This window comes from Phodopus roborovskii, unplaced genomic scaffold (genome assembly GCF_943737965.1).
Source record: "Phodopus roborovskii unplaced genomic scaffold, PHOROB, whole genome shotgun sequence".
NCBI lineage: Eukaryota > Metazoa > Chordata > Mammalia > Rodentia > Cricetidae > Phodopus > Phodopus roborovskii.
This window is the reverse complement of record NW_026126480.1, coordinates 35,734,825-35,796,487: the sequence shown is the minus strand read 5'-3', so window position 1 is coordinate 35,796,487 and position 61,663 is coordinate 35,734,825. Positions and strand designations below refer to the sequence as shown.

At 47.7% G+C, this 61,663-nt stretch overlaps 5 protein-coding genes across 8 annotated transcripts; 3 read left to right on the top strand and 2 right to left on the bottom strand.

The window, feature by feature from the left end:
- Positions 1-4,916: 4,916 nt before the first annotated feature.
- Znf48 (zinc finger protein 48) lies at positions 4,917-9,861 on the bottom strand. 2 transcript variants are annotated; one of them, XM_051193002.1, is made up of 2 exons: positions 9,648-9,861; positions 4,917-7,485 (listed from the first exon to the last, which is right to left on the bottom strand). In XM_051193002.1, exon 2 carries the CDS (start codon positions 7,466-7,468, stop codon positions 5,696-5,698), a length of 1,773 nt encoding a protein of 590 aa, XP_051048959.1. In that variant the 5' UTR covers positions 7,469-7,485; positions 9,648-9,861; the 3' UTR covers positions 4,917-5,695. The 2 variants fall into 2 exon arrangements, with proteins under 2 accessions (XP_051048959.1, XP_051048958.1); XM_051193001.1 differs by having other exon boundaries at positions 9,617-9,772.
- Positions 9,862-25,768: 15,907 nt separating this feature from the next.
- Septin1 (septin 1) lies at positions 25,769-29,388 on the top strand. Its single transcript, XM_051193017.1, has 10 exons — positions 25,769-25,910; positions 25,991-26,077; positions 26,330-26,453; positions 26,914-27,048; positions 27,142-27,259; positions 27,939-28,040; positions 28,160-28,259; positions 28,439-28,604; positions 28,835-28,925; positions 29,018-29,388. Exons 1-10 carry the CDS (start codon positions 25,784-25,786, stop codon positions 29,102-29,104), a joined length of 1,137 nt encoding a protein of 378 aa, XP_051048974.1. The 5' UTR covers positions 25,769-25,783; the 3' UTR covers positions 29,105-29,388.
- Positions 29,389-29,523: 135 nt separating this feature from the next.
- Myl11 (myosin light chain 11) lies at positions 29,524-32,330 on the bottom strand. Its single transcript, XM_051193040.1, has 7 exons — positions 32,186-32,330; positions 30,867-30,959; positions 30,585-30,660; positions 30,309-30,413; positions 30,141-30,219; positions 29,802-29,850; positions 29,524-29,720 (listed from the first exon to the last, which is right to left on the bottom strand). The coding sequence occupies exons 1-7, from the start codon at positions 32,186-32,188 to the stop codon at positions 29,616-29,618; spliced, it is 510 nt and encodes a 169-aa protein (XP_051048997.1). The 5' UTR covers positions 32,189-32,330; the 3' UTR covers positions 29,524-29,615.
- A 3,013-nt stretch (positions 32,331-35,343) lies between these two features.
- On the top strand, positions 35,344-46,846 carry Tbc1d10b (TBC1 domain family member 10B). Its single transcript, XM_051192998.1, has 9 exons — positions 35,344-36,395; positions 39,307-39,406; positions 39,688-39,795; positions 39,894-40,000; positions 44,099-44,213; positions 44,339-44,404; positions 44,594-44,783; positions 45,093-45,247; positions 45,334-46,846. Exons 1-9 carry the CDS (start codon positions 35,506-35,508, stop codon positions 46,000-46,002), a joined length of 2,400 nt encoding a protein of 799 aa, XP_051048955.1. The 5' UTR covers positions 35,344-35,505; the 3' UTR covers positions 46,003-46,846.
- A 1,606-nt stretch (positions 46,847-48,452) lies between these two features.
- On the top strand, positions 48,453-50,830 carry Cd2bp2 (CD2 cytoplasmic tail binding protein 2). Of its 3 annotated transcripts, none has more exons than XM_051193021.1 (7): positions 48,453-48,600; positions 49,066-49,166; positions 49,376-49,511; positions 49,628-49,785; positions 49,888-50,323; positions 50,401-50,507; positions 50,585-50,830. In XM_051193021.1, the coding sequence occupies exons 2-7, from the start codon at positions 49,089-49,091 to the stop codon at positions 50,693-50,695; spliced, it is 1,026 nt and encodes a 341-aa protein (XP_051048978.1). In that variant the 5' UTR covers positions 48,453-48,600; positions 49,066-49,088; the 3' UTR covers positions 50,696-50,830. The 3 variants fall into 3 exon arrangements, with proteins under 3 accessions (XP_051048978.1, XP_051048980.1, XP_051048979.1); XM_051193023.1 differs by having other exon boundaries at positions 48,461-48,586; XM_051193022.1 differs by having other exon boundaries at positions 48,470-48,600; positions 49,060-49,166.
- Positions 50,831-61,663: the final 10,833 nt, after the last annotated feature.

Sequence of the window (61,663 nt, the reverse complement as noted above, 5' to 3'; positions counted from 1 at the left end):
CCACTACCCCAAAGCCCAGAGTACAGGCAGAAGTTGCAGTGCCTGGCTTGTGTACCGTTCGTGCAGTTTACTGTTTTACACACTTGGTCACATTTGCTTTGCACAAAGGATCACGGCCCCATTTTACACACGCATTTCATGATGGTTCAGAGAAGACTGATTTGCCTAAATTAACACAATAAAGAAGTATTTTTGACGAGTAGTATGGGTCAAATCCAGTCTACAATATTACAGTACTATCGTGCTTATCCCGCTAGGTATTTTTTAGCTGGGCAGGGTGCCACTCGACTCTAGGGAGGCAGAAGCAGGTGGATCTCTGTAAGTCGAAGGCATAGTGAGACTATCTAAAAAACAAAAAACAGAAAGACAGAACAGAAAATTCAATGTTGGTGTGGTGTCTCACCTCTGTAATCCAAGCTCTCTGGAGGATCTTGAGTTCAAAGCCAGCTAGGCAATGATAAAGAAGAGTTCATTTCAAAAGGAAGAGTAAGAGACCTTAACAGGGAATCTTGTCATGAGGTAACTGAAGAGACAGCTCTAGCTGTACCTTGATGGCTGTCTTTTGATGGTTGTTGTTGAGTATTTTAATATATGTTACATTTGTTTATGCTGCAACATTTGTTTTAATGATGCAAAGATGTTACATTCTTTTTTGTTGCTTTTGTTTCATTTTGCAAAGCTGTGTTACTAAAACACCCCACTTAGTCTAATAAAAAGCTGTACAGCCAATAGCTGGGCAGAGAAAGGATACCAAGGACTGGCAGGCAGAGAATAAATAGGCAAATTCTGGGGAGAGGGAGAGATCAAGGAGTGAGAAAAGAAGGGGCCAGTGATCCAGCCACATAGCCAGATATGGAATAAGAAGGAAAGAAAATAGATACAGAAATAGAGAAAGGTAAAAGCCCAGAGACAAAAGGTAGGTGGTATAACTTAAGAAAAGCTAGTAAGGTGGGGAGATAGCTCAGTGGTTAAGAGCACAGACTGGTCTTCCTAGAAGTCCTGAGTTCAATTCCCAGCAACCAAATTGTGGCTCATAACCATCAATAATGAGATGTGGTGCCCTCTTCTGGCTTGCAGGCAGACACAACTCTGTATACATATTAATTAAATACATATTTAAAATAAAAAAGCTGTCCTGGAATCCAGTTGCAGAGAGGGAGGAGTGATGAGCAAAGAGGTCAAGACCAGGCTGCAGAAACCCACAGAAACAGCTGACCTGAACAAGGGAGAGCTCATGGATCCCAAACTGATGGATAGCTGGGAAACCAGCATAGGACCGACCCAGACCCTCTGAACATGGGTGTCAGTTAAGAGTCCTGGGCAATCTATGGGGCCTCTGGTAGTGGATTTATTCCTAGTATACGAATGGACTTTGGGAGCCCATTCCACACAGAGGGATACTATCTCGGTCGGTCTAGACACATGGGGGTGGGCCTAGGTCCTGCTCCAAATGATATGACAAACTGAACACACCCACCCCATGGAAGGCCTCATCCTTCCTGAGGAGCAGAAAGGGGATGGGATAGGGAATTAGTGCAGCCCAGGGGAGGAGGGGGAGGGGAAGGGAACTGGGATTGACACATAAAACAAGTTTGTTTCTAATTTAAGTTTTTTAAAAGGGGGAGGGGAGAACAATGAGAACCTTCTCTGAACATTAAAAAAAAAAAGCTGTCAATAAACAAGCTAAGGCTGGCATTTATAATAAGTCTCCCTTTGTGTTTGTTTGGGAGCTGGGTAGCAGCCCCCCCCCCCACAAAAGAGTTTTTAAAAACCACACACACAACTAGAGATGGTCAGGATGCTTCTTTGCAGTTAAAAAAAAAATTTAAGGTTATTGTTTAAAGATATCTGCCTGTGTGTACACATGCTTGCATGTGCCTGAAAAGGCCAAAAGAAAGCACTGATCTGGAGGTGGAGTTAAGGGCAGTCTGTGAGGGATGCACATGGGTGCTGGGAACCAAACCCTGCTCTTCTGAAACAGCAAACACTTCTAACTGGTGAGCCACCTCTTCAGCTCCTTTAGTTAAGTTTTTGTTGTTTTGGTGTTTTACTTTTTTGAGACAGGGTTTCTCTGTGTAAACCCTGGCTGTCCCGGAACTCATTCTAGATCATTTTGGACTCAAACTCAGATCTGCCTGCTTCTGCCTCCCAAGTGCTGGGATTAAAGGAGTGCATCACCATTGCCTGGCAGCTTTTTAAAATATGTATTTGGGTGTGCCTGACTACATGTATGTGCACATTCATATAGGAGCTCCCAGGGGTCAAGAGAGGGCATCAGATCTCCTGGAGCTGGAGTAACATGATGAGGCACCATATGGGTGCTCAGAACCAAACCCAAGTCTACTAAAGCAGTAAATGCTCTTAGCCACTGAGCCCTCTTCCCAACCCTAGTAAATATTTGTTTTGTTTTTTTAATTTATTATTTTACATGTCGATTCCAGTTCCCCCTCCCTCCCCCCTAGTAGATATTCTTAAAGTGTCAGTTAGGTTCTGTTGTATAAGAAACTATGGCCAGGGGACTGGAGAGATGGCTCAACAGTTAAGGAAAGCAACTGGCTGCTCTTCCAGAGGTCCTGACTTCAATTCCCAGCAACTTCATGCTGGCTCACAATCACTATGAGATCTGATTTGTTTTTCAAGACAGGGTTCCTCTGTATAGCTTTGGAGCCTGTCTTGGCTCTCGATCTGTAAACCAGGCTGGCCTCAAACTCATATCCCAAGTGCTGGGACTAAAGGCATGTGCTACTACCACCTGGCCCATAAATATAGGAGGGAAAGAGGGAGAGGGAGAGAGAAACTATGACGATGACATACGCCTTTTAATACCAGCACTTGGGAGGCAAAGACAGGTGAACCTTTGTGAGTTCAAGGCCAGTCTAGTATACAGAACTAATTCCAGGACAGCAGGGCTACACAGAGAAACCATGTCTCAAAAATATAAAACAAAAAAACTATGGCCCTACAGCAACCAAGACTTCCTTTATCACATTATTCCCACTGTTTTTGATCCCTCCCCCTCCCTTGTGGGCTTTTCAAGAGGAATGTGGAAAAAGATAATCTAAAACCATCTGATCCACCATGAAGAGAAGGGGAGAGGGAGATGTCCCTGAATATGCAAACCTTCCACCTCAGGGTAAACTTAAAATCCACAAGGCAGGACCCTTAGGCTGTTTATCCCAGACATTTGGATCAGTCATTTTCAAATCTCTTTTTTAAGTTCAGTTTTAACTGTCTCAGCTGAATTCTCAATAGAGAATGAAGGAATAGAGAACCCTTCATTCTATAAAAAGCAACAGTTGATGAAGCAGCTGGCCTCCATGTTAGACAAAAATTAAAGTCTCATTCCTGATTACATGTTTCACAAGGATCTGTTTCTACATCCCACCTGTGACCTTAACTACAATGGTTCTGAACTGCCTGTTCCAGGAAATTACAACCATGTCTTTGTTTCAAAAAGTTGTTCATCACCATCTTGAAAGCCTACCTTCGTTTCAAAAGGTTATGACTGTCTTGTTTCAATGACCTTGCAATCATATCTTTGTTGTAGGTTAACTTCTTATGCTTATGTTCCCCTCCTGTAATCCCACCTGCCCACAAAATCCCCCATTTGGGAAGGCTCTACCCATTAAAACCTTGTCTTCCTCAAATCCAATGTTGACCTCGAGAACCCTGCATTAGGGGGAGGAAACCCTTGTACAAGTATAAAAAGCTTGCTTTAATTATTATGGCCATGGTGATTTGGGTTGGTGGTCTTTCTCCTTGCATCTTTGGTATTAACAGAACTCCCCTTTTAAAATTTCAAAATTTTATGCACATTGAATGCTTACTTGTATCCATGTATGTACACCATGTGCACCTGGTGTAGAACTCAGAAGGCATCAGATCCCAAGACTGGAGCTAGTGCAGGTAACAGCCCAGTTCTGTTTACCACTGAGCCATCTGCCCAGCCTGGAGTTACACTATTGCAATGGAGCAGTGACAAGGCCTGACAGAATTTTACTGGGGTCTGCTTGGATAGAAAAAAAGACAAGGAAAGCCAGGAAGGGTCCTACAAAAGCCTCTTTAAGGGATCCATTTAGTACCAACAGAATTCCTATGCACTGAGACACAAGCCTCTAAACCCTTGGGAAGAATGCAAAGTTCCAGGGCTTTAAGTATGCACCTAACTTCACAAGTCTGGAGTAATTAATTTCCGGGGAAGCCAGTCATATGGCTAAGATCGTGGGAGACTGTCTATGACTATTCCTGAACAATGAGCAGAGTTACCAGGTCTGGCAGGAACTTGCCAAATAAGATGAATGGAGCTAATGAATTAGGCCAGCTCCTTTTGACAATTTACGTAGGACAAGGCAGGAACTTACTTCCTGCTCCAGAGGAAACCCTGGTGCTGGGGAAATAATGGGTTGTCTAGAGGCCTGAGACTGATGTTCCAATACCTTGTTGGTAAATTAGCATCCAGACTTTCTGAACACGTCCCAGGAAGATGGCAACATTCTGCCAGGCTCACTGACCACCAGTCACTTCCCTCCCTCAGCCATTTCACATTTTTTCAAGGACCATGCTCCAGTTTGTAACAACATTCTTGTGAATAACCAGACCTTAGCTTAGGGACTCAGCTGACAGACCTGAAGACTATTTTTCATTGAGTCTGATCTCACTATATAGCCCAGGCTGTCCTGGATCCCAGTGATCCTCCTAAATTCTGGGGTTACAGGCTATGAGCCACGACACCTGCCCCAGTGAAAGCAGCTAAATCATCTAAGACAATCTTCTATTTAATGGACTTACAGCAAGGGACTAGTAAGTTTACTATGGCTGAGGGCTTTGCCTACAATAGTGCCTCTATAGCAACTTCAATCCTTGCTGGGGTTTGTATTTATCCATGTACATACATACACACAACCACACACCAAACCTCAGACAAGGGACTTTTTATTAGTAAGGAGACAAAGACATTTGGCTGTGGAGACTGGAAGCTTCTCTGGCCTACACTGGCCCTGCCCTTGCACAGAAAGCTGGTCTTTGTAGATGTCCATGATGACCTGGGCTCCACCTGTGTCCCTGTGTCAGGGTGGCTAGGGCCCTCAAAGCACAGATCTAAGCTCTTTCCCAAAGAGCTGTTCCTGGACAAAGCCATGTACACAGGAACAGGTGGAAACTGCCTATACCACAGCAACACTGGCCCCTCAGGGTGGCCAAATGCCCCTGCCTTGTTTTGACACCTTAAATTCAAACAATCCCTGTTCTCCCAGCCAAAGGTCAGGAGGATTAAGGTTTTCTTGTGTTTTGCTTTACCATATAGTCCTGGCTGACCTAGAACTCTCTATGAAGAGCCACAAATTTGAGACCTGCCTGCCCCTGCCTCCTGAGTGCTGGAATTAAAGGTTGTACACTACTTTGCCCAGCTGAAGGAAGAGAGGCAGGATTTTAGAGCCAAGTCCAGCTTACTTAATTCTACAAGTAGGAAGTGCCTACTCTGTGCTAGGCAGTATTCTAAAAGCTGTGGCATAGCTCATACTGGAAAGGTTCCCAACACCTAGCCAAGAGTTTCCTGAGCATGAACATTACAGTCTTTAGTCTGTTTCTATCTATTCTCATCCTCCTCATCCCTCCCACCATTTCCCAGGCCTTTCTCTGCCTTCAGCAGCAAATACCACCCCCCTACCCTGGTTCTCTACCCTCCCTGGACCACCCATCACTCCATTATAACTGGTGACCCCTCCTGGAGGAGAGGCCTCGATCGATCATGCCCTATCCCAAAGGGCCTTAAGACCAGGTGCCCACGCTGATGCTTGATTCGAGCAGAGCTGTCACTGAAGCCCTTGCCACACTCTGCACACTTGTATGGCTTCTCCCCTGTATGTGTACGCCTGTGTTTGACTAGATCTGAGCTCCGGGGGAACTCCTTCCCACAGAAACCACACACATGAAGCTGGCTGGGTCCAGAGGGCCGGCCCCGCACTCGAGATTGAGGAGCTGTGGGTACTGGACCAGGTGGGTTATGTGGTCGCAGGAGAGTAGATGGCGGTGGTGGTCTGGTACGTTCGCCCTGATGGGTACGGAGGTGCTTGACTCGGGCGGAACTGTCAGCAAAGCCCTTGCCACATTCAGGACAGAGGTAGGGTTTCTCCCCTGTATGCACACGAAAGTGTTTGACCAGATCGGAGCTTCGGCGGAAGCCTTTGCCACACTCAGGACACTTGTGAGGCTTGTCACCTGCAAGTGGTGGGGGTGGCTCCCCAGCCTGTGGGCCCACAGGCTCTGGTTCTAAGCCAGGCAGGCCAAAGGACCCGTCACTGGAATGTGAAAGGCTTCGAGGGGTCAGTGAAGGGCTAGTGCCAAGAGGAGGTGGTGGGCTAAGGATGAGGGGGGCTACAGGGTAGGCTGACAAACTGAAGTCCTGTGGCTCCACATGGGTAAGGCGGTGACGAAGAAGGGTAGAGCCTAGGCTAAAGGTACGGCTACACTCTGGACAGGCATGAGGTCTCTGGCCACTGTGGGTGCGGAGATGCTTCACCCGGGCAGAGCTATCAGCAAAGCCCTTGCCACACTCAGGGCACAGGTAGGGCTTCTCACCTGTATGTACCCGCAGGTGCTTCACCAGGTCAGAGCCCCGGGCAAACTCCTTTCCACACACATCACAAGCAAAGGGTTTGGGTCCTAGGTGACTACGTTGGTGGCTCAGCAGGCTGCAGCTTAACACAAACCTTTTACCACAGTCAGTGCAGATATATGGCTTGTCCTGGGCCTTGGATCTTTGTGGAGCTGCTGGAGCTGCTGGAGATGGCTGCTGTCGGGGAACCACCGGCCGGGGGAGCTGCTCGCCTCTGTGTGTCCGCTGGTGCTTTATTCTGGCAGAACTGTCACCAAAGCCCTTGCCACAGATGCCACACTTGTAAGGCTTCTCTCCTGTGTGTGTCCGCTGGTGTTTTACCAGGTCAGAGCTCTGGCGGAAGCTTTTGCCACATTCACCACAAATAGTGGGGCGCTCACCAGCAGGAATCCGAGACCGAGGCATTTTGGGAGGACCTGAGGCGGGTGGCTGGACTCTATAGGGCTTCTCACCAGTGTGAGTTCGTTGGTGTTTGATTCGGGCTGAGCTATCCCCAAAGCCCTTGCCACAGACCCCACACTTGTAGGGCTTCTCCCCAGTATGGGTCCTCTGGTGTTTCACCAAATCTGACATCTGCCGGAAGCTCTTGCCACACTCACCACACACTGCAGCTCGGCCATTACTAGCCTGTCCACAGCGGGGTTCTCCCAGGACCCGGGGAGCTGCATATCGAGGCTGACGCTTCCCAAGTCTCTCTCGGGGAACCCATAAGTCATCCCAGCTTTGAATGCTTTCAGGTTTGAGAGGAGCATATCCTACTTCATGGCCTGGGGCTAACTGTTCCTCTTCCTTGAACTCTAAGCCATCCACATCCTGTGGACTATGTTCAAACTCTTCCACCAAAGAGGTCTCCATGTTCTCACTCCCTAGACCTGGGCAAAGAAAACAGAATTAGAAATCTCACCCCTTGTTTTTTATCTTTTAGTGCTTCTGGAGTGATACCCAAGGCCTCTCTACCTCTAGTGTTAACTTCCCCTGTAAGACTTCACAATGCATGATCTCCTGAATTTTTTCCCTCTCTACGGAGCTTAGGGAACACATTATCTGTCTCTCAATAATTATAAGTTCCACTATGCTACATCCCTAGCTCTTTTTGTTTTGGATAACTTGCCCAGGCTGGTATTAAACTTTCAATACTGCCGGGCATGGTGGCACATGCTTTTAACCACAGCACTGGGGCACTGGGGAGGCACAGGCAAGTGGATCGGACTTCAAGGCCAGCCAAGAAGGCTACATAGTAATAACTTGTTTCAAACCAAACACCACTCTCAGCCTACCAAGGGCTGGGATTGCACATGTACTACCATTCTGATTTACTGTTTTTAATCAATAATCACTGAATAATATGGGGCCCCCAAAACACTATTAATATTATCTTCCTTTTACACTCATGGAAACAAGGAGAACTACAGTAATTTTCTTTTTGTTTCCCTTTTTAAACTTTTCTAGCAGGCTTTCCCTTTAGTTTCCAACCAGCTCCCAAACCATGACATGGAAGCCTGTTCCACTAGCTCTTATAACTTAAGTTAACCTGTTTGTCTTCATCTACATTTTGCCTCAGGGCCTTTTACCTTTCTTTCTGCATGTCCTACACCATGCCTTGGCTGGGAGCAGCCTGGCTCGCAGCCTCAGATGTCTGTCTCTCAAGTTTTTTGAGACAGGGTTTCTCTGTATTGTTTTCGAGCCTGTCCTTGAACTAGCTCTGTAGACCAGGCTGGCCTCGAACTCACACAGATCCTCCTGCCTCTGCCTCCCAAGTGCTGGGATTAAAGGAATGAACCATCAGCCCCACCTATCCCTCTACTGCCTAAGGGTTGGCATTTCATTTTTATTAGACCAATCAGGTGACTTAGGCAAGCAAAGCAACATATCTTTACATAACTAAACAAATGCATAAGCAAATGTAACACATCGTTAAACAAATATTCCATGATATTTTTTTCTTTTCCTTTTTTTGTTTTGTTTTACAAGACTTTACAAGGCTGTCCTGGAACTATGCAGACCAGGCTGGCCTTGAAATCAAGACATCCATCTGCCTCTGCCTCCTGAGTGCTTGTATTAAGAACATTGGCCACCACCACCCAGCTTTTTTCTGCCCCAGACAGGGTTTCTCTTTGTATCCCTGGACGTACTGGAACTCACTTTGAGGATTAGGCTGGCCTCAAACTCAGAGATCTGTCTGCTTCTGCCTCTGACCCCCACGTACTGGAACTAAGGGGTATGTGCCTCCACTCCCAGCTAAAGTAATTTTCTTAAGATCGGAAGTTACAGAATAGGCGGCACTGTTTCTAATTCCCTTCTACCCAAGTCTGTGTTGAATTACAGTATCTCTATTTAGAAAGTTTTTGAATCTCTACTTTTTTCCTTCAGTTTTTGAAACATTCTTACTATACTGCCCAGGATGGCTTTAAATTCTCCATCCTCCTAGGATTACAGGTATGTGTCACTACCACTGGCTCTATTCGGTCCCTTCCAACTTCAATGATCCTGGCTGTACTTCCCTACAAATACTCTGGGGTGGCAGAAAAAGTAGCAATAACTGTAACTGCGGGTTCCTAACAACTCTGCTGTCACGAGACAGGCGATAGAGAAGTAAAAGAAAACGATGGAAAGGAATGGGGTTATTTGGAAAAGAATACAGAGACTAGTAGGAGTAAGCAAGGTCTGTAGTTAACACTAGGTTCACTAGGGCTTTTAGTAAAAATAAGGAGGGTGAGGAAGGTTTTGAGAAGGGAGCCAAGATTAGAGCTAGATTTACACCAGAATGGCTGCAGAAGGCCCGCTGAGGTGGAAAGGGCAGGGGAGGTTAGCACAATTGAGCCCGGAGGCCTGCACTAGAGCCGAGGCTGTAAGGATGAGTGAAGGCCCGCAGGGGAGGGGAGAACGTTGTGGAGGATGCCCGCACCTCGGCCTGGCACACAGTAGGCGCCCAGAGACGCCGGCTCCTTCCCCTCAGATTTTGCTCCCACGCACGGCTTTCCCGGGTCCCCAAAAGGCCATTACCTGTCCGTTCGGCGCCGCCCGCCGCCCTCACCTGTGCAGACGATTCTCAGCCGCTCCCAGTCCGCGGAGCTCGGCGCCACAGAGTTCGACCGCGTGCTGCACCGTCTGCCCACGACCGGGGCGCGGCTCCGATGACTCGGCGGACGCCCGCCGCCCCTTCCCCCGCGGCGCAGCAGGGACCCTGCGGCCAGCGGCTCCGGTGCTATCTCCGCGCCACGCCGGGAGGGGGCTCGGCCCACGTCCCGTCCCGGGCGCCGCGGGGCGGGACGGGAAGCGGAAGCACGGGCCGCAGCGAGCCGCTCTAGGACCCGGAGGAGCCGCGGGCTCTGCGGCGGCGGCGACGCCGGTGATCAGGACGACTGTAGCGGTGCCCTGCGGCGTTAGCGGCCTGCCTCCCCGGCTCGTCTAACTGGCGCGATGAGGCCCGCTGCCCGCTCAGGACAACGGGGAAAGAGCCCGGGGATGGGGTGGGGAGACTGGCAGACAAAGGGCTACGGAGACCCGGCGGGCGGGGCGGGGCGGGGCGCCGAGGCGGTGAAAACAAAGCCCAGCTTGGGGTGGGGGCTGGGCTGGTGCTCGACACCCAAGCCGAGCTCCAGCCTGCCTGGTCGTAGTCTAAAAGTCAAGACTGTTGGAGAGAGCTGAGGCACAGTGTCAGGAGCTAGAGACAAAGAGATGTAGAAACAGATAGGAGGCGTGGAGTCACCCAAGCGGAAGAATCTCAAGCCCTAAGATGCATAGACCCCGGAGGGAAACAGGCAGGAGGCAAAACAAAGGACCAAAGGCAGAGACAAAGGTAGAGAAACAAAGAAAGGCTGCCAGCTTTGCAAAGGCCAAACCCAGGGAGAGAGGGAAGACTCAAACCCTGCCTCCATCTTGGTCGGCCCACGTTCCATGGGACCCAGGCCCTAGAAGCCATCCCAGGATTTTGTGTTGTAGGCAGGTTTTCCTTTGTAGCGGTGAGTGTCTGGAGACTTCGGTCCTTCTACAAAGAGAGGGATAACGGGATTTTAAATTAATATGTATTCGCATCTTACATTAAAGCAGAAGTTTGAGATAAAGTTGTAATATGCATCATCTGTCCCTTGATTGCTACCAGTTTTAAAGAAAAGCATACAAATCATTAGGCCAACAATTGGTGCCAGTGGGATGGCCCAATGGGTAAAGGTGATTGTCTCCAAGCTTGATAGTCTTGAGTTCTGGCCAGGAAACCCATGTCCTGGGGGAAGAGTGAAAGTTGTCCTCTGACCGCCACATGCTCTCCTGCTCACATGCGGCCCCCCCCATTACTCCAAATTTAAGAAATTCTAACAAAAGCAAAAGAAAAAACTATAATGTCCTGGGTGTTGGTAATCCCAAAGATGGGAAAGAAAGACCACCTACCCAAATTATCATGGACAAATTAACTTAAGCAAGCCTCTTTATTCATGTAGATGGGCTGGCATCCCCTCAGGCAGGTTTCAAGAAGTCAGCATTGAACTGGGAAGGTAAGGCTTTAATGGCTCCAGGGTAGGGGGTTTCCAAATAGGGGATTTGGCAAATAGATGGGTTACAGAAGCAGAATACACAAGGTAGATAGAACAACAGGTGATTATAGTAACCTTTTAAAACAAGCAGGGTTACAAGATGGTCATAAACTTTTGAAACAAAGACATGGTTGCTATTGTCTGGAACAGGCAGCACAGAACCATTTATAGTTAAAATGGCCCAATTCTTGGAAAACAGATTTAATCACAAACAGGAATGAACCTAGTGTGACTTTACTATAAGATGGCTTTCAAGCCTGAAATGGAGGCAAGATGGTTGGTTCATCAGTGTCTTTAATACCAGCATTCAAACATAAAGGCAGGGTTTCTGTGAGTGCAAAGCCAGCCTAGCCTACATAGTGTGTTAGGTTTCTTTATTAACTTTCAGCATCCAGGCCATCCAGGACTACAGTCTTGAAAAGGGAAAATAATCTAACAAACAAAAGACACGTTTAAAAAATAATAGAGACCTGTTGGGGTTGAGGCTTTGGATTAACACTGCAAACACCATACCTGTTACTGTTGAGATGGAGCAGCACACTAATCCTACTAACCACAAAGCCAAAGAGGAAGATAATGCTGTGTGTCTTTGTCCAACAAATCCTCCTGCTAGCCACTTTCTTGAACATCCAGACAACAAAGCTGCCTTCAGGACCTGGCCAGAAGCCCCAGGAATGCCTAGGACACCTAGAATGTATGTATGCCAACCTCCAGCTTCAGACCCAGCTTGCCCAACAACAGATGGATATTTTAGAAAACTTGCAAGCATACCTGTCACAACTGGGCCCTGAGAGGGAGAGCAACAACAGTTTTCTCCCAGCCTTATGTTGCAACCTGTTGTTAAATCACCTGCCCCAATTCCATAAATAAACTGTGCAACATAGAAGAAGAAAAAAAATAATAGAGCCAGACCATGGTGGCATACACCTTTAATCCCAGTGTTTGGGAGGCAGAGGCAGGTGGACCTCTGTGAGTTGAAGACCAGTCTGGTCTACAGAGTTAGTTCCAGGACAGCCAGGGTTACATGGAGAACCCCTGTCTTGAAAAACGAAAGAAAGACAGAAAGAAAGAAAGAAAGAAAGAAAGAAAGAAAGAAAGAGAAAAAGAAAGAAAGAAAGAAAGAAAGAAAGAAAAAAAAAGAATGAATTTGGGACTGGAGAGGAGCTACACAAACATGATGACCAGAGTTCAAATCCTTGGCAATCATAAATGCCCCAATAGTGGCTTATCTGTAATCTCAGCATTCAGTAACAGGAGAAAAAGATTCCCCCAGAAAGAGCTTGCTATCCAGACTAACAATTCCAATAAACACACACACACACACAGGGTTAGGGTTATATCGTTCAGTGACAGAGTACATGCTGAATGTGCTGGACACCCTGGGATGATTTCTGTCAAGTGACAGTATGGCAAGACAGCATAAGGATGGTGGTGGTGGTATGTGTAACTATAACTGTTATTGGTAGATATCTGAGTACCCTGACTATCTTAGGACTTCCAAGTCCCAGCACAAGAAATTGGACAGACTTCTTTTTTTTAATTATTTATTTTATTTCATGTTTGTTGGTGTTTTGCCTGCATGTATGTCTGTGTGAGGGTATCAGGTCCTCTGGAACTGGAGTTACAGACAGCAATGAGCTGCCATGTGGGTGCTGGAAATTGAACCTAAATCCTCTGGAAAAGCAGTCAGTGCTCTTAACCGCTGAGCCATCTCTCCAGCCTTAGAAATTGGACAGATTTCTATAATTATATTTTGGTGTGTGTGAATGACAGGCTGAGTTCAACAATGGCTAGCTGTGAATGGAAAGTCCAAGACTCCAGTCCCATGAGACTGGTTGTCTGAGCGGGTCTTCTGTGTGTGCTGGAACCCTGAACAAGTAGGCTCCGATGCCAGTGAAGGGATGGTGTGCTGACCAGGCAAGGGCAAGCGGTGAAGAAAGAACCAGTGACCTTTCCTTCTCCCATTGTCCGTATACAGGCTTCCAGCAGAAGGTGTGGCCCGCATAAAGTGTGCCTTCTGCCTCAAGGTCTGGATTAAGGCGTGTGTCTTCCAGCCTCAAGATCCAGATCACAAGTGTGCCTGTCCTGAAACTCAATCTGTAGTTTTTTTAATGACAGGGTTTCTCTGTGTAACCCTGGCTGTTCTGGAACTGGCTTTCTAGACCAGTCTGGCCTTGAACTTAACAGAGACTTGCCTGCCTTTGCCTCTGCCTCCTGAGTGATGGGGCTAAAGGCATGCACCACCACACCCAGCACAAATTAGTAATTTTAAAGTTTAAAACATTATGTAAGAGAGTCACAGGAATCTGCATCATTCTGGGTGCCTGATATTTGTGGATTTTCTACTCTGATCCGAAAGATGTAAGCATGACCCCATCATCTACATTGTTAAAAGAAAAAAAAAAAAAAAAAAACAGAGACACTTTAAGAATGAATTTAGCCTTTTGAGGCTGCAGGACTCTTCAGCCTCAATGGACTGAAGCCTTCCCCCTTCCCTAGGGATGTTTTTATTTTTCTCAGTATTTACACTTTAGCCAGTTGATTGCTATATGCTCAGAACTTGAATGGGCCTTTAAAAAGACAATTCCAAAAGCAAAGTCTCCATTCATCAGGTACCACAGTTTCCTGGTTTCCGGAAGCAAATTTGTATAGGCTTTGTGTCCTTGGAAAAGTCCCAAACAAGGTTCACATGGGGGGGACAAAAGGTAGCTGCTGAACAAATGATGGATTAAGTCTAGGTGCTAGCTCTCTAAGCTAGGCCAGGTGTGGCCCAGTGGGGGATTAGGGCATTTGCTAACACTCCGGCACCAGGCAGGAATGCTGCCACAGATGTAGGTTAGTGACAGAATGTCTGCCTAGTGTGAAAGATTAAAATCTTCAGTACTGAAATCTTGTCCCAGCATTGAGCTGTTCAGTGAAGCAGGGGGAAGGAGAGTTCAAGACCAGCTTCATTCATACTCCACAAACAAAACAAAAAGCAAGATGTGCCTTTAATCCCAGGATTTGGGAGGCAGAAGCAACTGGATCTCTATAAGTCTGAAGCCTGCCAGGTCTACAGATGGAATTCCAGGCCAGATAATGTTACATAGAGTAAGACCCTGTCTCAAAGTAGAAATAAATAAAAACAAACAACCCCACCGACCTAAAACCATAGTACTGAGTGTGGTGGTTTACCCTGTAATCTGAGCTGAGGCAAGAGATTCCCTCCTCTAAGGCTAGTTTGGGCTACAAAGTGAGTTCAAGATCACCCTGACAATAAAGTGGGACCTTGTCAAACACATAGGCTGTGGTGGAGAATGAGCGATCTCATAATTGCTGTGTCAGGCTGGCCTTGAACAGAGCCCTGTAGATCTGATCCTCGAATTTCTGTACTTAGGAACAGGGGCCACAGGAGTGCATTGGCTGTACCTATTAGGACTTTTTGTTTGTTTAGTTGTTTGTTGTTTGTTTGAGACAGGGTCCCTCTGTGTAACAAGCTCTGGCTGTTCTGGTGATGAACCAAAAATTGAAATTAATAAAAGTTTAAAAACTTGGGCCCTAAATCTATACAGAGAAAGGGAACTTCTAATGGTAAAGGAAAATTTGACTCCATAAATCAGGAGTGCCATGGCTGGCGCCTGAGCCCGGCTCTCAGAGAAGAGGAGGTTAACTATCCAGCACTTATGTAAAACATTCCTTTGTCTGCTAATTGCTGGTCATAAAGGTCCCCTGATGGTTGTAAAGATCCCTCAGCCCAGGGGATAACTGACAGACCCTGTCACCCTGTAACCCTGCAACCCAATGCCCCTGTCTTACCTTACTCAAATGTATCTTACTTAAAATATATAGTTAGTGTTTTACTCTGTACTTTGTATGACCTTAAGTAACCATGCAAACTCTGGAATTTGTGGCCTTCAACCTCATGGTCTTCCCCTTTAAAAGACCAGTCATGGTCTTCCCTTTATGACTGGTTGGCATCTGATTCCCCCAGCCATGGAGTGAGATCCAAGCTGGTCAGCTTGAACAATAAAGAGAAACCTTTGTGTTTGCATCAGAATTGTCTGGCTCCTTGGGTTGGTCTGGGGCTCTTTGAACCTGGCACAACTCTGGAACTCACTTGGTAGACCAGGCTAGCCTCAAATTTGCAGAGATCTGCCTGCCTCTGCCTCCAGAGTGCTGTGATTAAAGGTGTGCACTATCAAAAAACCTGAGCCAATTCAGTTGAATCCCCAAAGTATAAAGACAGATTTGGAATTGGGTGTGGTCAAAGCTTTGAAAAATAAATTTCAAAATGTTATCCTAGGACTGAGGAGATGGCTCAGTGGGTAAAGTGCCTGCTGTTCAAACATTAAGACCTGAGTTAAGATCCCCACAACCAGCCAGGTGTTGGTGGTGCATGCCTTTGGTCGCAGCACTCGGGATGCAAAGGCATATCTCTGAGTTCGAGGCCAACCTGGTCTACAGTTCTACAGAGCTAGTTCTAGGACAGCCTCCAAAGCAATACAGAAAAACCCTGTCTCGAAAAAACAAAAACAATAATAACAACAACAAAAAGGTCCCCACAACCACATAAAAGCCAGGAGTGGTAGCAGGTCTGGCAAGTCTGTAACCTAAGTGCTGGTAGGAGAGTCAGAGTCAGGCAGCTGTTGGATGTTGGGAGCTCATTGACCATGCTTTGATGTTGGGGATTTACTGACTGGCCAGTCTAATCAAAACCGTAATCTCCAGCTCCAGTGAGAGACCATGTCTCAAAGACTAAGGTGAGAATGATTGAGGAAGGGGCTGGAGAGGTGGCTCAGTGATTAAGATTACTGACTGCTCTTCCAAAGGATCCAGGTTCAATACCCAGCACTCATATGACAGCTCATAACTGTCTGTAACTCCAGTTTTAGAGGATCCAACACCCTCACACAAACATACAGGAAGGCAGAATACCAATGCACATAAAATACAATTTTAAAAAAGGAGTAATTGAAGACATCCCATTATTATCTCTGGCTTCCACAGGTGAGTGTACCCACATACACATGTAAGAAATCACCAGTGAACTTTGTCTTTCATTGGACCCAAAGCATTTGTAGGAAGTACAGGTAATACCGCAATTGTTGTGCCCAGACTCTGAACCCCCAAAACCACCAAGACACTAGATATGATGCAAAAGCAAAGAGTCTTTAATTTACCAGTTAATTCGGGCCCACCATCCATTGACACAGCAAGTAAAATAGGAGGGATCCCAAGCAGCAGTGCAGCAGGCTTATGTTGGGGGTAGAGCGAGGGGGTGTTTAGGGGTCTGCTAGTTGCTTAGTAATAGTCGCAGAATTGGTGCAACTCTGGGATGGGGGAACCTGTTCTGAGCTGATTGGTCAGCTGCAGCTGCAGAAAGGTTGCTGTGCCTGGAGGTCATCCAAGGGTCATTGATACCTACTGTATTCCACTATTATCAGTAAAGCATATTCAAAGCCTGCCAGCTAACTTCTGATTGGTTCCTTACCACATGGAGGGTATCTGGCAGTTTACTCCCAGTAACTAGGGCAAGGTAGGCAGGGTGGGGAGGTAGGAGGCTCAGCACATCCTGCTGAGTCAGGGATGTACATCTTGCTGGGTCTTTTCTACAGCCTGTCATTGCTGCCAATGCAGGGAGCTGGGTAAGGGCCTGGACCCTTCAGTAATAAAGAAAACTTCACCTTAAAAAAGCATCTCTAGGGGCAGCAAGATGAGTCAGAGGGTAAAGTTACATGCCACCAAATATAACAACCTGAATTTGATCCCTGGGACACTCATGGGGTGGCAGCAGAGAGCTGATTATGGCAAGTTGTCTCTTGGCCTCCATACTTACAGTATGACATGCACACCCCCCCACAGTAAATAAAAAAATTTAATCTCAGCCCTTGAGAAGCAGAAGCAGAAGCAGAAGCAAGGAGAGCTCTGTGAGTTTTAGGCCAGTCTGATCCATACAGAGCAAGCTCCAGGCCAGCCAAGGAAATATAGTGAGACCCTGTCTCAAAAAACAAAACAGCTAGGTGTTGGTGGTGCACAGGGGAGGCAGAGGCAGGAGGATCTCTGTGAGTTCCAGGCTACAGATCGAGTTCCAAAGCTACACAGAGAAACCCTGTCTCAAAAAAAAAAAGAAGAAGAAGAAAGAGAAGAAGAAAAGAAAAAAGACCCAAAACAACAACAAAACCCAAAAATATACATAAATGCCTATGTAGAGGCATAGAAGAAAATCTAGAAGAATATGTATTAAACTGATGTTATATTAATGCAGAGATATAAGGTTAAAAGTTTCTAATTCATATAAAATTTAATTAGCATATAAAATAACAGGTTTCCTAATGGAGTTTTTGTTTGTTTTTTTGTCTTTTGAGACAAGGTTTCTCTGTGTTGTCCTGGCTGTCCTAGAACATGCTCTGTCCACCGGGCTAGCCTTGTCCTGAGTGCTGATATTGAAGTAAGTATGCCATCTCTCCAGACCCCACCTCTTCTCTTAAAGCCTTTCTCCCCATCTCATGGGCCCCTTCCTACTCTGCTGACCTCTACCCACATACACATTCATCCAAATACACACATTTAACAATCAGAAGCTAGGATCTTCACATGAGAGAACATAGGCTGTTTGTCTTTTCAAGCCTGGTTTGCCTCATTTAATGTAACATTTTCCAGTTCTACCCCACTTTCCTGAAATTTTCATAATTATATTTTCTTTAGAGAAGAATAAAACCCAATTGTGTATAAACACTACACTTAATTACCCATTCATTTCCCGTGAAAAGATATGTATGGGATGGGCAAGTCCTCCTGTGGCTAGATTACATCCTCTGAGTATGCAGCCAGAATGGTTACAGCTGGGTCATATGGTAAGTCTAGATTGATTTTTGTTTGTTTTGAGCAGGGTTGTTCTATGACATAGAGTCTATGTAGTCCTGCCTGGCCTGGAACTTGTTATGTAAACCAGGCTGATCTACAATCCACAGAGATCTACCTGCCTCTGCCTCCCTAATGCTACTACTAGTAAAGGCATAGGTTACCACACCCTGCATTTTTAGTGTTTTTAAAAACTTTATTGTTTTATTTATATATTTCCCCTGTATATACATCTATGCACCACCAGTATGCCTGGTATTCAGAAGCCTGCATTGAATTCTCTAGAATCACAGTTGGTGATGGTTATGAGCCACCAGGGGTGCTGGGGATTGAACCAGGGTCCTCTGCAAGAGCAGCAAGTATTTTTAACCACTGGAACACGTCTCCAACCCCTATTTTTAGTTTAGATAAACATTACATTGATTTCCATAGTATCAGTAATAGTTCTCACTCTCCACAGGAATGGATAAGGCTGTCCCTTTCCCACATTTCCCCCAGAATTTATTGTCATGTTTTCTTGATAATAGCCATTCCGACTGGGGTGAGTTGGAATATCAAAACAGTTGTTTTTTTTCCATTAATTTATTGGTGTGTATGAGTGTGATGAGATAGAAAGGTCTCACCAAGGCACGGTGAGAGAACAAAGGGCAGCTTTATGGAGTTGGCTCTCTCTATCCCTATTTTTGTGGGTCACAGGAGTTGAACTCAGGGTACCAGCAGTGTGCAACAAGCACCTTTATCTACTGACCAACTCTCCAGCCCTCCTCAGAGCAGCTTTCATCCTCCTTCCCTTGAAGGCTGGGATGTCGGAATATCTTGTGAGAACCACTTGCTTAGTGCATTTTTCTGTGTGTTTGTGTTGACTGGCAGGTTTATTTATTTGTTGTTTGAAGTGAGAATTTACAAAAGTCTTTATTCTGGGATTCAACGGGAAATACAGACTCATGAATACAGGACAAGGTAGAAACCACCATGGATCCAGCTGCCCTGTCCTGCTGTTCTGCCCAGGGGAGATTTGAACAACCACAAGGCTATCTTCTGCTCTGACCTCCAAAGAGAGAGAGAGCCCCCCCCCCTTTCCTTATCAGAAGTCATGTCAGAAGACAAGAAACCACGCCCTAAGGCCAGTACTCCAAATCTATTGGCAGAAAAAATTCCCACAACACTTGTTTGTTTATAGTTCTCTCTGTGTCCCTCTCTACCCACCCCTTCTCTGATTGTGTACCTTTGCCTTACTCCCTTGGGACAGGGTGTGTGATTGAACCCAGGACTTGCCCTTTGGCAGCCAGGTTGTCAGCCAGCAAACCCCAACCATCCTCCTGTCTCTGTTCTGACCCCCATCCCTGCACTGGGTTCTAAGTTCATTTTCACCTAGTATTGTGATGTAGGCTTTCACCTACTTATCTGTCTTGCTAGTTCAAAAAACACAGTGCTACAGAGCTGAGCTCAGGTCCTCAAGGTCGCATAGCAAATGTTACCATTGAGCCTGCTTCCCAGACCCCAGCCTCTCTTTTTTATAATTCTTTCGTCTTCCTCCTCCTCCTTTTTCCTTCTTTTTCTTCCTTCTTCTCCTTGCTCCCCTCTTCCTCCGCCTCTTCTTCCTTTTTGGTTGAGACAGGGTTTCTCTGCATAGCTCTGATTACCCTGGAACTAGAACTCTCACTGTAGACCAGGCTGGCTTTGAATTGAGAGATCTGCCTGCCTCTTCCTCCTGAGTATTAAGATTAAAGGTGTACACTGTGCCAAGATTTTTTTCCCTATGGTTTATTTATTTTTATGGGCTCAAGGGATAGCTCATAACCATCTGTAACTCCAGCTCCAGGGAACCTGATGCTTTCTGGCATCCAAATGCACCTATATACATGTGGTAAACACACACATAAAAATAAAATATTCTTAGCCAGGCATTGGTGGCTCACACCTTTAATCCCAGCACTCGGGAGGGCAGAGGCAAGCAGATCTCTGTGAGTTCAAGGCCAGCCTGGTATACACAGAGAGAGTTCCAGGACAACCTCCAAAGCAATACAGAGAAACCATGTCTTGAAACCTCCTCCCAAAAAATATATATGTTCTTAAAGATTTGTTTTTAATTATGTATATGTATGTATGTGCACAGGAATGTAATTGCCCATGGGGGCCTGAGGAATTGGATCTCCTGGAGCTGGAGCTACAGGCAGGTGTGAGCTGATGTGGACGCTGGGAACTGCATTCAGGTCCTCTGCAGAGCAACACGGGTCCCCTGCAGAGCAACATGTACTCTTAATCACTGAGCCATCTCTCCAGCTCCTGCAATCCTTAACCCATGTCTGAAATATAGCTAGCTGGTGAAAATTTTCTCCCATTTTGTAGTCTGTGTTCTCTTTGTAGTTTCCTTTGCATGGAGAGGCCTTCTACTTTTATAGACTACCATGTCAATTCTTGGGACTATTTTCTGTGCTACTGGGTCTCTAGTCAGACATTTCTTTCCTGTACCTAAATCCTGAAGTGTTTCCCTTTAGCAGTTTCAATGTTTCTGGGTTTTTTTATTTAATTTTTAAATTTTTATTTTAATTCATGTGTATGAATGTATATATGCCTGGGCACCATGTAAACTGACTTTTGTAGTAAAGTCATCTTCATAATTATCGAGATCCTTTGGGATCCAGCCCCAAGACTCTCTCCAAGGTTCAGACAGGACACAGCAGCAAGTGAAGGGAACTTTAAAACAAAAAATAGTTTACTGACATTTGCATTGGTATTTTGCCTGCACGAATGTCTATGTGGGAGTGCCAGATCTTGGAGTTAGAGGAAGTTAGCTGCCATGTGGGTGCTGGGAGTTGAATCCAGGTCCTCTGGAAGAACAGTCAGTGCTCTTAAGTGTTGAACAATCTCTCCAGTCCCTGCAAAGGGGGCTTTTAATATCTGAGTGTGAATGAATTCTCTCATACACTATGCTGTTCCAAACAAGTCTCCTTATTCTTCTGTCTCTGTTCTAACCCTCCTATTCTCATTCTAATTCCTCCTAGCTTCTTTTTTCTATCTTCATCTCCTCTAGTCTAAAAACTCTCTTTTTAACAGGACCCTTGAAGTGACACATTACAGAAGTTACATCTCATTGGTCAAAAGCATATTCCTAGGGTAAGCAATAGGGAGCTGAGCTAATACCATGGCAACAGAAGGTTCCAAGGAGTAAGACCATGACTAAAGGGCAGGGGTACAGCGCCCATTGAGATAAACTTTGAGACATAGGTATTTGTTAGCTGATTTGTCAAACAAAAAATTGGCATGCTTTTCTTAGGGTGTTTTGTGTAGCAACCTGGTTAGACATCTGTGACTCTTGCCTTGTGCATAGCTGTAAAGTTTTAAACTTATGATCTATTTACAAAAAACCTTTAGTCTAGTTTGAACTTGCTCTGAGGTGAAAGTGAGCTAATTGTGTACAGTTAGTCTGAGCAAAAGAACAAAGCAGGCTTTTAAGTGTCTACAGTCTTTGTGGGACAAATAGATCTAGTTATGAATCATGTCCCAGTATATGTTCTGTATATCAAAACTATATAGATAAGTGAAAAGTCATCTTCCTGGCCAACCACAGACATGTAAGCCCATTAGACTGAGGTACAATCATGAGATTACATATACATATCGCATGAAAATGCATGGTAATAGGGAAATACCACAGCTGTTATCGCACAAGTGAAATTACAGATGAAAGCAACAGTTTTCAGGGTCAGTGGTCCACAAGCCTTGTTGATGGGGTGCCCCATCAGAGAATACTTCCTCTGGTGGGTTGACATGTGAATTGTCCATTGCTAAAAGCTGTAATGGCCTCATGGCCCACAATAGCTTGATATATGCTCCAGACATACAATATTAATGCTGCCGGTCCAGGAGCATGGAAAGTCTATGGTTTAGAGTCTTCAATTTCTTCTTTCAGTGTCTTCAAGTTTTCCTTACAGGTCTTTCCCCCTTGGTTACGTTTATTGCTAGATAGTTTATGTACAGAACAAGTTTTACACAAATTCATAATGTGATCTACTTTTAGAAATATACTGTTATGGGTCCAGGGTCATTCAGAGATTCACCAGTCTGACCATTAATAAATTATAATAAAGAATAGGCTTTTATTTCATATACTGGTGCCGGGTCTACAACTAGGACTCGGGATTCCAAAGTGCAGCTGTATCTTGAATAATAAATGACCCAGAGATTGATATTGGGCTTTGAGCTTCAAGCTGAATATCAGAAAAGCAAAGCACCTGGCCATCAGCTTGTGCCTCTACCTCAGGCTGAATGGGCCAGTCCTGTCTTCACAAGCTCTCACCAAGCCTCAGCGTAACTGGAGAGAGAATGAATGCCTCTCTGAGACCTTGCTTCTTCTATCTTATATATTTCCCTAATGTTGGGATTAAAGATGTGACCTATAATTCTCTTTTAGACTGATTCACTCTTGTGTAGATCTGGGTGGACTTGGACTCAGAGAGATCCATCTATCTCATAATCCTGAGTCCCAGGATTAAAGGTGTACACCACCACCTCCTAGCTTCTGGCTGCTGGGATTAAGGTGTGTGCCTGGCTTCTAAGGCTTGTGGCTGACTTTGCTTTCTGAATCCTCAGTCAAGTTTAATAAATCATAAATAATATATCACTACATGTAGCACCCAACCAGAAGTTTGTGAAGGCAAATAATACAAAATTACAGTCTGTCTAGTACAAGCAGAATGCCCTATGGAGCAAAGCAAATTTGATTTACAGAAGCAAAAACAGCAGTTGACCTTACAATCTTGCATAAACAACAGTTTTGTTAAAATTATACAAGACTAGGCAATTACAAAAATCAACCCCTAAACCCTTAACAGCCCTTACCATTTCGAAGTACAATTTTGCCTTATAGTTCTCTCTCTCTCTCTCCCTCTCTCTCTCTCCCTCTCTCTCTCTCTCTCTCTCTCTCTCTCTCTTTGTGTGTATGTGTTTTGTTTTGTTTTTCTCTGTGGCTTTAGAGACTGTCCTGCCTGGAACTAGCTCTTGTAGACCAGGATGGTCTGGAACTCACAGAGATCTACTTACCTTTGCCTCCCGAATGCTGGAATTAAAGGCATGCACCATCACTGCTTGGTGCCTTATAGTTCTCTTAATACAATAATTTAAAATTTTTAAACATAATGTGAGTCATCAACATAAAGTTAGCCATGCCAATACATGTAAGCCTACGTCTAGGCAAAGGGAAAATCTAACACAATGGATATTAATATGGTTCTACCAGTGCAGTGATGTGTTAGTTTTACATTTTTCCTCTTCAGTTATTTCCCTCATTCCTTTTCTTTTGTAAAATTATTTTATTTTATATGTGTGGGTGTTTTGCCAGCATGTATCTGTGCACCACATGCATGCACTGCCTGAAGAGACCAGAAGAGGGCATCAAATACCCTAGAACTGGAGTTAGAAATATTTGTCGGTAACCCTGTGAGTACTGGGAACTGGTCCTGTGAAAGAGCGGCCAGTGTTCTTAATCACTGAGCCATCTCTCCAGTCCCTAATGTCCTCATTTGGCAGCATGTTGACTGCAAAAATAAATAAGTGAATGAATAGCAGACTTCTTGGTTTATTTTTACTTTGTTTTGGGGGCTTTTTGTTTGTTTGTTTTGTTTTTGAGACAGTCCTGGCTGTCCTGGAACCCACTCTGTAGAGCAGATTGGGTCACTGAGATCCATCTGCCTCTGCCTCCCAATACTGGAATTAAACGCATGCACCACCACCACCCTGCTCTGAAACTGTAATCAAGCTCCCAGGTAAATGCTTTCTTTTGTTACCTTGGTCATTGTTTCTTCACAAGAATAGAATAGTGACCAAGACAGTCTGAAGGAGGCCTAAGGCAGCCTCGATAACATTTTTATTTTTTTCTATTTCGTTTGTTTTCGTTAATTTTTGAGATAGGGCTTCTCTGTGTAACAGCCCTGGCAGTCCTGAAACTAGCTCTGTAGACCAGGGTAGCCTCAAACTCACAGAGATCCGCCTGCCTCTGCCTCCAGAGTGCTGGTATTAAAAGTGTGTGCCACCACTGCCTGGCAGGAGTGGGTTCAAAGTTCACCCTCAGTAATACATTTACTCCAACAAGGTCACACTTTCTTTTTTTAACATTTATTTCGTATATGGTGTTCTGTCTGCATGTATGCCTGCAGGCCAGAAGAGGGCACCAGATCTCATTTAACCGCTGAGTCATCTCTCCAGCCCCAAGACCACACTTTCTCATCCTTCTCAATAGGGCCACTCTCTGATGACCAACCATTGAACTGTATAAGCCCATGGTAGGGCATTCTCATTCAAACCACTACAGTGTCATAACAGACTGTCATGGACTGGGTGTCTCAAACAGACATTTATAGTCTCACAGTTGTGCAGCCTGCAAGTCTAAGGTAAAGTGTAAGTAAGTGCTGGGTGTTGGTGGCACAAGCCGTTAGTCCCAGCACTTGGGAGGCAGAGGCAGGTGGAGCTCTGTGAGTTCCAGGCCAGCCTGATCTATAGAGCTAGTTCCAGGACAGACTCCAAAGCAATATGGAGAAACCTTGTCTGGAAAAACAAAAACAAACAGACAAAAAGATCAAGTGTGAATAAGTGTGAGAAAGGCTGGTAACTGGTGAGGAGTTGTGGAATATTCATTTAAGATGTTTACATTCATTTATGTTTATGCTGTGGAGTATTTATTTAATGATACAAAGACAAGTTACATTTGTTTGATTAAATAAAATTCACCTGGAGTCAGGTGGTTGGCTGACAGGACGTGGTCTGGAGGAACCATGTGTAGCAAGGGTTCTTAAGTGGGGCGGAGCAGAAGGACCCAGAATAATTGCAATTGAGGTGCAGTGGCACAGGTCTGTAACCCCAACAAACACTTAGGATATCAAGGTAGTAGGCATGAAAATTCAAGGCCAGCCTGGATAGATGACAAAACTCTGTCTCAAAATATCCAAAATCCAGGGAGCTGGAAGTATAGTGGGAACCGAGATTGGCAATACCCAAGACTTGAGTTCAATCCAGACTGCCACCCCTAAGAAGAATCTATTATTGCCTGAGCTGGGAACTGTTGGCCCCTTCTGCCTCCAATCCTGTTAGTTATTTTGTTGTTCATGAATACCCTGGGAACTTTTTTCTTTTTTCCAGATCTTCTTGCTAATCCCTTACCAGATTTGCTGAGGAGAATATCTTGCTTTCTTTCTTTCTGCTCATACCCTGTCTCTCACCATGATGATGGGGCCATATTGAGGCCTAGCATAAAGAAGATATGTATGTATATATGCATATATATTGTATATTCTCTCTTTCTCTCTCACACACACATATACATATATATGTATATATATATATATATGAAAAAAAGATGTGTTGGTGTTGTAGAGGTGACTCAACCATTGAGAGGATCTGAATTGTGAACTACCTGTGACTCCAGGTCCAGGCCAGTGACTCTGGCCTCCACTCATATGCACACATCCCCGCTCCCCAAATAATTAAAAATAAAATCTTTGAATTAAAAGAAAGAGAAATGTAGCACCCGTTTCTCTTTGAGCAGCTCAGCTTCCTGTACTGCCCCCATCCCCACCCCACCCCACCCCCAGCCTTGTTTGATACATTCCACTTCCTGCCCCACCAGAGGAAGTGGGGAGCGATACCAGGTGCAGCGACAACCAGCAGAACCATGGTGAGTTCTTGGGCACAGGAATCTAGGCAACTGGGCCCAGTCCCGGCCCCTGAGGGTCCCCATATCAAAGTCAACCCATAGCAAGCTGATTTCCTAGCTTTGGGGCTCAGGTGGTACCGGGCGCTCCTTGCCATGCCCAGGAGCCTCTTACTGTCTTCTTTCACACAGGACAAAGAATATGTGGGTTTTGCTGCCCTCCCCAACCAGCTGCACCGCAAGTCCGTCAAGAAGGGATTTGACTTTACACTCATGGTGGCAGGTCCGTGGATTTTGGAGAGAGACTGGGGTGGGGGGTCCTGGCCGCCCTCCCATCTGACTAGTAGGCCTGTCCTGTTACAGGGGAATCAGGCCTCGGGAAATCCACCCTCATCAACAGCTTGTTCCTCACCAACCTCTACGAAGATCGGCAGGTGCCAGATGCCGGTGGTAAGCTGTGCCCCTACCGGCTCCACCCCTACTGGCTTCCCACCTCCTGCTGGGCTGGTCTTCTCTCTTCCATGTGATCGGGCTACATACTTTTTCTTCCTGTCTGGGGACTTGGATGGTCGGTCACTGGCTTTCTCTGAGACTGTTTCCTCCAGTGAAATACACACTGAGGATGGAGGTGGGGGCACAGGATGCAGCTGCAGCACTAAGAACTGAGTACTCCATTCAGAGCCCTGCTTTCTCTATCTACAGCGCGCACCACACAAACTCTGACCATTGAGCGCCGGGGTGTGGAGATCGAGGAGGGGGGTATCAAGGTGAAGCTGACCTTGGTGGACACACCTGGCTTTGGGGACTCTGTGGACTGCTCAAACTGGTGAGGTGGGGGACAGATAAGAGCTCTTCCACTATGGAAAACCTGGGGTCATTTGTGGGCTAGTTTGTCATGGCTCCTTGGCCTAAAAGGAGCGGCCCGTTTCTGCAAACAATCTGGCACAAAAAGTCCAGTGTTATTTTCTTTTGAAAAAAGGGTTCTCTCTGTAGCTCAGGGGCCTCAAATTCACTATGTAGCCCAAACTGGCCTCCAACTCCAAGTCCTCCTTCCAGGATTACAGACATATTCCATGTCTGCTTCAGTGGTTTTTTGTTTGGTTGGGTTTTTTTCCAGCTTTTTGGGATGGTGTCACATTAGCCCAGGCTGGCCTGGAACTCATTATGTAGGCCATGCTGGCCCCAGATGTGGCAAACCTCCTGCCTCAGCTTCCTGAAGCCTAGCTAGCTTCATTCTATTCCCTGCCCTGTGATCTTAGACTATACGTCTTCTTCCCACATGCCAGCTGGCTGCCTGTGGTCCGATTCATTGAGGAGCAATTTGAGCAGTACCTCAGGGATGAGAGCGGTCTCAACAGGAAGAACATCCAGGACTCCAGGGTCCACTGCTGCCTCTATTTCATCTCACCTTTCGGCAGAGGGTCTGGAGGGTACCGTGGGGGCCGGGTGAGGGACTGGGGATCTGCATAAACCTCTGCACTCTGGAGCCCAGCCCTGGTCAATCTCTGCTGCAGGCTGCGTCCCCTGGATGTGGCTTTCCTCCGGGCAGTGCACGAAAAGGTCAATATTATCCCAGTCATCGGCAAAGCAGATGCCCTGATGCCCAGGGAAACTCAGGTCCTCAAGCAGAAGGTATGGGTGAGACCTGACCTTTAGCACTAAGTAAGAATGGAAGACTGTTTTGATCTTGGGGTGGCCTTTTTAGAGCAGGAGTTATTAGGCTAGACTGAGGTGGGGCGGGTATAAGGATGTATTATGAACCTGTCACAAGCAGCCATGTCCCAACAGCTCTGAACAGAATGACTATCCAGCCCTGGAACTAGATGCGTGGCTAGGGACTGTTTGAGGAAAAGGGGATGGCTATCACAACTCCCAGCATCTTTTTGGTCCTGTGATAGTGACAACTCCCTGCCTGCTGTCTTTAGAATGCTTTCCCCTGTCCCACCTCCGGTTATTTTTTTGTTTTGTTGTTTGAGACAGGGTTTCTCTGTATTGCTTTGGAGCCTGTCCTGGAATTAGCTCTGTAGACCAGGTTGGCTTCGAACTCACAGAGATCTGCCTGTCTGCCTCCTGGGTGCTGGGATCAAAGCCCAGCTTCCTCCGGGTATTTTGATGTCTGTCCTGACTTTCTCAGTCTCTCCCCATCATGTCTCAAAGGATTTGCTTTTGGTCATCTTGTGTGGTCACCTCTCACCATCTGTTGCTCACATCTTTCTTCCTCTCTGATTACCCAGTATCTCTGTCCCTCACTATCTCTGGCCATGCAATGTCGGTTGGTCACACCTCAGTTTCTCCCTCTGTCTGCTCTGAGATCCGGGACCAGTTGAAGGAGGAGGAGATCAACATCTACCAGTTCCCGGAATGTGACTCTGATGAAGATGAAGAATTCAAAAAGCAGAATGAAGAGATGAAGGTTTGACAGGTGGACGTGGAAGGGGAGGGAAGCAGAAATTAAAAGTGAAGGAGAAAGCTTTGAGAAAGAGTTTTTATGCCCAGGAGGGCCCAACGTGACTCCTGACTCTCGCCCGGTAGGGAAGCATTCCTTTTGCGGTCGTTGGTTCATGTGAAGTGGTGAGGGATGGTGGAACCCGACCTGTGAGGGGACGCCGCTACTCCTGGGGTACCGTGGAGGGTAAGGCCAGGCATGCGTTGAGAGCAGCATGGAACTGAGTCTGCCTTCTTATGTGAAACTAGAGGGCTCTAGTCCTGGGAGTTCCTAGAAGCCGTCCTTGGGCGGCAACAGTGAGGTACTCCCAGAGAGCAGATCCTAAGGGTGGAGTTTGATGGAAAGCTACCTGGTCCGCCCTCTAGTGGAGAACCCACATCACTGCGATTTCCTAAACCTGAGGCGGATGCTGGTACAGACCCACCTTCAGGACCTAAAAGAAGTGACCCACGATCTGCTCTACGAGGGCTATCGGGCTCGCTGCCTACAGAGTCTGGCTCGACCTGGGGCCCGGGATCGAACCAGCCGCAGGTGAGAGCCGAGCTACTTTAGTGCTCCCGAGGATAGTGTCACCCTTTGAGCAATCCTTCCTGACTGGTCCTGCTACTAGGCTTAACCCCACCTCCCCGGTCCAACTAAGCCTCTCCCATTCCGTCCCTAACTTAAGTGACGAGGCCCCACCGCCTACATCCAGAATTTGTCCCATGATTAGACCCATAACTTAGACCTCGTCCATACCCACCCTCCGGCCCTGTTTCTAGCAAGCTTTCCCGGCAAAGTGCTACAGAGATCCCGCTGCCCATGCTGCCTCTGGCTGACACTGAGAAGTTGATTCGCGAGAAAGACGAAGAGGTGAGCAAGCACATCTCTTTCCCTCTAAGCAACTCCCTAGATCCCATTCCGGCCTTGCCCGGTCCCACTGCTTGCAATCTTGCTCCGCACAGCTGCGCCGCATGCAAGAAATGCTGGAGAAGATGCAAGCTCAGATGCAGCAGAGCCAGGCTCAGAGCGAGCAGTCAGATTCTCTGTGAGATCCTTACCATCGCCTAAACTAGCATCTGCTCTCCGCCAATCTTCAGTTTCATCCCGGCCTTAGACTGCCCAGCACCCAATCCGGAGACCCAGAGGGTAGGCCCGCCCTTGCACTTGAAACAAGTTCCTCCAATCCGGATGATTGTATGTAGCCTCGCCCAACTCCACCTTCCCTGCTGTTCTGAAAGGACCGCCCTCCGACTCCTGATGGCGGGTTCCTCTTAGGATAGGTACCCTGTTCCTCAAAGTTCTCCATCTAATAAAAACTGCTTCCCCCACACCACCCGAGCCTCCCGAGTCTTCTTCCCGGCAGAAATGGAGCTGCCCGCTGCGGGCCTCCTGGCCACTAGTCTTGATGGGCGGCGGTGCTTCAGCCTCCTCCTGAGTTCGCGCATAAACATACTGAAGTTGCCACCAATAAGAAACAAAGACCAGTTGAGTTTTATTGGGGGTTGGGTGAGAGTTGGGAAGGCTAGATGCCTATCTAGGTCTTCTGAGACCCTGGGTCCCCTATTCCTGGTCCTTAGCGTCACCGTGTGTGATGACATAGCAGATGTTCTTGTAGTCTACGTTGCCGCCCACATCTGGAGGGAATGCTGCCCACATGTTCTTGATCTGTGGGAAGATAAAGGAGTAAGTAGGGCTAGGACTGGTCCTCGGACTCGCACTGCCCTTCCCAGGCCCTCCCCAACTCACCTCCTCCTGGGAAAATCTGTCACACTGTGTGGTAAGCAGCTCCTCCAGGCTGAGAAGGTGACATTTGGGGAGGTGAGATTGGGTTCATGAGTCCTGTCCTCTCTCATTTCATTCCTTTTGCCACCAGCCCCCCATTCTTCCCTGAAACCCAGGGTGGCTCTTTTTAGTCTGGCTCATCTCCCAAATGCTGTGGCCTCCTGTCTCAAGTTTCTCCCACTACTTGCTGTGAAAATGTAACCCTGATGCTCAGTCCTTATTGCTCACTCATTCTGCCAACCTTGAACCCTTTACACAGGAGCTTAAGGAGCCTCTAGTGGAGCTACTGGAGGGGGCACTCACAATTGCTTCTTGATGGTGCCCTTCCCCTCTGGGTCCAGGACCTTGAAGGCTCCAGTGATCACATCCTCGGGGTCTGCACCTGGAGGTTAGAGGATACAGGAATCCAGCAAGCCCCTGAAGGTATAGGAAGAGGCAGCTAGGGCCTTGGACTGAGAACCTTTTACTCACCCTTAAGCTTTTCTCCAAACATGGTCAGGAAGACAGTGAAGTTGATGGGACCACTGGCTTCCTTCATCATGGCATCGAGTTCCTCGTTCTTCACATTGAGACGGCCTGAACAGGGTGAGCAGCAGGGGTTGGAGTTGGATGCTGGGGACCAGAGTTTTGCTTCCCATAAACATATATCAACTCATTCACTTTTCATATGGTCAGATTGAAGCCCGAAGTTGCTGGACGCCCCCCCCCCCAGCTTTCACTGTTTATGGATGGGAGTAGAGGGCTCACCCATGGCTGCAAAGGTGTCTCGGAGATCCTCCTTGTCAATAATGCCATCCCGGTTCTGGTCAATTACAGTAAAAGCCTGTGGGGGTTGGGGTGGGGACAGGTGAAGCCAGGACTGGGCCCACAGCTTCAGCATTACTGCCGCAGGCAGATCAGATTCTGGTTCTCACCAGCTGACCCCTCCACCCTTCACAAGGAGGGGAAGAATTCTAAACCCTCCTCCTCCCCTCAACAGGTGCACTTTTGGGCGGGGGAGGGGGGCTTCCCTTAATGTCCCTCACTTACCTCCTTGAACTCCTGGATCTGAGTCTGATCAAACATGGAGAAGACATTGGAGCTCCCTTCTGCTGCTGCCCTTCTCTTGGCCTTCTTGGGTGCCTGTGAGGGTAAAGGTTGAGAAGGAACGTCCACAGGCCAGTTCCTGTACTTCCCTCCTCGGAGGAGATCAAGCAGACTTTGGTTGTTGTTAAAGACAGGCTCTCTTATAGCCTTGCTGCTACTCAATTGAAGATGACCTTGATCTTCTGATCTCTAGCTTCCATCTCTGCTTCCAAGTGTGGCTATCAGGGTCATCATCTTATGCTGCCACATCTGACTTTATTTGGTTGCTTCTGCATGCTAGTCAAGCATTACCAGTCAACTGAGTTACATCCCCAAACCTTTTTTTTTTTTTCCTATTAAGATATGGTCTCACAGCCAGGCATGGGCTAATTCCAGCACTTGGAATGCAGAGGCAGGCAGATTGAAGTGGGTTGGAGGCCAGCCTGGACTATAAAGTGAGTTCTAGGACTGTTACACTGAAAAACCCTGTCTCAAAAAAAAAAAAAAAAAAATAGACATAGTCTCATTACTTAGTCCTGGAATTTATTGGCTTTCCTTGAACTCAGGGAGAGGCACCTAATTCTGCCTCCTGAGTACTGGGATTAAAGACCACACCCAGCTCCTCCTCCAATTTTTCTTTTTTCTTTTGAGACTGGGTCTCATTTATGTTGCTCAGGCTGGTCTTGAACTCCTGGGCTCCAGTGATCCTATGCCCTCAGCCTTGAAAGCAGTTGAAGTTATGGGCATATCCCACCATGCCTGGTCAGATTCAGAGTCCTTTGCATCCCTTCTTCTAAAGTAACTTTTTTTTTTGGCACATCTTGGCTGAGGGGCTTGTTTTGGCTGCACCTCTCATGTCCATCCAAGCTATAGCTTCTGGGTCCCTTCATCCTGTCTGGCAAGTGCCCTTCTCAGGACACGACCTGCAAATCTGGCTCCCATACCTGCTAGCTTAATCCACTCCTTGACCCTATCTGAACCTCTAATTCTCACTTATAAAATGAGAGTGCAAACATATCACTGTCTGAGGTCTTTAGAGAGAGAGAGCACAGAAAGGGATGAACAGACTTTGAGCAGGTCTAATCTCCCCATGGTTGACCATCCAAGCATCCTATCCTTGACTGAGTCCTTGAGACCACCACTCTAGCCTCTGGCTCCATCCTGGTGCTGAGAGAGGATTCATATCTTACCTGTAGTTGGACTGAGAAGCACCAACTTTTTTTTGAAGGGTGAGTCTACCCTGTGCTAATGGGTTTGGACTGCAGCTGGGGATCTTCACTCACCATGTCTTAGATCTCCTGGGGGCAAGGCAGTGGCTCCAGATGGAAAAGGCAGGGAATCTGCTTGGAGCAGCTCTTCTGGGTTTATATAGTCCTGTCCCTACAATCCTTAGCATACCATGGTAACCTTAGCCCTGCAGATACCCACCCCAGATACTAAAATAGCTCAGCTCAGGGGCCTCTCCTTTCTTGGAGGCTTGCAGCTGCTGGAGCCCAGAAAGGGAGGAGGGAGTAAGTCTTGAGATGCAAGTCTCATTAGAATAGGCAGGAAGGGGTATTCTTCCCCCAAAAGGGGACTGCATTGTGCCAGAAGTCAGAGGGACCCCAGCCAACCCATAGTTTTGGGCGAGATGAACCAGACCTTTGAGCCTCTAAATGGGGTGACTCAGATCTAAACCAAGCATTTATTGCAGACCTACAATGTGCTTGGTTTTGCGTTAGCAAGTAAGCAAATGGTGATAATAACAACAAAACTCAACAGAGAGCTAAGGGAGTGATTCAGGTGAGGGCTGATGAGCAGACATTCAAGACAGAAGGCACAGCACATGGGCAGAGGTGGGACAGTGAAAGGTCAGCTGTTAGGTTTGCCAGAGTGTGATGTGGCTAGACGTTAAGGGTTAATGACTAGATATAGCGGGGGTGTTCAATGACAAGCAGAGATGCTGGTGAACTTGGGAAGGGTTGAAGCAAGAGAGGTCTAGTGTGACTCGAGGCTGGACCTCAGAAGAGAAGAGACAAAGACACCAAGAGGAAAGTGTTAGCTGTCACCTTCTCCTAGGTAGAAGAGCCAATGTCTTCTCCTTCCTGGGGAAGAAATGGCTTGGCTGACTCTGACTCTCATAATATTCTGGGCCTCAGTGTCCACATTCTCCTCTATGCAGTGGAAGTCTAGGGAAATAGCAGTAGAGGAAACCCCAGGTTGGCAATGACACCCATCTCCTCCTGTTCCCTTTAGGACCTGATGTCCTGAAGAATGTGTCTCCTCCCTTCCCCTCCTCCAGTCCATGCCAATGCCACTAAGACATTTTCTTTTCTGGGCACTGGGGCCCAGCCACCTGTTGTCTCTAAGAAGAGAGAAGGAGCCATCCTAAACTTAGCAGCTGCCCTTGGCCTCCTGCACAACCCTCCCTGCTTTGGTTGGCAGCTGTTTGCCTTATATGGGTACCGTGGGGGGCTACGTCATGGAGGAGCCCACTCATTAGTGGGTTCTGGGAGGTGAGAAAGACTCCAAAAAGGGAATGGGACTGCAGGAATGCCCAATAAGCTTGAATCAGATGGAGCAGATCTGACAGGTCATTACAGGGCCTGGGTTTTTTTTTGGGGGGGTGGGCCAACAAGACTGGGGAACTTGAACACTCAAAAGTCACTGGGGAGCTGGGAAGTTGAGAGTTAGGTCTCACTAGAATAGAGAGTGGTAGATGCTGTATGATTTCGGGGCCCACTAGTCTTGGGGTTCAAGAGAACAGAGAATAGAGCAAGTGGTGTTTAGAATCCAGAAGGTTAGCACTCTTAAAGGCTGGTCTTTATGATTCTGGTCTAAGGACAGCCTTGAGGGCTTATGAACTTGGAGTCTAGGTTAGTAGATAATGAGCACTAATGGGAAGTGATAATCATAGGGCTTGGTTCTTGAATCCTGTAAAGAACAGGAATATAGCTCTTCTCTGCAGAGATGTGGCAGGCAAAGGAGATGCAGGTCAGCATTCCCAATGCCTGTTTGTTTTCTAATGAGAGAGGGCAACGGTGGGGATTTGGGTGGGTGGGGAGGTGAAATGGATCTGGAAGGAGTTAAGTGAGGGGAAACTAACTAGAATATATTATATGAAAAAAATCTATTTTCAATAAAAATGCACTGTACTAATCTTAAAACAATGGTTCAAATAAACAGTAGATGTTTGGCAAAAAAAAAAAAAAAAGAAAAGAAAAGAAAAGAGAGAAAAAAAAGAACAGGAATACAGATATGGAGAGTTCGTGGTATTGGGGATTCATAGATTTGCGTTCTGAGATGGAACACCTCCTCCCCACAATGAAGTAGCTCTCAGGGGGACAACGTTTGAGAAATCACAGCGTTGGGGGAGAAACTCAATTTATATATAAGAACTGAGAGAAACCTGGTGTGAGAGTCCTGCCTGAGGGAGGGAATTCAAAGAGGTGAATCTTTTTAGAAGACTCTGACTACAGACTGATTAGAGGTACCGAGGTGGAGAGTACTGTACGAGGGCATTGGGTTTGTGGTGCAGCTCAGGAGCTGAATGAATGGGGACCCTTTTGGAAACCCAAGAAGGCTAGCACGGAACTCTTATTGGCTAGGAGCCGCACCGATGCTCCAGGCCCCTTCTCAGTGATGTCCCCAGCTGTCACCTCCTCTCGCGCTTGTCTCTGGTTGTCACTGACTATTCTTGCTCTGGCACCGCCTGCTGGCAGCATCCCTGCCCCTCGAAGCTACCATTTGCTGAGAGAGTTATCTATTTCCTTACCCTTTTCCAAAGTGGAGGAAGACAGTCATTGGCTGATAAGTTAAGCAAAAGTTCAACCCGCCTCTCTAGCTGTCATTCCCTCCTGACCCATCCCAGGAAGTCTAAGAATTCTTCAGCTCTTTCTATTGACTGCTGATACTGTCATCCCATGAATAGACATCACCGCAGGGCAAGTTGACCATCTAGCCCCTTTTTCATTGGTTCCCTTTTCTCCGTTTCTATTGGCTAAGAGGTCCTAGGCCCTGCCTTTCACTGCCCAGCACCACCTTTCCGCGATCACTCACGCTTCAGCTGTGTTTATTGGTCAGGAGGCTCAGGGTCCCTCTTTTCTATTGCTTATTTTCTTCGTCCTGTCTCCGCCTTCTTCATTTCCTCTTTCTAGACTACCCGCCCTCTTCCCGCCTCCAACTCCACCCATCCTTCCATCGATTGGCAGGAACCCAGCTTTCTCTCTCCTATTATCTGTCCAGGTCCTTTGGAGGGGGCGGGAGGAAAAAAAAGGGGCGCGAGCGGGCCTTTCTTCGCGCAGGCGTAGTCCGCCGAGACTCGGGCAGCTCCTCGGCGTCTGCGCAGGCGCGACGTCAGCAGCCGGCCCCTCGCTGGGAGGGGGCGGCGCGAGCGCGCGAGCAGGGTGAGAGGCCGGGAGACCCCGGCGCGAGCGCCCCCGACCCCTGCCCCGCCTGCGCGCGCCGCCCGCCGCCTGCCGCCCGGTCCCGCCCCGCCCCCGGCGCGCGCCGAGCCGCGCCCTTCGCCCTCTCTGCAGCCCGGGCGGGCTGCTCCGGGCCGCCTGAGGGGCGGCGCCTTCTGCGGCCTCCGCGGCGGGGGGGATGTGAGGGGCGGCCCACGGCTATGGAGACGGGCCCGGCGCCCCTGGTGGCCCCGCCGCGCCGTCACGGCGCCTCCGCTGCCCCTTCGCCCCCGCCCCGGGGTTCCCGGGCCGGGCCGGTAGTAGTGGTGGCACCAGGACCGCCAGTGACTACGGCCACTTCTATTCCGGTCGACCTGGTGGTCCCCGGGGAAGCTCAGCCCGCCTGGGTTCCAGGATCGGCACAGACCTCAGCCACGACGGCCACGGGCAGCACGGTGGTGGTGCTAACCCTGGAGGCCTCACCCGAAGCCGCGAAGACGCAAGAGTCCCCTGCACCGGCGGCAGAGGCGGGAGCAGAGACGTCGGTAGCCTTGGCTTCGGGAGCAGAACCTAAGACGGAAGAGGCTCGAGCCTCGCCCATCCCAGGACCAGGGACCCCCACTCGGACCCCTTCCAGAACGGCGCCTGGAGCCCTGACTGCCAAACCCCCGCTTGCCCCCAAGCCGGGAACCACAGTGGCTTCAGGAGTGACTGCACGGGGTGGAGCAGGACAGGTGACAGGTGGACATGGAGCTGCTACATCAGCATCGGCAGGGCCGGCGCCTGAGGACCCCTCAGGGCCTATCACAGGCCCTCCTGGGACGTGTGAGGCTCCGGTGGCTGTGGTGACGGTGACCCCAGCTCCGGAGCCTGTTGAAAACTTTCAAGACCTGGGCTCCACCTCCAGCCTAGGACCTGGCATCTCTGGGCCTCGAGGGCAGGCCCCGGACACCCTGAGCTACTTGGATTCCGTGAGCCTTATGTCGGGGACCTTGGAGTCCTTGGCAGATGATGTGAGCTCCATGGGTTCAGACTCAGAGATAAATGGGCTGGCCCTGCGCAAGACGGACAAGTATGGTTTCCTTGGAGGCAGCCAGTACTCAGGCAGCCTGTGAGTACACGGTGGGCACCCCGTGGGGTTGCTTGTGGAAGCTGGGGCGGAGGAAGGGGGTAATGATGCTGTACCCGCCAGTCCTGACCCAGGGGGTCATTAGCAGGAACTGTGGTGCCCAGAGCATCCTGGCTTCGGAGTTGGGGAGTAGGGATCTGGGTTCAAGCCTAGACCTTGCCTGTGTCCTTGAGCTAGTGGTGTCCCTGTACCTGTGCCTCAGTTTCCCTTGTGAATTGAAGTGTTGAATGAGATGATACCTGGTGAGCAGCCAAGATACCAGCTGCTTGGTATGAAACTTAACAAAAGCCAGATATTCTGGAAGGTTTGTTGGACCAGGGTTCTGATAGAGGCCGTGGGTCCCTGAGGACGAGAAGGATGCAGGCACCTTCAGAGTAGCAGTAGGCAAATGGTAGGGTGAGGAAGTCTGGTTGATGGAGGGAAGGCCCTGAAGGCAGGGCTTCTGTTAGAGGGCAGGCTTGTATTTTCACTGAAGGAAAGGGGTGGGGGTGGCCTCTTCCCCATTTCCTCATCTCCCCTGCCTTATAGTCGAGCTTTCCTAGTTCCTTCCAGGGAGGGGCCTGAGTCACTCCTAAGGTGGGGGTGTGATTGCTCTGACTTCTTCCTTCCCCCTCTCTGGATTCTGACCATTGTCCTGTGCTCCCTTAACCTGCTCGCTATATAGCGTCAGTAACCTGGTTAGATCTGCAGCCTAGAGCGTTGCCTGAGGACACTGCAGCCAGGCCTGTCCTGAGTGCTGACTGAAGCAGTACTTTCAAGACCTCATCTGGAGGGAACGCCTAAACAGTTGGTTTCAATATAGTTGGTGGGTTTAGCCTAGAGACCAGAGGGTTTTGTGAGCACCTGGATGTGAGAATTCTGCTGAAGAGGCTGTCAATCAGGAAGATGGGTGGGAGCAAATCAGGCAAGGCTTATAAGCTAATAGTCACAGTCTGAACTCTAACCGAAGCTTGACCCTGGTCTTTTGTCCTGCACATTTTTCAGCTTATAAGAAACAAAACTACCACACTTGAGTTGTCTCCCTCAAATAAAGTGGATCTGTGTGACTATGGATCTATGTGACTAGTGGACATTCCTCAATACTAGTTGGAAGAACTTGGGTCAAATTCAGTTTTAGAATCTTCCCTCCTGTGTCAGGCAGTATGCTGGCTGCTATTTCTCTTTTTGTAACTTTGTCACTTCAGAACCTATCTTCCATGGCAGAGGAATTACCCCTGAGGTGAGGCTGATACTAGCACAAACACTTTTTTCTCTTACAGGGTAAAGTCCAAGCTCTTTAGCCTGCACACTGGCTCCATACTGCCCAGCCAAGCTAGCCTCTTTGGTCTCAGCACCAGTCTGCCAGGCTCTGTACTGAGTTAGTAGGGGATTGTTCAGGCCTGTCCACCTGCAGGAGCACCGTTTCCCCTTCTCTGCCTCCTAGTTTCTCTTCACTCATTTTGGTACACTTCTGATGTTCTTTCCTTCATAATAATAGCTCTTGTGTGAGTTTTTGTCGTTGCATTTCTCACATCATAGTTTTGCTTCAAGATTTGTCAAAGTTTTTATGCACATGGGTGTTTTGCCTGTACTCATGTCTGTGCACCATGTACATTGTGCATGTAGGGCCCAGGGAGGCAGAGAGAGCTCAGACCCTCTGGAGCTGGAGTTTCCAGACCTTACCTGCCATGTGGGTGCTGCGAACTGAACCCTGTTTCTCTACAAGAAGAGCTGGGCCATCTCTCCATCTTCCTTCCTTTTGTAAGCTATCACATTCCTAAGGGCAGGGAAGGCACCTTAATCTTCCCAGCTCTGAGAGTGTGGAACCGATTTATGACAGAAAAGAGATGTCTCTTTAGGAAGCTCCTAGCACAAAGTAAATTAATATCTGATGCGCTCCTATTTAACAGTCTTTTTATGCTTTTTGTTTTGTTTTTAAAGATGGTTTCTCTCTGTAACAGCTCTGGCTGCCCTAGAACTCTCTTTGTAGAGAGTAAACTGGCCTTGAATTCAGAGATCCACCTGCCTCTGCCACCCAAGTGCTGGGTGGTGCATTTTCTTAATAGCCCTCATAACTGTAGGTGGTGGCATCCCATTTATAGCCGAGGAAGATACCCAGTTGCTCACAAGTCAGGACTTCCTAGCTTCTAAGGGACAGAACTGGGTTGACCCATGCTTGCTTTTCCATTTCATTCTCTTAGTATTGGTTCCTGTAAGTAACCCTCCATTGCTAGACAGATGGAGTTGACAGAACAGTATCAGGGCAGGAGAATTCATTTGCTTGGGAATCTGGGGAGGTTGCAAAGAGGAGGAGAGGAAGTCACAGATGGTCCAAGAAATCTCATGTCTCATAGGCTAAAATGAGACATTTAAGGTCATTACAAGTACTAACTAGCCCCCTGCTGTAGGCAATTTATTTACAAGTCCTTTCGGGTAGATATTGCCATTATTTACCTTACAAATGAGGAAATTGAGGTGTAGAAAAATTAAGTGATGTGTTCAAGGTCATACAATAAGTAAATGGTAAAACTAGGACTTCAAAACAGATTTAATAAAAAGGTGGCTTATATTTAATTATTATTATATTTGCAGTGCTGGGACTGAATTCAAGGCCCATCACATGCAAGACAAGCACAGTACCACTGAGCTACATCCCAGCCAGAATGTATTTTTTCACTATTACCAAAATTGGATGTGTCAGAAATGGGATTTGAATTCTGTGTGTAGAGATCTAGTAGAGAATGAAGCCTTTAAAGTGTGGTAGACAAGGCCATGGATAACCCAATATTCAGACATTTTGATCTCATACAATTTCTAGTTTCTCAGTTGAGCCTGAGCTGGGCTTGGCTTCCCCAGTAGCCTGGGCTCTGAACGACAGACACTGACCTCTTCCATACTTGCCCTGATTCTGCAGAGAGAGCTCTATTCCTGTGGATGTGGCTCGGCAGCGGGAGCTCAAATGGCTGGAAATGTTCAGTAACTGGGATAAGTGGCTGTCACGGCGTTTCCAGAAGGTTTGAGGGCTGTATGGTGGGTTGGGCAATGTGCAAGGGTAGGGGAGGGGCAATGGTGCTGGAAAGCCCAGGAAACTAATAATATCTGCTCTCCTAACACATTGAAGATCAGTGGTGCTTAGCCCTTAGGAGGAGGAGCTTTAAATTGTAGCCAGGCCAGGTCCAGCTTTGTCACATCTGGCATGTAGCAGGAATGTCTGTGGGGGCCTGATATCTGGTGGGGAAAGCTTGGGGAATGTTCTAGCCCTGAAGCTGTCACCCTCGATGCTACTCTGCCTTAGGTAAAACTGCGATGCCGGAAAGGGATCCCCTCCTCTCTCAGAGCCAAGGCCTGGCAGTACCTGTCTAATAGCAAGGAACTCCTGGAGCAGAACCCGGGCAAGTTTGAGGTTTGTGGAACTCCACGGTATGGGGACACATGGCACTGTCTCTGCAGGAGAGATCAGTTCTCCCAGACCCTGAGGTAATCCCTGATATCCCACTGCAGGAGCTGGAGCGGGCCCCTGGGGACCCCAAGTGGCTGGATGTGATTGAGAAGGACCTGCATCGCCAGTTCCCTTTCCATGAAATGTTTGCTGCTCGAGGAGGGCATGGGTAAGAGCCTGACTATGTGGGTTAGTTAACAAGCATCTGTTGAAGGTTCTGGGTAGATACAAGGCTTGGTCCAAGCAATTCTTACCTTGCCCTCTAGGGCTCTTAGAAGAGTGACTGTTAATCAGTTGAGTGTCAAGTAATGTTAAAAGAAGTGTCTGGTGAGGGAGATTCTGATTTGGGCCTTTGTGTAGGCACATCAAGGTTGGATTGTGCTAAGTTTTAAACAATAGTTGGGGCTACAGCAGGGCAGGGTTTTCTTTCATGGGAGATTTTTAAAAATTTTTATATTTGTTGGTATTTTGCCTACCTACATGTCTGTGTGAGGGTTTCAGATTTTCTGGGACTAGAGTTATAGACAATTGTGAGCTGCCATGTGGGTGCTAGGAATTGAACCTAGGTCCTCTGGAAGAGCAGCCAGTGCTCTTAACCACTGAGCCATCTCTCCAGGCCCTCATGGGAGGTTCTAATAAGCAGTGTCTGGACAGTGGGATTATATACTCCTGAATCTGGAAGTTTGGGCCAGATCACTAAGAGCCAGGGCACTTGCATTTTTATTCTGTAAGTTAAGTTTCCTCAGGGTGAAATATAAGTACCACTTCTTATTAGTGATCTGAGGTAGTTATATAGCCTTTCTGTTGTGTTAGAGCTCATACCTAGGGCCTCTCACATGATAGGCAAGTGTTTTATTACTGAGCTATGTTCTTGGCCCTAGATGAAAAATTGCTCTTTAATTTTTTTTTTTCCTTTGGGACAGGGTCAAAATCAGATCTGTCTGTCTTTGCCTTCCAAATACAGATTAAAAGTTATGCCACCACTGCCATAGCCCTAGACAGTGGGTTGTTTTTGTTGGTGGTATTTTTGTTTTTGAGAATAACCTTGAACTTACTGAGTAGCCCAGAGTGGAATTCAGTAATCTGCTGCAGCCTCCCAAGTGCTAGGATTATAGCTATGTATTACCATGCCTACCTTGAACAAATGGTCATCTTTTAACAAATAATAATTGAGCACCTCATCTGTCGGGCACTATTCCAGTCACAAATGACAGCAATAAACCAAAACCCCAAAACTGTCTTCATGTGGGAATAGACAGTCCAAGATGAAGGGAAGTATGCTGTATGTGAAGTAGTAGAGAGGAGTTTAAAGCACTAATAGAGAATGGAGATCGTATGGGGACAGGGCTACAAGAACAAAGTATGAGAGACTTGTTACTTACTAATGAAGATCAGAGAGCTGAGGGGAAAGGTAGGTTTAGGGTTATGTCAGAAGTTTTAGAATCAGACTTGATAGCTCATGCCCATAGTCTTAGGCACTTAAGTGGACTTTTGTGTGTTGGGGCAGGGGATGGTTATCAAATCAGCATGTAGGCAGCTGAGGCAGGAGGATTGCCATGAGTTTAAGGCCAGCCTAACATACATCTTGAGTTCCAGAACAGTTTGGCTAGAGTAAGATTATGTCTTAAACTGGGAGAGGGATTGCTTATTGGACATCCAAGAGATGTAGACAGGTTGGGTACCAAATAGTATAAGTCTGGATTTCAGGAAAATAATTTAAATTGGCAGTTAGTTGGGAATTGAAAGTGTGCTTATGAAAGAATTAGACTCACCCATGGGACAAGACGAGGTCACAAAACAAGTACAGACTCAAAAGGAGGATGTGACTTGGTGTGATAGTGTACACCTTTTAATTTCAGTGCCGTGTAGAGGAAGATGGGTCCCTATGAGTTTTAGGCCAATCCAGTCTACAACATAGTGAGTTTTAGGCCAGCCAGGCATGTATAGGACACCTGCCCCCCCCCCCCCCAAAAAAAAAAGAAGGCTAGGCAAGCAAGGCTTGAGCCTTGAAATTCCAATGTTTTGGGAATGAGACAAAGTAAAAATTACAGAGCACTATAGGACCAGAGGGTGGAGAGGTAGAGAGGTAGGAGGAGTCTGACTTCTGAGAGCAGCGTGAAGAAAGGCATCAAGGATCCGCTCCAGGAAGTGGTGATGACGGATGAGTAAATCAAACCTGAGAACTAGAACTAGCTTGGACATCACACTAAGTCATTAGTGACTTTTTGAGACAGTCTTGCGTTTATAGCTTAGCTGGCCTCAGAGTTCCAGAAATCTTCCCACCTCAGCCTTTTGAGTCCTGGGGTTAAAGGTGTGAGCCATTACAACTGGCTTATTAATGACTTGATGGAGGCAGTTTTGTAGGCAAATGCCTGCCAAAAGTGTAGGAGGTAGGACATAGAAAACAGTAAGTGTATTTTCTATAGCAACTTGGCTGACTAGGTAAGGAAAAAGTGTATTCTTTAGAGGGGAGAGTGGGATTAAGGGACACAAGAGTAAGGGCCAGTGAGGTGGCTTGGTGGATAAAGGTACTTGATTTACAAGCCTGACAACCTCAGTAAGAAAAAAAAAAAAGAAACAGTAGGCCTGGACATATAGCTAAATGGTAGAGTGCTTGTATAGCATGCACAAGGCCCTGGGTTCAAACCTAGAACTGCAGAAAAAATAAAACTTTAAAAAAGCAGATTGTTAGTATGCTAATGGGAATGACTTAATAGAGAAAAATGGGTGAAACAGAAAAGATGGCACACTCATAGCAGAAAGGAAGGCTGGGGTCTGGTCATAGCCAGAAGGGTGGCTATGGTAGAAGCTACATTATGGTAGAGGCTACATTTTTGTATGTCTGGTGCCAGAGGATGTCAGAAGAAGTGTGGGGTCATCTGGAACTGGAGTTACAGATGGTTGTGAGTCATCATGTATGTGGATATTAGGAGCTGAACTTGGGTCCTGTGCAAGAGCAAAAAGTACTCTTAACTACTTCTGAGCCAACTCTCCAGCCCTCAGTATTTTGTCAGTGTTAGTTTGGTATGGATTACTTTTATTATGTATTAGGTAAAATAATCAGCATCATCAAATGTATTATTTCATTAGTACTTTTTCAAAGTAAATAGCAATAAGTAAATAGGGATAGGAATGTAGGTCATTCAGTAGAGTGCTTGTCTAGCATGCATGAAGCTCTGAGTGATTTTTAGCACCACAGAAAACTAAGTGTGATAGTGCATACCTTTAATCCTGGTACTGGAGAGATGGAGACAGGAGGATCAGAAATTCAGGGTCATTTTTGGGTACACAGGATTAGAACCCAGCAAGAGCCACGTGAAACCCCACCTTAAAAATTTTTTAAAGTCATAACAGTGTGGTTGCAGATAAGATATAAATGATCACATATGAATGACTGAATTTAGGGCACTGCTAATATAAGCAGTATTAGCGGTCTGACTGGAAGCAGCAAGAGCTGGGAAGTTGATAGATATTTTGGTATAAGAGATAGAGGTCAGCCAGGTGTTGGTGGCACAGGCCTTTAATCCGAGCACTGGGGAGGTAGAGGCAGGCAGATCTTTTTGAATTGGAGACTAGCCTAGTCTACAAGAGCTAGTTCCAGGACAGGCTACAAAGGCTCAGAGAAACCCTGTCTTGAACCCCCCCCCCCAAAAAAAAAAAAAGGTCAGAGAACAAAGTAGCTGTGGAGGGGAAGAAAGAACAGGTGTTGGTGAAGTTCAGGGTACAGTATGGCTCAGACTTGGTGGCTTCCCTCTGGGAAGCTGTTTTGGAGTAGGTGGAAATACCAGATAAGAGAAGGGCTGGGGCACAGATCTGGTTTGATGCAAAGAGAAGAGAAAGATGTGAGGCACAGCTGATTCCTGGCCTTAACCAAAAATCTGGACTACTAGAAATGCTGGGAAGTCTGATAAATCCAGTGAAACAGATAACCCTAAAAGATTGCCTGCCCTGGGGTATAAAAACACTTGATTCCAGAGAAGAGCTGACACAGTGGCTGTTGACAAGCTCCTGAAGAAAATGACTGTGCTTTGGGGGGGTGGTTGCAGATGAAGAAGGGAATGGGTAGGACATTTATGGAGTATGCAGCCAAGGGTGAAAGGCTAGAACCTAGAATGCTGTGACTGCTGAACCTCTGGTAGGCCAGACTAGGAAGGCAGATGGCTAAGTGGTAGTAAAGCTTGAGATTAGCTTGGACCTTGTAAGAGAGTTCTGGCCCAGGCTTAGGGGCAGGTTTGATGATTGCCATCTTCTTCTGCACTCCCCTTAGGCAACAGGACCTGTACCGAATCCTGAAGGCCTATACCATCTACAGGCCTGATGAGGGCTACTGTCAGGCCCAGGCCCCCGTGGCTGCCGTGCTGCTCATGCACATGCCTGCTGAGGTCAGCATATGTGAACCTGGTTGGGGTGGGGGTGAGAAGACCTTGGCATACCATGGAGATGGGAGAGCTGTCTACTCCCTGCTTCTCAGGCCCCATCCCTGCCTCTTTGTTCTTGTCCTTCTTAGCAAGCCTTTTGGTGCCTGGTGCAGATCTGCGACAAGTACCTCCCGGGTTACTACAGTGCAGGGCTGGTGAGTGTCTGGGAGCTGGGTGCATGGGGCTGTGACTTTCCCCAGGGCTGTCATAGGTACTTGCCCTGCTCCATTTGTCCTTCTGTTCCTCTACCATTGAGGGTAAGATACCCTCTTAGGGTGGATTATATCCTGAGGGGAACATAGCAAGTCAGACCCATTTCTCATGACTCTTCCCACCACTTCTAGGAGGCCATTCAGTTGGATGGAGAAATTTTTTTTGCGCTTCTGCGCCGGGCTTCCCCTCTGGCACATCGGCACCTTCGGCGGCAGCGCATTGACCCCGTGCTCTACATGACAGAATGGTTCATGTGCATCTTTGCCCGCACCCTCCCCTGGGCTTCAGTGCTGCGTGTCTGGGACATGTTTTTCTGTGAAGGTATTTCAGTGGCCGCCTAGGTTGGGGGGTGGTAGGGCTAGGATTTGTCACTTTACTGGTAGCCCATGGCCAAAAGTATGGGCGGGCCTAGGCTTCATAATAAGCTGTGTGCAGGCAGGTAAAACAGAACCCATCTTGATTCAAGCCATCAACCTAGACTCTGCTTGCCCTCTAAAATACCTTCAACCTATAGCAACTTTCTTCACCTATAAGACAGGCAGTAAACAGCAACAGGGGCTGTCTTTCCTACATGAGACAGGTTGAGATCCTGGACCTGATGCCTCTTTTTGCCCCTCTCTGACCCTGTAGGTGTTAAGATCATCTTTCGAGTGGCTCTGGTCTTGCTGAGACACACACTGGGTTCTGTGGAAAAGCTGCGCTCCTGTCAAGGCATGTATGAAACCATGGAACAGCTTCGAAACCTGCCACAACAGTGTATGCAGGAGGACTTCCTGGTGCATGAGGTAGGCCTTGAGCCTCAGCACACCTTGATCCACTTCAGTCCATGCTCAGACCCATCTATACTCTGGCTCCCATGTCTTCTGTCTAGGTAACCAACCTCCCAGTGACAGAAGCATTGATTGAGAGGGAGAATGCAGCCCAGCTAAAGAAGTGGCGGGAAACTAGGGGAGAGCTGCAGTATCGGCCCTCACGGCGACTGCATGGCTCCCGAGCCATCCATGAGGAGCGCAGGCGGCAGCAGCCACCCCTGGGCCCTTCTTCCAGCCTTCTCAGCCTCCCTAGTCTTAAGAGCAGAGGCTCTCGGGCAGCTGGAGGGGCTCCTTCCCCACCACCTCCTGTTCGCAGGGCTAGTGCTAGCCCTGTTGTCCCTGGGGCCGTGGTCACTGCTGAGGGACTGCATCCATCCCTTCCTTCACCTACTGGCAACAGCACCCCACTAGGCACCAGCAAGGAGACCCGGCGGCAGGAGAAAGAGAGGCAGAAACAGGAGAAAGAGCGAGAGAAGGAGCGTCAGAGACAGGAGAAGGAACGGCAAAAATGGGAAAAAGAGCAAGAGAAGGAACAGCAGAAGCAGGAGAAGGAACAGCAGAAGCAGGAGAAGGAGCGGCAGAAGCAGGAGAAGGAGCGGCAGAAGCAGGAGAAGAAGAGCCAAGGCCGTAAACTTTCCTTGCAAAGTCGAAAGGGAGATGGGCCCCAAGCACCCCATGATGGTGGGGACAGGTCAGCAGCTGAGGCCCGGCAGGATGCTTACTTCTGACCTCTTGTTGGGTCTAAATGACATGGCCCTTTTCCTTTTCCCTCAGTCAAGAGCAGGCCTGGCAGGGATATTCTTCCAGCTCCCTTGGCAGGCTCTTCCTTTTTCTGAGGAAAGTGGCTTGATTCCCCTGACTCCTTGCCAGCTGCTGATCCCTATATGGCCAGGACAGCCACAGTGCATGGGACAGCTATATTTCCTAGGGTAGCAGTGACCAAGTCTGGAGACTCTCTTTTGTCCAATTAGGCCCAGCTTGGGTCTCTGTCACTCCTACGAATTCCTTCTGGGGTGCTGTCTTAATTTGCCTTTTGTCACAGGGTGACTCTTGGCAATGGCAGTTAGCAGTTGCAGATTCTTACACTCCAGTGGCTTCCCTTAGATGGTGGAGCTAGGTTCCTTTTCCTGTCTTGGGGCCCTGCCTGTCACCCCACTGTCTTTCTGGGGGCCAAGGCTGTTTTTTTCTCTCCTGGATATCCTTGTGTTGTAATTATGTACAGAAGGTCAGGTTGGCCTGGGGTGGGGTGCTCTGTTCTGTTTCACAGTGCTCCTGTACTCCAGTTTATTTAAGGGGATGTGCAAGGAAATGCCCTCCATTTCCTTCCCACCTACGTCCTGCTCTCCCTCCTAACTCACTTACTTTGTATGCTCAGGCCTCTCTGCTGCCTCATCAGGAAGCTTGTCTTTCATTTTGTTCCTCTCCAGCTATCAAGCCCCTCTCTGAGTAAGGGTCTTCCCTTGTGTCCAGGGGGAATCCAATGTTTACATTCTCTTCTGTCTTGGTCCTATCCCTGTGGTGGGTTTTTGGCCCTTTGAGGAAACGGAAAAAGAACCTGCTGTTATACCTGGATCTGTCTCCTGCCTTGTTATTTAAAGAGGGCTTTGGAGTAAGGGAGGGGGGAGGGGCAGGAAGAAAGTCTTAAGTCTCCATAGGTGCAGTCTGCTGATCTTGGCAGGTATATCTAGATCCTTGCTCCATCTCTCAACAAGCATAGTGGTCCAGCTCCTGCCTGAGCCTTGCTTGGGGTCTGCTGCCTCCTGGGACTCTGCACAGCTCAGAACACTGACATCTCCTTTCCAACTTGCTTGTGCACCCCTAGAAGCTGAAGAGAGACTAATTAGGACTGGAAAGCCAGTCTTGAGATGGAGCTAGGTTCCTGGTCAGCAGCTTGCTGCAGTTCCTAGGGTGGGCTAGTTGCCTTCAGTCCTTGTTTTCTGTGGCTAGCTTGTAGGCCCCAGCACTCCCCTTTAGTAAAGGCATGGGGTTGTGTGGCCCTAAGGTGGAGCTCCTCTTGGCAATACAGCAGAATGAGGCTCAGGGGTGTGTGGTCTCCAGGTAGAAGAGGAAGTTCCCTCTGGGATGAACCAGAAGGCATTCTGTAGCAAGTTGCCCTCCTGGTGTAGGACCTGTATTCTGTGCCCACAGAAGAAACAGGCCACAATTCAAGATTCATGGTGATTTAGAATGGAGAAAATCCAGGAGAAAGGTGTCGTCCATCTGGCCGCCCTCATCCAGCTCCTGCAGGATCACCTGAGCTGTCTAGCCTGGGGGCGGGGTGGTGGTGATGGTGATGTTCTGGCTTTTTGAGTTGTTCCCAAGAGCTTCAGATCTAGACCTCCCTATATGGGAAGATCTCACCTGGCTTCACTTCTGCAGGAGCAGGTTTCCATCACCTCGGCAGTTGGGGTCGGCTTCACCTTGTAACTGGATGTACCTGAGAGCAGGGTATTATGGGCTTCTGGCTGGGTACTGGGCACCGGTGCCAGCGCCACTTCTTGTTATTCCTGTTCCACTACAGAAAGCAGGAATTGAATGGGAACAGACATGGGGCAAAGAACTTCCTAAAAGGTCCTAAAAGGAGCTAGGTTTGGAATTTTTTTTTTTTTTTTAAGAGCCGGTCTCACGTTGTATCCCTGACTGAGCTCAATCTCGCGACAATCAATCCTGCTTATTTCACGAGTGCTGGGATTGTATCGAGCATGGAAAGTATTGAATGCCGTTGGGCGCAAAGAGCTCTACATATAGAGTCAAACTGGAACCCACAGCCTCTGCTCGGCCTTTGTCCCTCCATCCATCCAGGCCTTGGGCACCTCTCTTTCTTTCTTCCTTCTTTCTTTTTTTTCGAGACAGGGTTTCTCTGTGTAGCTTTGGAGACTGGCTGGCTGTCCTGGCACTCACTCTGTAGACCAGGAACTCAGAGATCCGCCTGCCTCTGCCTCCGTAGTGCTGGAATTAAAGGCGTGTGTCATCACTGCCCCGCCTTGGGCACCTCTTTACGCAGACAGCGCCACGTCTTCACCGTGGCGTCTATTTCAGAGGAATAATAAACACTTCCCGCCATCCTCAAGCCGGGTGAGGCAGCTATAGTAGTTCGCGCGAGTTTTCTGGGGTCTTACGTCACTTCCTGCGAAGGCTGTCTTGGCCAAATGTACACATCCGCCCGTTCCGACAGTCTTTTGGATGGAAGTGAAGCCACTTCCGCCTCATGGCGGTCTCAGTCTCCTTCCGGGTTATGGAGACGGGTGCCCCGGATGTAATACTGGCGAAAGCATCTTTCCTTTCTTTCCCCGCCTGATTCTGGGTTCTTAGGTGAGCGCCAGCCGGTAAGACTGTTCGAATCCTTGTGAATTTGCTTCCTCTCTAATTTGTACGTCGAATCTGGCATGGTCGAGCAGGTCGCTGCGAGGAATTATGGGTCCGAAGCAACTAGGGCGCCAGCTTGGTCCGACCGACCTCTGAGGGCTCTCGGATGGGAGAGCTGGGGGAGCTCTGTAGCTCCGGACTGGTAGGGGAGTGAAGACGTGGGGAGCCTGACTTTTTCTCCTGGGTGGGAGTCCCCACAGGGTCCACGTGGGGGCGGAAATTCTTCATGTATCCTCCCTTCAGCGCCTCTGAATTGCCAAACCAATTCCGAACGTCCTGCCTGCTAGTTCTTCAGATGGTCCAGGGTTCCTTCCTCTCAAACGGGACCTGGCACTTACCAAGGAAAATGTTGGTGATGCCTGAGCGCATCGCAGCCGGCTCTCCTTACCCAATTTCCTTACTCTATATATTTTTCCGAGGTCCAGCTGAAGGAAGTGTTCTGTCAGCCATGCCAAAGAGGAAAGTGACTTTTCAAGGTGTAGGAGATGAGGATGATGAAGATGAAATCAATGTCCCCAAAAAGAAGGTGAGATGGTCAGACTCTTAATTTCTGTGGAGGACAGAAGAGAAATAAAAGGGAGAAGTCTGACGAGAGAAAAGCTGGGAAGCGAAAGGAAGGGTCAGTTTTCCCCAGTGCACTGGGTTTGGTAATTTTTCAGAGTGGTTACAGATCCTGAACTATTTGGGAAACTAGCCAGTAGATTGCATTTCTCATTTGCTGCTTTCTACTCACAGCCAGTGGACCCTGTGGCTGGAGCGGGGGGTCCCGGGAGCCGCTTCAAAGGCAAACACTCTTTAGACAGTGATGAGGAGGATGATGATGAGGAGGGGTCCAGCAAGTATGATATCCTGGCCTCAGAGGATGTAGAAGGTGAGCCATCCCCAAAGCATTAGCTGTGTTGGAGGGCAGGTCTGAGTATGGAGGCGGGAAGTGTGCCTGTCTCTTTTTTGCATGCCTAGCATGGGGCCCCCATGTCTTTGGTGCAGGTCAGGAAGCAGCTACTCTCCCTAGTGAGGGGGGTGTGAGGATCACACCTTTCAACCTGCAGGAAGAGATGGAGGAAGGCCACTTTGATGCTGATGGCAACTACTTCCTGAACCAGGACGCACAGATCCGAGACAGCTGGCTGGACAACATTGACTGGGTGTGGCCCAGGAGCTGTCCTGGCTGAGGCCTGGGAATGCAGGTGCTGGACCTGGGCCCTGGTGGAAGTTTGTAGGAAATAATAATTATCTTTCCCTTATAGGTAAAGATCAAGGAACGGCCACCTGATAAGCACCAGGTTTCGGACTCAGAGGAAGAAGACAGCCTGGGTCAGACACCAATGAGTGCCCAAGCCCTTCTGGAGGGACTTTTGGAGCTGTTGTTGCCAAGAGAGACAGTGGCTGGGGCACTTAGGCGTCTGGGGGCTCGAGGAGGAGGCAAAGGGGACAGCAAGGGGACTGGACGGCCCAATTCCCCACAGCGCTTAGACCGGCTCTCTGGGTTGGCTGATCAAATGGTGGCTCGAGGCAACCTTGGTGTATACCAGGAAACGAGGGAACGGTTGGCTATGCGACTGAAGGATTTGGGGTGTCGGACTCAGGGAACCCATGACCCCGCACCTCCACCCTCCCTGGATATGTTTGCTGAGGAAGTGACAGAGGGGGAGCTGGAAACCCCAACCCCTACCCATAAAGGAGGTAAGCGTAAAGGACACAGGAGGGGTACTGGGGCAGGGGACTGGGCACTTGAGGCCCAAATGTCTTTGTTGTTTTAGAAGCAGAGTCAGCGGGAGATGGTCTCATGGACGTGATGTGGGAGTATAAGTGGGAGAACACAGGGGATGCTGAGCTGTATGGACCGTTCACCAGCGCCCAGATGCAGGTAAGCCTCTTCCTCCTGCCTGTCTGTCTATCCCAGCTTCTGTCTTCTTTCCTCAGTTTTGTCCTCTCTTCCTACAGACCTGGGTGAGTGAAGGCTACTTCCCGGATGGTGTTTATTGCCGGAAGCTGGACCCTCCAGGCGGTCAGTTCTACAATTCCAAACGCATTGATTTTGATCTCTACACGTGAACCTGCTAAGGGCCCAGTGTGGCAGCCCCTTCCTCCTTGGACTTGGCAGAAGAGGCCCCAGCTGCCCTGGGCAGTGAGGAAATTGGAAGCTACTCTTCAGCCAGTTTCCCTTTCCCAATAAAAGCCTTGAGTGTGCATCAGGGCCTTGATGTGCTGGTAGCCAGAAGCCAGGGCTCCTGCAAAGCTCCTGTTGGCTCACCTGCCCTTCAGTGTTTTCTCCTTCCTTAGATGCTTCTCTCTGCAGTCTTGGACCACCTCAGGTGTCCTGTGACTTGCCATGTCAAATTCTCTCTAATCCTGCTATTCTCCTGTCTCCCCTGCAAGTTCTTGTGTTGCTGATCTTCAGCTTTTAGGATCTCAGATTCTCTGGCCTAAGTAGCCCCCTTGCCACTGGGACATTTGGAAGTTTGAGACCCTATTGAGGGCACACAGGAGTCCTCTTATTCATGGGTTCTCCTCTTCTCCCTAGTCTGATTTCCTTCCCTTGCAGTAGTTCCCATAGCTCTTAGGTGAAGCATGAACTTAGTAGCTCTTCAAAGCTGCTTGGGGCACCATGCATTTTACAGGCACAGAGATGGGAAGTGACTTCCTGGAGATCACACAGTAAATTAGAGAGCTGGCCAGACCTAATGAGCTGCTTCCCCTGACATTTCTTGGCATAAATCTTTTTCTTCCTTGGCCTTTCAAGCCCTGCAGCTTGCTTTTCCAGGCTCCCACATGTCTGGCCTAGGGCTGGTGCCTTGAGGAAATACCACTGGACTGGTCTTCCTGGAATACTGAGTGCAGTGGCAGACACACACAGACCTTCAGCAGTGCCTCACCCCCACGGGAGCTGCTCTGTGCCCATGTCACCTGGACACACCTGTACATGAGGGGTACCTGAGAGCCACAGGTAGTAGAGCCAGGCTAGGAACTTAAGTAGGGGTCTGGCTTAGTTGGGGGTTTGATGCAAACACCTTCACTTCTCTAACAATTAGTCCCTGTTTACTCCTAGCCGAGACCATAGTTTCTTTAGTGGTAAGACATCTACTTAATGTTAGTTGTTGGTTAAAGGATGGACTTCCTTTCAGAGATACTTAGAAGTGAAAAGTTGGTGTCTAGGGTGAGTGGAATCCAGTCATGTCCGTAGCCTGAGTGAGTGTTCACAGGGTTTGGTGAGACAGACACTGAGTGCTTTCCTGAGGTGTTCTCCAGGTTCCTCAGATTTGACCCATCTAGAGCTGATTTTTCCCCCTTTCCACTTTCTGAGTGTATCTCACTGAGACCGACCATTCAGGAGGGGGCAGAATATCAGTCCCTGAAGATACCCACATCCTGAACTCCGGACCCTGTGAATATTACTTTATGCTTTATGTGGCGCAGGAAAGCATGTGGAACTGAGATTTTTTTTTTAGAAATTCTTTTGAAATGGGGGTCTCACTGTGTAGCCCTGGCTGGCCTCAAACTCACAAGAGGTCCGTCTGCCTCTGCCTCCCGAGTGTTGGGATCAAAGGTGTGAGCCACAAGGCTGAGCAAAATTGAGAATTTGAGAGATGACCATCACTGGGCTCTTATGCTGGGAAAGGAACTGAGAGACTCCTAGCACGAGAGCAGAGAACTCTGTCTGAAAGGAGTGTGTGTCAGGGCTGCAGGTGGCCTGGAGAAAGGGAAAAGATGGAAGGAAAGGCTCTTCCCAGACAAGTGAAGTGCAACAGTGATATATCCCAGTGAAACCGACTTTGGACTTGTGACCTCTGGACTTGTGAGATAATAAATCTGTGTTAAGCCACTTCAATCTGGTCATTTGATAAAGCTCCAGTAGGAAATGAGTATATGCCTACTCTGGAGAGCCACAACCACTTTGGAGCCCTGTCAATGCTTCTCCAGAGTTCTTTGTAGTTCTCCCAACCAAGCACTAACCAGCCCACCCCTGCCTGAGTTTTGAGATTGGATACAGCATTCAGGGTGGTATGACCATGGAATATATAACCTTTTTCTTGAATACAGTTTCTCTGTGTATCTTTGGCTGACCTGGAACTTAATATGTAACCCAGGCTGACCTCAGATCTAGAGACCTGCCTGCTTCTGCCGGGAGTGCTGGGATTAAAGTACTTCATTCTTTGTCTTTTGGATAGATGGATGGTATGTTACTATTATTTGGTTTTTACTGGTTTTCTCCTACTGTTCTCTATTTTTGAATATGATGAAAGAGATGGAACCTAGGGTCTAAAGACATTTTTTTATTAACTGAGAATTTAATACAATGTATTTTAATTATACTCATTTCCCTTCTGCACTGCCTCTCATACCCAACCTTATTCCTCTCTACCCACCCAAATTTGAGGGTTTTGTCGTTGTCCCTTTTCCCCCATCAAGTCTACCTGGCTACTCTTGGGAGTGGAATGGAACCCGGGAATTTGCATCTTCTGGACAAGCACTCTTCTAGCACAGAGGGGTTTGGGGGAATTATATTCAAGGCCTTGTGTAAAGCAACTGCTTTTTTTTTTTTTTTTTTAATTCCATTTGTGTGTGTGTGTGTGTGTGCTCTCACACAGTCACTCTGTACGTGACGAGGAGAGGATAGCCATGTGGATCCTGGGGATTGACCGTGTAGTTAGGCAGGAGAAAAGATAGGCAGGGCTGTCAGGCAGGGAGAATAAATAGGAGAAATAGGGAAGAGAGCAAGGAGTGAGGAAGACACCAGGGGCCGGCCACCTAGCAACACAGCCAGCCACAGAGTAAGAAGGAAAGAAAGATAGACTAAAGAAAGGTTAAAAAGCCCCGAGGCAAAACACAAAGAGAAACAGGATAAATTAAGTTAGAAAAGCTGGCTAGAAACAAGCTAAGGCCAGACATAAGTAAGAATAAGTCTTCGTGTATTTATTTGGTACCTATGTTGCTGCCCCCACCCCAAGAGTTTAAAGACACACACACACAATTAAAACAAAACAAAAACAGCTACAGACTTAGCTCTGGCCTTACTAGGTTCCCAGTCCTCACTTGCCAGCTGGGTAGTGTTCCACAGAGTCTAACTCAGATGTGTGATTCATCACCTAAGTCACCTTTCCCACAGTATTCTCCATTAGTTAGCCCTAGAGAGAGGTAAAGTGCTGATGACAGAGAAGAAATGAGCCAGCTTTTCCCTGTCCCTGTTTCCAGAGGCAGCCTTCTCTCTAGGCAGACCACAGAGTGTGGATGAATGGTTAGGTGTGGCTCATGTCTTTAATTCCAGCCCTTGTGAGGCTGAGGCAGGAGGATCAGGAGCTGAAATTTGCTTTGCTGACTAGCAAGGTAAGATGTAGTTTGGGTGATGCCATATAGATGTCTGAACCCAGAGGGCACTAGTGGGTGTTTAGTCAGTGTTATCCTTGCTGTGATAAAATGGCCTAAACCAGGCAGTGGTGCCACACAGCTTTAATCCTAGCATTCAGGAGGCAGAAACAGATAAGTCTCCAAGATCAAGACAGCCAGGGCTACACAGAGAAGCCCTGTCTCAAAAAACGTAACAAAAGCCAACAACAAAAATGACCAAAAGCAACTTATGGAGGAAAGGGTTTTTTCATTGTTTAGTTCTTCCCTCCATCACTGAGGGAAGTTGGGGCAGGAGGCAGGAGCTGAAGCAGAGGCCGTAGAGGAATGCTGCTTACTGGCTTGCTCAGCCTGGTTTCTTAGGGCATCCAGGACCACCAGCCCAGGGGTGGCATGGCCCTGCAGTGAGCTGGGCCCTTCCTATCGATCATCAATCAAGAAAAGGCACTACAGACTTGCCTACATGCAACTCTGATGGAGGCATCTCCTCAGGTGGGAGTTTCTCTTCCTAAGTGACTCTACCTTCTGTTGAGGTGATATAAAACTAACACTCCGTGGAGTGTGGTAGTTCATGAGCAAATTTACAAGAAAGGCTTAAGGTCAAAGCTGTAGGTGTGGTGGGCCATAATTGCAATTCCAGCACTCCAGAGCCTGAGACAGATTGTCAAGTTTCAGGTAAGCCTGAGCTATATAGCCCCCAGTGTGGTGTGGCCCATGCTTGCAATCCCAGCACTTGGGAGGTGGAGGCAAGATGATCAGGTATTCAAATCATCCTTCGTTTATGTAGCAAGTTTAAGGATAGCCTAGGCTACATGAGCTCTGTCTTAACTCTCCAAACTAACAAAAACTCAACTAACCAAAAATAAATAGTTTTGTTCCACAAGCCAGGCAGGTTAGAGGGGTCTTAATGTCAATGTCTTTGACATATGCACCGTTCCTTCCCACACAAGGAAACCCTAGTGGCTCAACATCCATCTGCTGGGTTTTGGTTTATTGTGTATGTGGGATGTTTGTTGTTTAAGATTTTACTTGTTTTCATGCGTATGCATGTTTGCCTGCATGTATGTCTGCACCATGAGTGGCCTGCACCTTGGAGGGCAGAAGAGGGTGTTGGAGCCTTGGAAAGTGGAGTTATAGATGTTGTGAGCCACCTGTGGGTGCTGGGAATGAACCTAGGCCCTCTGAAAGAGCAGCCAGAGCAGTAAAAAACTTCACTGCTGAGGCAGCTCTTCAGCCCCTGCTTTTCATTTGTTAAAGTCTGTGTGTGTGTGTGTGTGTGTGTGTGTGTGTGTGTGTGTGTGTGTGTGTGTGTGTGTCTCCCTGCTGGGAAACCCAGAGCCTTGAGCATGCTGAGGTGCTAGGGCAAGCTATACCTGCAGCCTTGTCCAGTTTTATATAGGCACAGGCTGCTTGAGAATTGGGTATCAGGCTGGAGAGTTGGTGCAGTGGTTAAGAGAACTAGGTGCGCCAGGCAATGATGGTGCCTGTCTTTAGTCCCAGCATTGGGGACTAAGAGGCAGGCAGATCTGTGTTAGTTCGAGGCCAACCTGGTCTGCAGAGTGAGTTCCAGGACAGCCAGGGCTCTTTCACAGAGAGACCTGTCTCCAAAAAACAAACAAAAAAACAAAACGACAAAAAACACTGGCTGTTTTTACAGAGGGCCTGAATTCAATTCCCAGCACCCACGTGGTGGCTCACAACCATCTATAACTCTGGCTCTAGGGGTTGTTCTCAACCTGTGAGTGGTGACCCTTTGGGAGTTGATTGCCCTTTCACAGGGATTGCCTCGGACCACCAGAAAACACAGATATTTACATTATGTTTTATAACAGTAGCAAAATTACAGATAAGAAGTAGCAATGAAAATAAGTTTATGGTTAGGGATCACTACAGCATGAGGAACTGTATTAAAGAAACATAGTATTAGTAAGGTTGAGGACTACTGTCCTAGGGGATTGAGTTCCTCTTCTGGCCTCCATAGGCAGCAGGCATACAGGTAGAGCACAACACACACACAGACCAAACACCGTACACACACAGTGAAGAGAGGAAACACCATCTGAGTAACACTTCATTAGGTGACTGCTTTTTCTTTTCTATACAATTGCATTATTGTGCTGACATTAGTGTTACTATGCAAACCTAAATGGTGTAGCCTGTTACATACCTGACAGTTGGATCCTGTGCTACAACCCTATATGTGTAAGTATGCTTAATGTCATGGGCAAGTGTAAGGCAGTGGTAACATGTGTGCCTAAACACAGAACAAGACCAGTAAAGATGCCAGGCAAGTTTCAGAACAATCGGATTCAAACCCATTCCGCAGGCTGCATGCTTCCAGAGGGGCCAGGGAGAGGCATATGCCCCACCTCCACCCCCTGCTGACAGGAAGCCAGCAGAGAACCTCACCTCTGCCAGTCCCCACCCCAGACTGCCCCTCTCCCCGCAGGGAAGGGAGTTATTCACTGCCTCCTTTCTTTCCTTCCTCCTCTTTGCCTCCCTCCTTCTTTCTTCCTTTTTTTTTTTTTTTTTTTTTTTTTTTTTTAAGACAAGGTTTCATTATATAGTCTGGGTTGGTTTTGAATTCTTGTTCTTCCTGCTACAGCCCTACAAGTCTAGAATGGCAGCTCTGCGTCACCACACCTCTCCCCCCCCCTTATTTATTTATTTATTTATTTATTTATTTATTTAATTTGAGACAAGGTTTCTCTGTGTAGTTCTGGCACTATAGACCAGGCTGGCCCAAATTCAGATCCGCCTGCCTCTGCCTCCCCAGTGCTGGGATTGAAAATGTGCACCACCATTTCCTGGCCTCTCTCTCTCTCTCTAAATATGTATTTATCCTGCATGCTTGTGAATGTGTGCTCGGATTCTTCATGTCTGTGCTCACTCACTTTCGCATGTGTATGGGGTCAGAGGACAGCGACTGGGAGTAGTCTCCACCTGGTACTCCTGGGTATTGAAAGGGTGTCACTCTTGGCAACATGCTCCTTTACCCACCGAGCAATCACTTGGATCCCTGTAGCACCACCTCACTTGAGGGGTTTTTATTGTTACTGTCTTTTACAGATTTGTTTGTTTTTGTATATGAGTGCTCCATTTGCTTGAGCCTGCATGACAGAAGAGAACATCAGATCTCATTATAGATGGTTGTAAGCCACTTTGCTGGGAATTGAACTCAGGACCTGTGCTGAGCCATCTCTCCATCTTGTTTGTTTGACAAGGTGTCTCTCCATAGCATTGTCTGTTGTAGAACTCATTATGTAGACCAGGCTGTCCTCAAACTCACAGAGATCCATCTGCCTCTACCTCATGAGTGCTGAGATTAAAGGCATGTGCCACTGTGCCTGGCATTTGTTTTTGTTTTTGAGACAAGGTTTCACTATGTAGCCTTGACTGGCCTGGAACTTGCTATGTAAATCAGACTGGCTTCCAATTTTATAGAGATTCACCTGCCTCTTCCTTTCACATGCTGAGATTAAAGGTGTAAGTCATCATGCCTGACCTCTCAGTTTTGTTTTTAATTTTTATTTTATTTATTATCATTATTATTATTATTATTATTTTATGTTTTGAGACGGGGTTTCTCTGTGTAGCTTTGGAGCCTATCCTAGAATTTGCTTTGTAGATGTAGACCAGGCTGGCCTTGAACTCACAGAAATCTGCCTGCCTCTGCCTCCCAAGTGCTGAGATTAAAGGGGTGCACCACCACTGTCTGGCTTGCTTTTATTTTGTGCCCAGTTGGTGCCCAATCAGCAGCAGTGGGGATGGGCTTGCGAGGAGCCTTAGTTTTCCACTGATATGTGTGAAGTTTTCTGTGGAGGTCAGCAGGGGGCTCCATTCTCTGTGTTTGTGAATGTATGCTAGATACAGGTATGGGGAGAAAGGCAGTTATGGGGGACTGGCTGTGACCATCATGGTAAGGCTGCTGGAAGCCCTCCTGTCACCAACTCATCTGGCTTTATGTAGAGATGGAGTGTTTGACCTCTCCCTCTGGAGGTCTAAAGCCTGTGGAACCCGGGAACTGAACTGCCATGTAAGTACTGGGAATCGAACCTGGGTCCTCTGAAAGAGCAAGAACTCTTAACCACAGAGCCAACTTCACTTGATAGGATTGTTCCTGCAAGTGCCCTAGTGATCATGCATTTAGGCCTGGTAGTCTGCATACATTTCATGCATGTCTGCTCTTGTGATACAGAAGGATTGATAGACAAATGCCACCCCCCTGGTAGCTGCTGGAATATGGGGCATACAGGGGTCTTCCTGAAAGAATGGCCAGGGTAACTGAAGAAGGGGGAAACAAGGGTTGCTTGGGCCAATAGCTATGCAGCAAGAGACATAGATCTATTTCATTTTTTCTGTTGTGTGAGACATGGTCTGCCTGCAATTACAGGCAGATATCATCATGCCAGCCTGAATCAGGAAGCTCCAGTTCCTGACCCTGCCTGCCACTCTTTTATCAGGGCCAAAGATGGAACCCAAAGCCTTGTTCATGCTGGACAAACTATACCCTCACCCTGGAAGTCAGTCTCCCTCCCTCCTTCCCTTCTTCCCTCCTCCTCTCCCTTCCTTCATTCATCCCTCCCTTCCCCTTCCAACCCTCCTTCCTTTCTTCCTTCTTTTTTTTTTTTTTCTTCAGTTTTTTGAGAGTTTCTCTCTGTGTAATCCCAGCTGTCCTGGAACTGGGTCTGTGGACCAGGCTGGCCTTGAACTCAGAGATCCTCTTGCCTCTGCCTCCCAAGTCTTGGGATTACCATCATGTGCCACCACTGCCTGACTTGAAGTGTTTTTGACCCCAGGTTTTGGTAGGGCCTCCATAGCCCTTGTACTTTCTCTGAGAGCTGGGGACACTGGAGGAAGGTATATATTCCCAGGACTGAGAACATTCCCAGGACTGAGAACGCTCCCAGGCACTCTGCTGACAAGGACACTTAGCTGTTATGAGAGAGGTAGCTATGAGTGGATGCTGTACGATGGAGCCCAGGCCTGTATTGGTCCATAGTGTCAGCAGATCAGTACTGGCCAAGTGGATCAGAACGAACTGAGAACTGAGGCGGTGGTGCCAATATGTGACCTCATAACGGGGAAGGCTGAGGTAGGGGGACAGCTCTGAGGTCAGGCCAGCCTGGGATCCAAAGTAAGATCTGTCTCAGACAAGAAACACCAAGTAAAAGGCCTCAGAAAGCTTTCTGTTCCAAACGCAGTGAGCATTTAGCCCAGCCTGGCCTTCAGCTGTCCTTCCTTATTCCAGACTTCAGCTGGCATTTTTATGTCCTTTTCTTTTTTATTCAGTCCAAATTTTCTAACCTCCCAAATGTGCATCAAAGCAAGCTGATCTTTATCTTTTGTTTTATTTTAAGCAATTTCATCTCAAGTCTGAAGAGTCAAAGGGGAATGCACACTAGGGACACCTTTGCTGGATGGCTCAGGAGCCACAGCCAGGCACGAAGAGGGCCACTTTCCAGTGAGTATCCATGACCTCACCACAGTAAAGATACCATCATCTATCAACAGAAAAGTGAGCTGGCCTATTTAGAAAGAGCAAACATTCCACAGAGTCCTGTCAACCCCCATCAGGAAGGGTCAATAAAGCTACACGCTAAAAGAAATAGGAGATCAATCTACTTTTTGTGGTTTAGTATTTTCCCCTGATTTCTTTCTATCAAATAAATTAAGATTCCTGATGGGTGTTGGTGACACACGCCTTTAATCCCAGCACTTAGGAGACAGAGACAGGGAGATCTCTGTAAATTTGAGGCCAGCCTGGTCTACAGAGAGAGTTCCAGGACAGCCAGGGCTACAGAGAAACCCTGTGTCAAAAAAAAAAAAATTAATATTCCTGTTTTTTTTTTTATTCTGTGAAGGCCCTAGGGCTCTTTTGAGAAGATAGGGATGTGACCTTGTTTCTGAAGATGATGAGAATAAAGGGGGTTTCCATGATGTTTCCCCTACCCCCCCACCCACTGTAAAGGTCCTTTGTCCAGGAAGTATTAACAGAAAATAATAGCACTGAGCTATTTTTTCACTTTTTTTGAGATTACAATGTAATTACATCATTTCTCCTTTCTATTTCCTTCCTCCAAATTCCCTCATAAACCTCTCCTTGCTCTCTTTCAAATTCATGGCCTCTTTTTTTTTCAGTAATTGTTGTAATATATATGTGTGTGTGTGTGTATGTGTGTGTGTGTGTGTGTGTAATAGGTATTCCTAAATACAACCTGCTCAGTCTATACAATGCTGCTTGTATGTATGGCTTCAGGGCTGACCGTTTGGTATTGAATAACCAATTGGTGTGCTCTACCCTGAGGAAAACTATTCCTCCTTGTGGTGGTTAGAAAGAAAATGCCCCCCAAAGGAGGGCACTGTTAGGAGGTGTGGCCTTGTGGGAGGAAGTGCGTCACTGTGGGGGTGGGCTTTGAGGTCTCTTTTGCTCAAGCTTCCCTCAGTGTGACAGTAACTTGATTGACTTCCTGTTGCCTGCCAGTCAAGATGTAGCAGTCTCAGCTCCAGCATCACACCTGCCTGCACACTGCCATGACGATAATGGACAGAGCCTCCGAAACTGTAAACCTACCACAATTAAATGTTGTCCTTTGTGAGAGCTGCCTTAATTGAGGCTGGAGAGATGGCTCAGTGGTTAAGAGTCCTGCCTATTCTTCCAGAGGACCTGGGTTCCATTCCCAGCATCCACATGGCAGCTTAAAGCTGTCTGTAACCTCATTTCCAGGGGATCTGATACTTTCACACCAATACACATAAAATAAGGTTAAATAAATTATTATGAAAAAAGAGTTGCTATGATCGTGGTGCCTCTTCACAGCAATAAAAACCCTAAGACTAGCAGTGGTGGCGCTCACTTTTGATCCCAGCACTTGGGAGGCAGAGGCAGGCAGATCTCTGTGAATTGAGACCAGCCTGGTCTACAGAACTAGTTCTAGGACAGGCTCCAAAGCCACAGAAAAACCCTGTCTCGAAAAACCAAACCAAACCAAAACTCTCAGCACGCTCTCTGATTTTGGTTGAGGCCCGGGGAGTTCTCTTCATCTACATCAGCCCACTCATGCCATCCTTGTTCACAGGTATGTTTAGGCAGTCACGTTGAGGAGGATAAAACAATAGTAAGGATGTCTGGGAAAAAGCCATAAGGAATCAAACTATTAAATATCTAGCTAAAAACACCTATAAATACATGTAAACCTATGGTTACATAAACATATATAGTTTAAATGAAAATTTCCCATTTGGCTGACAGGGCTTCCTCCAAAACCCAAGGAGCACCTAACAAAGCCCCCAACCCCATGCAACCCCATGCAACCCCATGCATGAACAGCCCTCTTTTGAGTTAGTGTTGTTCCAGAGGCACCCAGGACATTACAGCCCATTGATGTTGCCCCTGCCTGCCCCCCCCCCCCCGAGGTGGGAGGTAAGTAAGTCCCTATTGCAGAAGATACAGGTCTCAGAGCCCTGAGGACCCAGTACCCTGTTCTGTCTCCAGGACACAACACAGATGGGGAGTGCATTCACACAAACATACAAACCTACACATGAATAAAAGGAAAATGAACCTTTAAAGCATCCGAACTACGCCTGTGTTTGAACCCTTGTTTTGCATATTGTCAGCTGCATGGACTCGGGTTAGATATTTGGCCTTTAGCAGCCATCCCTCTCGTGTTCCCTGTT

Excerpts from the sequence above, each read along its gene's own strand:
- Znf48 (XM_051193002.1), bottom strand. The coding sequence starts at position 7,468 with ATGGAGACCTCTTTGGTGGAAGAGTTTGAACATAGTCCACAGGATGTG.
- Septin1 (XM_051193017.1), top strand. The coding sequence starts at position 25,784 with ATGCCCAGGAGCCTCTTACTGTCTTCTTTCACACAGGACAAAGAATAT. Across the intron at positions 26,454-26,913 it reads TCTGTGGACTGCTCAAACTG|CTGGCTGCCTGTGGTCCGAT; the intron begins GTGAGGTGGGGG and ends CCCACATGCCAG. Across the intron at positions 28,260-28,438 it reads CTCCTGGGGTACCGTGGAGG|TGGAGAACCCACATCACTGC; the intron begins GTAAGGCCAGGC and ends TCCGCCCTCTAG.
- Myl11 (XM_051193040.1), bottom strand. Across the intron at positions 30,661-30,866 it reads AGATCCAGGAGTTCAAGGAG|GCTTTTACTGTAATTGACCA; the intron begins GTAAGTGAGGGA and ends CAACCCCCACAG. Across the intron at positions 30,220-30,308 it reads GTTTGGAGAAAAGCTTAAGG|GTGCAGACCCCGAGGATGTG; the intron begins GTGAGTAAAAGG and ends TCTAACCTCCAG.
- Tbc1d10b (XM_051192998.1), top strand. The coding sequence starts at position 35,506 with ATGGAGACGGGCCCGGCGCCCCTGGTGGCCCCGCCGCGCCGTCACGGC. Across the intron at positions 36,396-39,306 it reads AGCCAGTACTCAGGCAGCCT|AGAGAGCTCTATTCCTGTGG; the intron begins GTGAGTACACGG and ends CTGATTCTGCAG. Across the intron at positions 45,248-45,333 it reads AGGACTTCCTGGTGCATGAG|GTAACCAACCTCCCAGTGAC; the intron begins GTAGGCCTTGAG and ends TCTTCTGTCTAG.
- Cd2bp2 (XM_051193021.1), top strand. The coding sequence starts at position 49,089 with ATGCCAAAGAGGAAAGTGACTTTTCAAGGTGTAGGAGATGAGGATGAT. Across the intron at positions 49,167-49,375 it reads TCAATGTCCCCAAAAAGAAG|CCAGTGGACCCTGTGGCTGG; the intron begins GTGAGATGGTCA and ends TTCTACTCACAG. Across the intron at positions 50,324-50,400 it reads AACCCCTACCCATAAAGGAG|AAGCAGAGTCAGCGGGAGAT; the intron begins GTAAGCGTAAAG and ends TTGTTGTTTTAG.